At 41.6% G+C, this 72,089-nt stretch overlaps 4 protein-coding genes across 12 annotated transcripts in view; 1 reads left to right on the top strand and 3 right to left on the bottom strand.

Annotated features, from left to right (window-relative positions):
• Nucleotides 1-2,293, bottom strand: part of tmem196b (transmembrane protein 196b) — a 4,118-nt gene extending 1,825 nt beyond the window's left edge. The window contains exons 1-3 of the mRNA XM_064947276.1: nt 1,730-2,293; nt 1,591-1,647; nt 1-227 (exon numbers count right to left, since the gene is read on the bottom strand). The exon at nt 1-227 is cut by the window's left edge and continues 28 nt beyond it. Of these exons, the coding sequence (XP_064803348.1) occupies nt 1-227; nt 1,591-1,647; nt 1,730-1,894 (449 nt within the window). The 5' untranslated portion in view covers nt 1,895-2,293. The remainder of the gene's footprint in view (nt 228-1,590; nt 1,648-1,729) is intronic.
• A 13,307-nt stretch (nt 2,294-15,600) lies between these two features.
• On the bottom strand, nt 15,601-20,846 carry macc1 (MET transcriptional regulator MACC1). 3 transcript variants are annotated; one of them, XM_064946780.1, is made up of 5 exons: nt 20,680-20,846; nt 19,253-19,378; nt 16,785-18,838; nt 16,434-16,622; nt 15,601-16,139 (listed from the first exon to the last, which is right to left on the bottom strand). In XM_064946780.1, the coding sequence occupies exons 1-5, from the start codon at nt 20,684-20,686 to the stop codon at nt 15,936-15,938; spliced, it is 2,580 nt and encodes an 859-aa protein (XP_064802852.1). In that variant the 5' UTR covers nt 20,687-20,846; the 3' UTR covers nt 15,601-15,935. The 3 variants fall into 3 exon arrangements, with proteins under 3 accessions (XP_064802852.1, XP_064802853.1, XP_064802854.1); XM_064946781.1 differs by having other exon boundaries at nt 20,684-20,846; XM_064946782.1 differs by lacking the exon at nt 20,680-20,846 and adding an exon at nt 20,569-20,633.
• A 10,355-nt stretch (nt 20,847-31,201) lies between these two features.
• abcb5 (ATP-binding cassette, sub-family B (MDR/TAP), member 5) lies at nt 31,202-60,551 on the top strand. 6 transcript variants are annotated; one of them, XM_064946776.1, is made up of 29 exons: nt 31,202-31,311; nt 32,382-32,459; nt 33,284-33,386; nt 33,485-33,530; nt 33,728-33,878; nt 43,117-43,210; nt 43,612-43,803; nt 43,970-44,141; nt 44,431-44,555; nt 44,679-44,856; nt 45,020-45,133; nt 45,281-45,391; nt 45,590-45,715; nt 48,845-49,048; nt 49,327-49,497; nt 49,750-49,911; nt 50,179-50,409; nt 50,994-51,152; nt 51,401-51,505; nt 51,639-51,716; nt 51,949-52,032; nt 52,240-52,443; nt 52,732-52,832; nt 52,935-53,075; nt 53,519-53,675; nt 54,186-54,383; nt 54,673-54,879; nt 59,250-59,396; nt 59,589-60,551. In XM_064946776.1, exons 2-29 carry the CDS (start codon nt 32,408-32,410, stop codon nt 59,784-59,786), a joined length of 4,011 nt encoding a protein of 1,336 aa, XP_064802848.1. In that variant the 5' UTR covers nt 31,202-31,311; nt 32,382-32,407; the 3' UTR covers nt 59,787-60,551. The 6 variants fall into 6 exon arrangements, with proteins under 6 accessions (XP_064802848.1, XP_064802846.1, XP_064802847.1 ...); XM_064946774.1 differs by having other exon boundaries at nt 33,269-33,386; nt 33,488-33,530; XM_064946775.1 differs by having other exon boundaries at nt 33,269-33,386; nt 50,997-51,152.
• Nucleotides 60,552-61,889: 1,338 nt separating this feature from the next.
• On the bottom strand, nt 61,890-65,684 carry sp8b (sp8 transcription factor b). Of its 2 annotated transcripts, none has more exons than XM_064946771.1 (2): nt 65,213-65,684; nt 61,890-64,971 (listed from the first exon to the last, which is right to left on the bottom strand). In XM_064946771.1, exons 1-2 carry the CDS (start codon nt 65,297-65,299, stop codon nt 63,634-63,636), a joined length of 1,425 nt encoding a protein of 474 aa, XP_064802843.1. In that variant the 5' UTR covers nt 65,300-65,684; the 3' UTR covers nt 61,890-63,633. The 2 variants fall into 2 exon arrangements, with proteins under 2 accessions (XP_064802843.1, XP_064802844.1); XM_064946772.1 differs by having other exon boundaries at nt 65,506-65,684.
• Nucleotides 65,685-72,089: the final 6,405 nt, after the last annotated feature.

Below are 72,089 nucleotides of genomic sequence, written 5' to 3'. Positions count from 1 at the left end.
AGGGACAGCTCTCTCTCCAGGTACATCCTCTGCTGTTCGCTGCTGGCCAGACGACAGGTGAGCCAGGTAAACAGGATGGACACCCCGATGCCCAGGCAGGCCAGCACCATGATGGCCAGGTAGAGGGACGGCAGGGCATCGGGACGCTTTGCCACCACACGCACAAACTGGAAGTTTAGGATCCCACTGATCAACCCACAGATACAGCAGGCTGAAAATAGGATCATCTGAAGAGAGATTTAAAGCACATTTTTCGCAATTCTACACATTTTGCCATGGGGTGGAGAGACAGTTTTGCAGTTTAAAAGTTAATTTCATACAGTTCTACACATTTTGCCATGACTTGTGCCATGTTAATGATATCTGAGTGAGAGTGACTAACAAAACAATGGGGGCCCCCTGCAGGTCAGGGCCACTGGGCACGTGCCCTGCATGCCTGGTTGGTTACAGGCATTATTACTATATGTTTAGATGGCTGGCTAGACTAATTTACCAATCTAAAAATGTTTCGCTGACACGACTAATTGAGTGACTGTCAGTGACTGACAAAACAAGAGCAGAACTGCTGATGCACAACAACCACATGTTGAACTTGCACCTTGTGTATTCTACTATTGTAAAGTTAGCTGTCAACAGTAAGTTGAGATCCTGACTGAGCTCCCTAGCGGCCTGGGACCTCAAGTGATCGCTTATGTTCCTTATGCAGCTGGCCCTAGGCAGTGGTGGAAAAAGTACCCAATTGTCATACTTGAGTAAAAATACCTTATTAGAAAATGACTCAAGTAAAAGTGCGTCACCCAGTAAAATACTACTTGAGTAAAAGTCTAAAAGTATTTGGTTTTAAATATACTTAAGTATCAACAGTAAATGTCATTTTAAAAATATACTTATGTATCAAAAGTAAAAGTATAAATTGTTTCAAATTCTTTATATTAGGCAAGACAGACCACACAATTTTCTTGTTTTTCATTTTCTTTTTTTATAGAAAGTCAGGGGCACACTTCAACACTGAGACATTACAAACTCAGCAAGTGTGTTTAGTGAGTCTGCCAGATCAGAGGCAGTAGGGATGACCAGGGATGTTCTCTTGATAAGTGCATGAATTTGAAAATGTTTCTATTCTGCTAAGCATTCAAAATGTAACAACTACTTTTGGGTGTCAGGGAAAATGTATAGAAGTAAACATGACATGGTTTTATTTAGGAGTGTAGTGAAATAACGGTAGTCACAAATATAAATAGTAAAGTATACAGATATCCCAAAAAACGACTTTAGTAGTACTTTAAGTATTTTAACTTGAGTATTTTACACCACTGGCCCTAGGTGTGTTTCAAGCACAAGTACAGTGAAATGCCTTTCTGGCCAGCTCTAACCCCAACAATGCACTGCGTGCACTGTACACTCTTTAGAAAAAAAGGTTCCAAAATGGTTATTTGGCTGTCCTCACAGGAGAAACATTTTGGGTTCCAGGTAGAACTCTCAGTGGAAAGGGGTTATACCTGGAACCAAAGAACCCTTTTAGGTTATAGATAGCACTTGTTTTTCTAAGAGTGTACCCACGTTAAATACGTCGTATTAAAATCAACTTACAATCAATCCTGACCTCTTCTTTGCACACACCATCCCACATAGTCCACAGATGAGAAACTGGGGGGAAATAAGAAGTTATACTCTCCTTCCTATTAACTATAGAGGTAATAATATTGCAAATTTGAATTATATGACTTACACAAATTCCGCTCCATATAGGAGAGGCATCCCCCAGCTGCAGCTTGTGAACCGACCGGACTCGGATGATGCCGAACACCCCGAGGGCGATGCTGGACGCACCGAGCCCCATCTCCAATACCGACAGTACCACCAGACTCCAGATGTTACATCCTCTGTCCGGCATCACTCATTCCTTCACAGCGGGTCATTCAAGAGGTGGTGGTGGTCACCCCCTCGAACCACCCAAAAAGCAGCGACTATTGATTTTTGCGCTAAAAGCATTAAACAATTCATCAAAATTACGCAGGTGGAATTTTGCGCGAGGGAATGTTTTCTATCCAGTAACCACCAAGTGATCCACCATGTAAGGGCTACTTACACGTTCCCTCTGAAAAATACTCCACTGTTAGACTTCATAAGGTATTCTAAATCATATCTTGTGATAGACTACATGGATTTATCAGGATTTGCTCTGGACAGCTCTGTGGACTGCTAGTATGCGTGTTTGATCTACTGTAAAACAGACACGCGTCATTCTCGCCAGTTGCCACCCTCTCAAAACTTTTCTTGCCCACAACTGCAGTGCTCGCGACTCACGTAATTTCCTTGACGTCTTATAGCGCTCATGTGTGCAGTTTATATACATGAGGGTGATTTTAAGGTAACTAGCTAGTAAGATTATATAATTAACGAATCCCATGAATTGCCCCGAAGGAGATAAAAATAGTAATCTTAAATTAAACACCCACACAATGCATAATACTTGATATCTTTGATAATTGCATTTAGAAAATTTGTGTCATTTGTTTTAAGAGGAAAGTTATTGTCAATTGCATAGCTTGTATGGTCCAATGTTACAGTATATAGCTGAATTATTCTATTATAAACGGGGTGGTTCAAGCCCCGAATGCTGATTGGCTGAAAGCCGTGGTAAATCAGACCATATACCATGGGTATCTCAAACATGTATTTGTACTGTTCTAATTACCTTGGTAGCAATAGCAATAAGGCACCTTGGGGGTTTGTGGTATATGGCCAATATACCACGGCTAAGGGCTGTATCCAGGCCCTCCGCGTTGCGTCATGTTTAAGAACAGCCCTTAGCTGTGTTATATTGGCCATATACCACACCCCCTCGGGCCTTATTGCTTAATTAAATTTAAACTGTAGTGTTAAAAAATGGCATTATGAAATATATGTAGTAGAATTACTTCCTGTGTAGTATAAGACCCAGTAACATGTTGTAGGGCTGGTTTCCCAGACACGGATTTAGCCTGGACCTGGACTAAAACATTTGAATCCAAGAATAAGCATAATCTGTGTCCAGGAAACCAATCCTTAAATGTTGCATAATAATTGACAAACCCTTCCAACCTGATCCTTTACTCCAAGCCCTGGAGAACAACTCAGTCTGACATAGTAAGAGGCTGGCTATTTTTAGCACCTGCCACGATATAACATGAACACTTCCCTCTACAGAGGCAGACATTGATGTTCACACTGCTAAAACCTACAAACCCACTCTCTGAATGAGATAACACTCCATGATCAGTGTGTGCATTTAACACTACTCTCTGAATGAGATAGCACTACTCTCTGAATGGGATAACACTACTCTCTGAATGAGATAACACTACTCTCTGAATGAGATAACACTACTCTCTGAATGAGATAACACTACTCTCTGAATGAGATACCACTCCATGATCAGTGTGTGTATTTAACACTACTCTCTGAATGAGATAACACTACTCTCTGAATGAGATAACACTATTCTCTGAATGAGATAACACTTCTCTCTGAATGAGATAACACTACTCTCTGAATGAGATAACACTACTCTCTGAATGAGATAACACTACTCTCTGAATGGGATAACACTACTCTCTGAATGAGATAACACTCCATGATCAGTGTGTGCATTTAACACTACTCTCTGAATGAGATAACACTACTCTCTGAATGAGATAACACTATTCTCTGAATGAGATAACACTTCTCTCTGAATGAGATAACACTACTCTCTGAATGAGATAACACTACTCTCTGAATGAGATAACACTACTCTCTGAATGAGATAACACTACTCTCTGAATGGGATAACACTACTCTCTGAATGAGATAACACTACTCTCTGAATGAGATAACACTACTCTCTGAATGAGATAACACTACTCTCTGAATGGGATAACACTACTCTCTGAATGAGATAACACTCCATGATCAGTGTGTGCATTTAACACTACTCTCTGAATGAGATAACACTACTCTCTGAATGAGATTACACTACTCTCTGAATGGGATAACACTACTCTCTGAATGAGATAACACTCCATGATCAGTGAATGAGATAACACTACTCTCTGAATGAGATAACACTACTCTCTGAATGAGATAACACTACTCTCTGAATGAGATAACACTACTCTCTGAATGAGATAACACTACTCTCTTTCTGAGATAACTCTACTCTCTGAATGGGATAACACTACTCTCTGAATGAGATAACACTCCATGATCAGTGTGTGCATTTAACACTACTCTCTGAATGAGATAACACTACTCTCTGAATGGGATAACACTACTCTCTGAATGAGATAACACTACTCTCTGAGTAAGATAACACTACTCTCTGAATGAGATAACACTACTCTCTGAATGAGATAACACTCCATGATCAGTGTGTGCATTTAACACTACTCTCTGAATGAGATAACACTACATGATCAGTGTGTGCATTTAACACTACTCTCTGAATGAGGTAACACTACTCTCTGAATGGGATAACACTACTCTCTGAATGGGATAACACTACTCTCTGAATGAGATAACACTACTCTCTGAGTGAGATAACACTACTCTGAGTGAGATAACACTACTCTCTGGAGTGAGATAACACTACTCTCTGAATGAGATAACACTACTCTCTGAATGAGATAACACTACTCTCTGAATGAGATAACACTACTGTTCAATGGGATAACATTCCAAATGAGATAACAGTCCATGATCATGACCCATTTAACACTATAGATGAGATAACACTACCATTGAATGGGATAACAGAGTGTCTGAATGAGATAACTCTACTCTCTAAGTAAGATATCACTACTCTCTGAGTGAGAAAACTACTTCCTGGGTCATTAATCTCAATGAGATAACACTGCTCACTGAATGAGATAAACTACTCTCTGAGTGAGATAACACTACTCTGAGAGCGATATCACTACTCTCTGAGTGAGATAACACTACTCCCTGGGTGAGATAACACTACTCTCTGAATGAGATAACACTACTCTCTGAGTGAGATAACATTTACATTTACATTTAAGTCATTTAGCAGGCAGGCAATCAGATACATTCCAGACAGTGGAACAGCCACTTACAATAGTGCATCAAATCAGACAGTCCAAGGATTTTTGGTGCCTGACAGTCTTCAGAAGACCTGTTTTGTGTGTTTCGGAAGTGGTGATTGACTCTGTTCTGTCCTGGCGGTGAAGGAAGTTCCACCATTGGGGAGAGCAGCGAACCGTTTTGTCAAGGCTGAGCATTACTGTTTCCTCAGTGGTAGACAAGATACAGTTTATGTTAATGCTTGTTTGGGTGTAGGGTTGTATGAGTGGAGGTATGTTGTATGTTCCCCTATGATGTAGGCAAGCACCATGGTGTTGTATGAGTGATGTATTCAACTGGAAGCCAGTGGAGAGTGCGGAGGAGCGGGGTGATGTTGAGAACTTGGGAAGGATGCATCCAGTCAAATTCTTGTTCCTGGATGAGTTGTAGTTTCAAAAATACAAGGCAGGGTACCATTTAAAAAAAGGTTTTATTTATCCGTTATTTATTTATCTGTACATTAATACAGTGGGTGAGATAATACTACTCCTGAATGAGATAACCCTATTCTGAATGAGATAACACTACTCTCTGGTGAGATAACACTATCTCTGGTGAGATAACACTACTCTGAGTGAGATATCACACTGTGTGTTTGAGAAATGGCCGTCACTTTCCCTGGGTGAGATAATACACTGTCTGATGTGAGATAACACTACTCTCTGAGTGAGATGACACTATTCTGAGTGAGATAACACTACTCTGAGTGAGATAACACTACTCTGAGTGAGATAACTTATTCTCTGAATGAGATAACACTATCTCTGAATGAGATAACACTACTCTCTGAATGGGATAACAATATTCTGAATTAACACTCCATGATCAGTGTGTGCATTTAACACTACTCTCTGAATGAGATAACACTACTCTCTGAGTGGGATAACACTACTCTTGAATGAGATAACACTACTGACTGACATGAGATAACACTACTCTCTGAATGAGATAACACTACTCTTTGAATGAGATAACACTCCATGATCAGTGTGTGCATTTAACACTACTCCTGAATGAGATAACACTACATGATCAGTGATTTAAATGTCTCTGAATGAGGTAACACACTGTAACCTGAATGGGATTATGACACATACTGATTTGAATGAGATAGAACAGGTCTCTGAATGTAACACTGACTCCTGAATGAGATAACATCCATGATCAGTGTGTTTAAATACTCTCTGAATGGGTAACACTACTCTCTGAATGAGATAACTCTGACACTCTGAGTAAGATATCACTACTCTCTGAGTGAGATAACACTACTTCCTGGGTGAGATAACATGACTTTAAATGAGAACAGGTCCACTCAATGAGATAACACTGACTCTCTGGGATTATGAGACATGACACTACTTAAATGAGATATCAGGTCCTCTCACTGAGATAACCTACTCCTGGGATTAGATAATACTGATTTAAATGAGATAACAGGTCCTCACTGACTGAGATAACACTACTCCTGGGATTATGAGACATGACATATTCTAAATGAGATAACACTACTCCCTGGGTGAACCTGACTACTCTCTGAATGAGATAACACTACTTCTGAATGAGAACACTCCTCTCACTGAGATAACACTACTCCTGGTGATTATCTGAGTGAGATAACACTACTTTAAATGAGATAACACTACTCCACTGAATGAGATAACCTGACACCTGAATGAGATATGACATGATTTGAATGTAGAACAGGTCCACACACTGTAACCTGACACCTGTGATAACACTACTCTCTGAATGAGATAACACTCCATGTTCAGTGTGTGCATTCCAAATTGAACACTTCTTTTGACCATGACCCATAGGGCACTATAGATGGAAAAGGGTGCCATTTGGGACAGAGTGTGACAGTGAATGGGAAGGCTACAGTATAAAAGGCTCCCTCAACAAAAGTACTCATATCTCATTAATCTCAAAATGCACTGCCTCACTGAATCTGAAAAGGCAGAGTGCTGGTCCATTCTTTCTGCAGGTTGGTTTTGCCTGGGGGCATTTTGGGGTTTTGCTCCTCTGGTTTCGCTGCTATGGGTGAAGTCTCTCGGGTGAATCCTCCCTTGGCTTGTTAACAATAAGCAGGCAGGCAACAGATACATTCCAGACAGTGTTCGTGTTCAGTTCACACAGACAGTCCATGTTTTTGGTGCTGACAGTCTAAGACAACCTGTTTTGTGTGTTTCTGTGTGTGTTGTTCTGTTCTTGCTCTACTGTCGGTGCAAGGAAGACACCAGGAGAAAGAAGTTGTCAAGCAGCATTACTTTTTACACTTGACAAGATACAGTTTATGTTAATGCTGTTGATGTTAGTGTTGTATGAGTGTTGTATGTTGTATGTTATTGTATGATGTATAAGTGTTGTATGTTGTTGTATGAGTGTTGTATTATGTATGTATGAGTGTTGTATGAGTGGTATGTTGTTGTATGTGGAAGAGGATGCATCCTTTAGTCAAATTCTTGTTCCTGAAAAAGAAACAGTATTCAAAAATACAAGCTACAGTTGTACCATTTAAAAAAAGGTTTTATTTATCCGTTATTTATTTATCTGTACTATTAATACAGTGGGTCCCTTCTAAATCCTAAACGGCACCCTATTCAATACATAGTGCCCTACTATGTGCCCTGGTCAGAAGTAGTGCACTATATAGGGAATAGGGTGCCATTTGGGACGCACCTGTGTGTTTGGAAATGGCCGTCATCTTTAACTGGCCGAGCAGAGGAGACACTGTCTGATGTGATTGATCATGTGACGTCAATGAGTAGAATGACGGTGATTTACAGTAATGCCAACATCAAAACAGGGTCAACCTGATTACCTGGGATTATGAAACATGATCTGTCACAGATTTAAATGTAGAACAATATTTTAATTAACTCTGTAATCGACTATTAACTCTAACCTACTCTCAACATGTGCAGGAAGTTGCGTTACAGATGAGCACGGTTAAAAAACAGAACGTGACAGACATGTTTCACACATTTCTTGAGTTTGAGACATGACATGATTTAAATGTAGAACAGGTCCACACACTGTAACCTGACACCTGGGATTATGAGACATGACATGATTTAAATGTAGAACAGGTCCACACACTGTAACCTGACACCTGGGATTATGAGACATGACATGATTTAAATGTAGAACAGGTTCACACACTGTAACCTGACACCTGGGATTATGACACATGACATGATTTAAATGTAGAACAGGTCCACACACTGTAACCTGACACCTGGGATTATGAGACATGACATGATTTAAATGTAGAACAGGTTCACACACTGTAACCTGACACCTGGGATTATGAGACATGACATGATTTAAATGTAGAACAGGTTCACACACTGTAACCTGACACCTGGGATTATGACACATGTCAGGTGCGTTGTTTCATCTTCACAAAGGGAAGCTGCGTACCTCCGTCAGGTACTTATCTTCCTTCCTGTTTACTTTAACTGAAGAAAACCCTGCCACTGAAACTATATTTGATCATGTAAACTCAGACCTAAATAAATAGACAATATATCACTGTCTCTTCCTATATGATACTAAGAGAGTGGCATGTTGACATCTCCCATGTGACGATCTGTGCTGTCCCAGAGAGGAGGTGAGTGCATGTTACAGCCATTACCTCCATCATCACACTGCTCCCAGTAATGTGGAGTGTCAGAGCCAGCGCCATTCTTAGAGAACAGCTCACCAGGTACAGGCAACACTACCTGCCTGGCTTCAACATGTCTAGTGAAGGGAAACCACAAAGTAACTATTACTGTACAACAATAACCTACATGGTGTTATTTTAAAGGCCCAGACCGTTAGATGCAGGATTGAGTCAATCAATTCTGTTTGAACTTCCTGAATGACAGAAGACTATGGTGTAAGCGTGGCTTTCATTTGTACACGTTCAAATGAGACATGGTGAAAGTGTTTCCTATGAAGCAGATCTCCCTGTCTATGGTGGTGACTGGTGATTGAAGGAAACTGATTGAAAAGGAAACTGATTATTTAAACAGATTAATCTGTTGTTTTTTAAAAATAAATTGAGCAACCTGTTTCTTTATTGAAACAAGGAAGTGAATCAGAGGAATTGTCCCAGGAAGTGTGGACATGTCAATGACTAAATAGGCAGACATCCTGTCCTGTGGTGGAAATCCAGACTGACAGTAGTCTCTCTAGCCTGTCACATCAGAGAACTGTCATGACTTTGGAATCTCAGGACAGTAGATTATGTTCAACCACACACTGTGGTTCTAGCTCTGCCTATGATGAAAATGTTTTAATGTTAATAGTGAGGAATAAACACTAAATGTCTCCTCTATGTTCCTCCTCTCTTCTCCTAGGAAACAGTCGGACACGAGCCAGATAACTGGACTGGATTTGGTGTCCTCCTTGTGTTACTGCCTGCTCACCCGTGCTTTAACCTCACCCGGAAAACAGGACCTCTTTGTCTTGGGTTACGTCACATTGAATGGCCACCTAATTGATCTGAAGGCTGGGATTGTTTTAAACATTTGTACTTTTATTTAAAACTAGGCAAGTCTGTTAAGAACAAATTGTGATTTACAATGCCGGCCTACCAAGAGACAAAAGGCTTCCTACTGGGACTGGCGCTGGAATAAAACATTAAACTGTAGTACAAAACACACATCACAACAAGAGACACCACAACACTTCATAAAGAGAGACCTAAGACACCACAACACTTCATAAAGAGAGACCTAAGACACCACAAGACTACATAAAGAGAGACCTAAGACACCACAACACTACATAAAGAGAGACCTAAGACACCACAACAGTTCATAAAGAGAGACCTAAGACACCACAACACTTCATAAAGAGAGACCTAAGACACCTTAACACTACATAAAGAGAGACCTAAGACACCACAACACTACATAAAGAGAGACCTAAGACACCACAACACTTCATAAAGAGAGACCTAAGACACCACAAGACTACATAAAGAGAGACCTAAGACACCACAACACTACATAAAGAGAGACCTAAGACACCACAACACTTCATAAAGAGAGACCTAAGACACCACAACACTACATAAAGAGAGACCTAAGACACCACAACACTTCATAAAGAGAGACCTAAGACACCACAACACTTCATAAAGAGAGACCTAAGACACCTTAACACTACATAAAGAGAGACCTAAGACACCACAACACTACATAAAGAGAGACCTAAGACACCACAACACTTCATAAAGAGAGACCTAAGACACCACAACACTTCATAAAGAGAGACCTAAGACACCACAACACTACATAAAGAGAGACCTAAGACACCACAACAGTTCATAAAGAGAGACCTAAGACACCACAACACTTCATAAAGAGAGACCTAAGACACCACAACAGTTCATAAAGAGAGACCTAAGACACCACAACACTACATAAAGAGAGACCTAAGACACCACAACACTACATAAAGAGAGACCTAAGACACCACAACACTTCATAAAGACACCACAACACTTCATAAAGAGAGACTTAAGACACCACAACGACATAAAGAGAGACCTAAGACACCACAACACTACATAAAGAGAGACCTAAGACACCACAACACTTCATAAAGAGAGACCTAAGACACAACACTTCATAAAGAGAGACTTAAGACACCACAACACTACATAAAGAGAGACCTAAGACACCACAACACTTCATAAAGAGAGACCTAAGACACCACAACACTTCATAAAGAGAGACCTAAGACACCACTGCACTACATAAAGAGAGACCTAAGACACCACAACACTTCATAAAGAGAGACCTAAGACACCTTAACACGACATAAAGAGAGACCTAAGACACCACAGCACTACATAAAGAGAGACCTAAGACACCACAACACTTCATAAAGAGAGACCTAACACACCACAACACTTCATAAAGAGAGACCTAAGACACCACAACACTTCATAAAGAGAGACCTAAGACACCACAACACTTCATAAAGAGAGACCTAAGACACCACAACACTTCATAAAGAGAGACCTAAGACACCACAACACTTCATAAAGAGAGACCTAAGACACCACAACAGTTCATAAAGAGAGACCTAAGACACCACAACACTTCATAAAGAGAGACCTAAGACACCACAACACTACATAAAGAGAGACCTAAGACACCACAACACTACATAAAGAGAGACCTAAGACACCACAACACTTCATAAAGAGAGACCTAAGACACAACACTTCATAAAGAGAGACTTAAGACACCACAACACTTCATAAAGAGAGACTTAAGACACCACAACACTACATAAAGAGAGACCTAAGACACCACAACACTACATAAAGAGAGACCTAAGACACCACAACACTACATAAAGAGAGACCTAAGACACCACAACACTTCATAAAGAGAGACCTAAGACACAACACTTCATAAAGAGAGACTTAAGACACCACAACACTACATAAAGAGAGACCTAAGACACCACAACACTACATAAAGAGAGACCTAAGACACCACAACACTACATAAAGAGAGACCTAAGTCACCACAACACTTCATAAAGAGAGACCTAAGACACCACAACACTTCATAAAGAGAGACCTAAGACAACAACACAGCATGACAGCAACACATGACAACACACGAACTCTGTTTCTCATGCTGCTGACCAGTCCGACAGAGAAAGAATACTGCCCCTGCAAGCTGGAGGAGTGATATCCATCCCTCTTGTTACGTGTATATGAAAATACAGAGTAACATTTTCTTGTTTCCTCTGTGCAGAATGAGGGGTTGGTGTTGACTGTTACTGTACATTTACCACCACATAGGGCCGTTTTCCCAGACACTGATTAAGCCTATTTAGTCCTGGACAAAAAATAACTTTCAATGGAAATTCTCTGTTGAGATTAATTTTTAGTCCATTACTAGACCTAATCTGTGTCTGGGAAACCGTCCCATAGTGCTTAAATTGTAATATAGGATCTCAGCTATTGCCCCGCCTTTTAAAGTGCACATTCAAGCGTTGGTCACAGTCACAGAATCCATTTATAAATCAAGCTAAAGTTTCAGTCAGTGCGGGCAATTGACTTCAGTGTATTCTCCACTCTGGTGTTTTACAGCACTCTTTGTGCCTCCGCCCTCACATGGCAAAGTTTTGACTTGGTCAGCATAATCTGGGATCGGCCCGGACTTCCATTTCAGTGCGGGAGAAATTAGATCGCCCAATTAATCCCAGAGTTTTATCCATCAATCACTTGATGTTTTGCCCAGTGAGATGTAGTCTTCCCATGTATAAATGAAGCATTGCAGCTCCATAATTAATCTACACTTGATGCTGGTCCAGTAACATGTCACTGGTCCACTATCTGGATGGAATATTACCAGGATATTGAATAAGACCATTGTCTCTCTGGTGTCTACAACAGATGAACTAGAAATCATTTCAATGACAAGATATTTCACTAGTTATAATGTAACAGCCATTGTTTAAAACTATACAGAACATATTGCTTTAGGACTGTAAATGTATCAGGAAGGAGGTACATACAGTATATTATACAGTATATCACAAAAGTGAGTACACACCTCACATTTTTGTAAATATTTGAGTATATCTTTTCATGTGTCAACACTGAAGAAATGACACTTTGCTACAATGTAAAGTAGTGAGTGTACAGCTTGTATAACAGTGTAAATTTGCTCTCCCCTCAAAATAACTCAACACACAGCCATTAATGTCTAAACCGCTGGCAACAAAAGTGAGTACACCCCTAAGTGAAAATGTCCAAATTGGGCCCAATTGGCCATTTTCCCTCCCTGGTGTCATGTGACTCATTAGTGTTACAAGGTCTCAGGTGTGAATGGGGAGCAGGTGTGTTAAATTTGGTGTCATCGCTCTCATACTGACTGGTCACTGGAAGTTCAACATGGCACCTCATGGCAAAGAACTCTGAGGATCTGAAAAAAATAATTGTTGCTCTACATAAAGATGGCCTGGGCTATAAGAAGATTGCCAAGACCCTGAAACTGAGCTGCAGCACGGTGGCCAAGACCATACAGCGGTTTAACTGGACAGGTTCCACTCAAAACAGGCCTCGCCATGGTCGACCAAAGAAGTTGAGTGCACGTGCTCAGCGTCATATCCAGTGGTTGTCTTTGGGAAGTAGACGTATGAGTGCTGCCAGCATTGCTGCAAAGGTTGAAGGGGTGGGGGGTCAGCCCGTCAGTGCTCAGACCATACACCGTACACTGCATCAAATTGGTCTGCATGGCTGTCATCCCAGAAGGAAGCCTATTCTAAAGATGATGCACAAGAAAGCCCGCAAACAGTTTGCTGAAGACAAGCAGACTAAGGACATTGATTACTGGAACCATGTCCTGTGGTCTGATGAGACCAAGATAAACTTATTTGGTTCAGATGGTGTCAAGCGTGTGTAGCGGCAAACAGGTGAGGAGTACAAAGACAGGAGTGTCTTGCCTGGTGGTGGGAGTGTCATGGTCTGGGGCTGCATAAGTGCTGCCGGCACTGGGGAGCTACAGTTCATTGAGGGAACCATGAATGCCAACATGTACTGTGACATACTGAAGCAGAGCATGATCCCCTCCCTTCGGAGACTGGGCCGCAGGGGAGTATTCCAACATGATAACGACCCCAAACACACCTCCAAGACGACCACTGCCTTGCTAAAGAAGCTGAGGGTAAAGGTGATGGACTGGCCAAGCATGTCTCCAGACCTAAACCCTATTGAGCATCTGCGGGACATCCTCAAATGGAAGGTGGAGGAGTGCAAAGTCTCTAACATCCACCAGCTCGGTGATGTCGTCATGGAGGATTGGAAGAGGACTCCAGTGGCAATCTGTGAAGCTCTGGTGAACTCCATTCCCAAGAAGGTTAAGGCAGTGCTGGAAAATGGTGGCCACACAAAATATTGACACTTTGGGCCCAATTTGGACATTTTCACTTAGGGGTGTACTCACTTTTGTTGCCAGTGGTTTAGACATTAATGGCTGTGTGTTGAGTTATTGAGGGGACAGCAAATTTACACGGTTATACAGGCTGTACACTCACTACTTTACATTGTAAAAAGTGTCATTTCTTCAGTGTTGTCACATGAAAAGATATACTCAAATATTTACAAAAATGTGAGGGGTGTACTCACTTTTGTGATATACTGTATATTTATTTGTTCTATTTTAAGCCAGAATGTATGCAGTCATAAGATTCACCTGTAATACAGAACAGAAACAGGATAGACATCCTGAGCTTCCCCGTTGCCAACGCCAACAGATAAAGACTAAAGACCATACAATGCAACTCTCAGTTGAAACCAGCTTAAATAAACAGAGGAGAGAAAGTCAAACTAAAAAGGTCAACAAGAGTAAGTCAACAGAAAACACACAGCCAGGAAATTCTAGGACAAGGTTCAATCATATATAGGGTTCAAGGACAGGATTCAATCATATATAGGGTTCAAGGACAGGATTCATTGCTTATATATTAGGGAGTTTGGATTGGGAATTTCAGATGAATTTCAGCTTCAGGTCTTTTAACTGAAGGGTTTCCTCTGTGGATACAATGTGTCTGTATAGAGAATGTGATCTATGTAATTAAAGTGTTATTGCCATGGTAAATCAGGTTGTTTCAATCCTCCCCCATATGATCAGACTTCAGTATTAGGGTCAAGTCCCCAACGGAACCCAAATATTCTCATTTATCTTTAACTGAACTGATGTGACATGTTAGAGACCAAAGTGAACCGCATGACACTACTCGTAGTATCTTGTCACATTATTACACTACCCACAATGCAAGACACAGACCCTTACTGCTCACCAGCCCTGCTACTCTTACAAGACATGTGATTCACAACCTGGTGATGAACTCGAACATAAATAATTGGTCTTCTTCTCAATTAACTACTTTAGTTGACAAATCATTGAAAATAGTCATATATTACTTATCTGTCAAAATGTAAGTGATATTAATTCATACACACCAGGTCACCATTTCAGTTATATATCATTGTGAAATATTATATTTCAGAAAAATCACAACAAGGTTGTTTTACATTATATTACATATTTAAAATATATTTTAACATAATATGCTATTTTCAAGTAGACAAAACTAAATGCACTGAAAAAGGTTTCAGTGTATGGGCTTAAGACACGGAATTAAAAAATAGCAATCTGAATACTGAGGATTGGATTTGGCAGATAAAACAAATGTAATCCCTTCCAACCATAACCAGAATTAGCGTAAATACAGCTAAAATAAAGGTAAATAAATGTAAAATGTGATGAAAAACATAAATTGTAACATAAAATATAAAGGTATAAAACCGCGTGACAACTGGAAGTGTTAACTCGACTGTATGTTGCCTTACTATTAATGTCAAATCAATAACAAGCGCTATCACATAGTGTCTAACAGAAAAACCCAAAGTAACAGACCTCAATATAGTTTCTGCTGTTTTGTCTTAAGAAATGATGTCAAAGGAAGCAGATATCTGTTAGACAAATTATCAAAACGAAGCCTTTATAAAAACTCATGTAAAGAGATAGATGTAGAAATATAGCTATAATTATGTTTACGACATGAACTGAACTCTAAGAAGAAACTCTGACAAAGTGGGCAAAGACAGGGCACAATACAAGAACAAGAACAAACACTGACTTCATCTTCGCCTCCCCCTCTGCATCGTAACAAGGACCTCCATATTCAAAGATAGTGGGAACTGCAGTAAGCTTGATCAAAGGGCCTCTGTGGCCTCAGTTCTACAGTTGTTACCCATTTGAGCTCTCCAGCGTGCTCATTCTTCTCCTCAGTGGGGTTCTGTGGTTCTATGGTTTGGGGAAGGCTGAGACCCTGAGGATCTCCAGACAGTTGACTGTGATTAGCGCCCCAGTCAGCTGCCTCCACTGTCTGGTGATTGGGCTCTTCATCTTGTCTAGGGCAAGGTGGAGGTCCTGGATCATGTCCTGGTAGCCCTCCCCGTACAGCTGGCTCCATGAGTACAGGAAGTCATAGGCAGGTTTCCACATAGACTACAATAGATAGAGGAGGATCCACAAGTTCAGTTCAGTTGATAGATTCTCGAACTATAAACTAACTATCAAATCAGAGTTTATTCGTCATATGCACAGGATACGCAGGGTGTAAATGGTACAATGAAAGCAGTGGAAATAAATCTACAGCACATCTATAATGGACTATACAAAAAAAGTATTGGTAAAGCCTCCCTAATCGTTGTCTGTTGATCCAATGAGATCATGAAGGGGTGATCTCCTAAGAACAACACATTTTCCTAAATAGAACCAATAAAAGTCAAATGAACTAACCACGGCGCTAACTTCTCCACTCTTCCCCCGGTGTGGTGCCTCGTAAGCAGCGATCTGAGCACTGGAGAGTTTCCCCAGCCTCTCAGCAAGCTCCCTCCACCTGATACCCAGCTCCACCGCTGTGGATAGGATGACCGTGTTCTGGATCAGATGAGCCACTAGAGCCTGAGAGTCCATCTTCAACAGACCCTAGGATGGAAAAAGCAACATACAAAGCACTTACTTGAAATGCAACAAATGAAGCGCAATTGGAAAAGAGAAAAAGTCATTCAAAACAAAGGTCAAGCTGGTTTGAAGATTCTTCTCTAAACCGGAATACTATCAAACATGCCCCGTCCTTTCTACACTTACGATCATGAGCTTGTGCTGGAACTTCTTCTTGCTGTTCTCAGTGTGACAGTCCTCCTTCAGTTTCTCCAGCACGCAGGCCACCTTCTCGGCCTCTGTTTCAGCATGTCTCCGTGTGATTGTGTCCAGCAACAAGCTCGAGTAGCCCAGGGCATCAGCGAAGCCCCTCCAGCTGGGGATGTGTTCAGTCACCAGTGTCTGGATGTCTGAGTAGATGTAGGTGAGCTTCTTGAACGGCAGTGCCATGTTGTCCAAGAGACTCTCGGTGGTGAAGTCAGTGCCGTTGAAGTCGATCACTTGGTCTCGGGTGATGAGCTTGACGTTCTTGCAATGGACCAGGCCGGTCCTGCCTCGGAGGAAGCCGATGTACCACTCCTTGACTTTGGACTGGCCCACCGACCTCACGGTCTCTCTGGAGAGGAGAGCCACGGTGTCACCCTTGAAGTACTCCAGGAGGTACTCCACTCGCGGTTGACGGAGCACTGACTTCAGTGCCACCCCGTAACACTGCACCTTCACAGGTCTGGTCCAGAATTTGGGGAACTCTGGGACGGATTCCTCCGGTATAACTAGCGATTGACACATTTTGTTTCGCATGGGATCTCGCTTCTCAGAGCGAATAGGTGCCGCTGCAGGGGAAGACACCTGGAACTCTGCTACTGTGACACTGTTTGAATCCCTCACTTGGAGGCATAGTTTAAAGGAATCCATCTCCCCATTGCCCATCTTGGCCAGCTCAAGAGGCAGGTGAATGACTTTACCCAGTTTGAGTAGCCCTTGTCTCACCTCTTTCCTTTTATCCTGGGCTTTGACTTCGAACTTTGACGCTATGACGGAAGTCACAATGTGTAGGTCATTCAGTCTCTCTGGGCTAAACTGGTGCTTCTCCCAGAGCTGTAGAACCAGAGGGGGCAAGTTTCTGTTGCCCCTGTGAATATCTGAGAACGGAAGCCTCGGTGGAACATTATCGTGACAAGAGACGACCACGACCACTTTGAAAGATGGATGGATATACTTTGGGCCATAAACGGCGACGGTGACTTGACGATCCAGGTAATCCCAAACGGATGTAGCAGGGGGCTGGATAACCGAGGCCTCTGCAGCTACAATAACATAGAAATTAGACTTTAAATCTTGAAGATTCATCTGCATGATGTTCTTGTAAATGTAACAGTCCTTGATTTTCTGATAAGGTCCCTCTCTCTTGTTGGACACTAGTCCCACAAATGTGGTCATGACCTGACTTATCGGGTCCTTCTTGACCTCCGCGACCATTTTCATTTCCAGCGAGATGGATTCCTTTCCGCTCGTGTTGCTGAGGCTCACCTCCAGGAGCGGACTCACGGTTGTCATGTAGTTGTTGTTCAGCCCGTGAGGGGGCTCCAGGATGGCTTTCAGTGCAACCTCCTGAACCTCCCCAGCAGGAACATGGCCCTCTGGGATATGGACGGTAATATCAGAGTCTGGTAACTGTAGCGACCCTCCGCTGTGACCTATCTTGCAGACTATCTGAGAGTCAGTGGCTTGGGTCTGGGCCCATCCAGGACTCTGACTCATCAGGCCTAGGTCAAGACATGACCTCGTTAGCTGCCTGTGACTCAACCAGGCCATTTTGTAAGCCTCCCGGTCATTTTTCAACCACTCAAAATCTGCATTCAGAAATGGGCCTGCTGACAATTTGAGGCCTTTTCCCCTTTTCGGTTCCTTTCTCTCCTGGTCGCCGAGAATATCCGAGGCACTCCTCCATCTCCCTGATTGTCTTATGCTCTTTTGCTTCGTATCCGCAAAATGGACGAAGTTTGTTTCGTCCGAAGATGTGCTACTGGCATCAAAGTTCTCACTGTCAAACAGATTCAAAGGTTCATCTTTCTGTACTGATAGATCAGCGTTGCTTAATGTTTTGTCATTGTTTGTGTGTAAAATGTCATCCAAAAACGGATTGGATATAGACAGTTTGTTCCAGAATGGATTTGTGGTTTGACTTCCATGTTTGACCTCCGGCTGCAACACAGGCCACTCTGAATGTTTTGTCACTTGATTTATTATGTAACTGCTCCCTGTGAAAATACAAAATATCTGTGTCAAATCAAAGCCTTACTTACTAATATAAAACATACATATGAGAGCATGGTAAAATCACACAGAATGGGCTTCAATACTGCTTGTTGCTCTTTAAAGAGGCATTATTTTAACGAGGGTACCACTCAAAGGAGCTACTGTACAATACACATAATGCAATCCTATATTTGAAACTGTTTCATAACCAGGGTTGCAAACATCTAGTAACTTTCCCAAGACTACCAGGCTTTCCAAAAATCCCGTTTCCGGATTTCCTGCTTATTCTCTCCTGATTCCGTGAATCTTCTAACTGGAATCTCTGGAAAACCTGGGAAAGTTACCAGATTTTTGGAAACCTATTAATGACATCTAGTTCAAAGACAATATATTTCATAAACGTTAGAGTAGGCTACCATTTAAATGGTTGATGTTCAGCGTTCCAGTGTCTTCTAGATCAATCAACGTCCCCTCAGATTTGCTCCTAATGAGACTTCCTTGGCGACGAAATGACTTTGCTCTGACAGCTGCCATCTTTACATCTGTAAACATTAAGATTCATAAGTTACATACACAATTACTACACCTCAGTTGGCATAATAATATAGAGTACACAGTATAACCTATATAATATTTTTCAGAATTCGGAGAGTTGCCGTGGCTCGAATTCGGGTCCAGCGGCTGTGATGCCAAGACATTAACCGTTATGCAAAGAGGTCCGAACCACTTGACAAGGTCGCTAGGTGTCGAGTTAAGGTCGCTAAAATATATTGGCCAATGTTATATGTTTTCTACCCTGGCTGTTTATTCTATAAAACGTGGCTACAAACATGATAGTTTAAGAATACGGATAAAGTAGCGTACAGCGGCGGAATCTAAAAAAAAGCCTATGATAACACAGAGAAACAACATATCTAGCTAGATAGGCATACAGTTTCTTTCGTTTACCAAAAGTTGTTTTGTGGTGCCGTAGTAGGTCTGGCCGATATCTCAAATTCATATTTTTGGGCCCGATTGCCCAGCCCTATGCCATTGTTAGTCATTTTCCTCCGCACTGGTTCACACCTGAGATTCTTTCCTGGGCTACCTGTGGGATTAGTTTGAGGTAACCTATTTTACAGAGCATAAAGCATGAATTCATTCAGGCTGTAATTTGTTTGCGTAAAGGGATACTTCTTATCATTCATGTATACCCTATGTTGCTGTCGCAGTCAGTAATAATTAATGTGGGTTGTACACGAGTGCACACAAACAGGTTGCTCTTGTCTGGGATTCAACAATCAGTTATTCCGCAAAGCCGATTCTTGAATGTGTGGATGGGTGGGTAGCCAACCCTCCTGTCGAATTTCACCTTCGCGTTATCTCGAAATACAGAAGCCTTGTTCGGGCGCACCTGTTGGATAGCCTACCTTATCGCTGAGAAAATATATAGAGACAGAGCTAGCTGTGAATAAACCACCATCATCGACAAACAATCATCAAAATTTGGCTACATACAGTATGACTATTGTAATAGTTGTTTTTCACAAGTAGAGATGCTGCTCCTCTGTCTATGCCAGATTTACAAAAAACTGTTTCCGCAGAATCAACAGGTGTATTACAAACGCTCGCTTGTGCGCTTCAACTACGGTAAACCAGTGGCTATGTAGTTCTGTAAGATGAAATATATATAATAATAAATAAATAAATATATAGCGTCGATGTCAAACTTTCAAACACAAGATAGACCTACCTGTACTATGTTCATACAAATGTTATGATTCCGTTCAGCTACTAGATTTGCACACTTGTCTACAATTTCCAGCGTCGATAGAAAGAGCAGAAATATTGTAACAATACTTACTTACCATGTCTCGCCAAACTGTGTATCAGAGATGTCGGGAAATCTCATTTTTGATCCATGGTAATAATGTTTCCGCCATAGCCTTATTTAGACACTAACCAAATCATATCTTTACACCTTCACGCCACAACTCTCGGCTTCTGTTTGCTTTGAAACTACAAGCCTTCCGGGACTAGTAGTTCAAAACAATGAGGCTACTCTTCAAATGAGCTGGTTTAACTTTAATATAAAACTACAATATCCGTAATGCAATCCTGTATTTACGCAAATAGTGTTGCAACACCTGAAACTGCAGCAGAAACTAGGTCGGTTCAGTGTTCTGTCATTACGGTAGAGATATTTTTTTTCTCTCCCGATGATGCAATTATGTGAAGAGCAGACAGTTCAATTACAAAATAGGCTTATCATGCATAATCATTTAAGCTATTATAAATAATGGGTCATAATAACACATGTATAAGCTATTTACTAATTGCTTTAAACAAAGAGTTTTGATTAGAAGTTATATATTGTGTTACTCAATTAGTGCATTTAGTGTATGTGTTTGGACATACCTACTCACTCAAGGGTTTTTCTTAATTTTTTACTATTTTCTACATTGTAGATTAATAGAGAACACATCAAAACTATGAAATAACACATATGGAATCATGTAGTAACCCAAAAAGAGTTAAACAAATCAAAATATATTTGAGATTTGAGATTCTTCAAATTCTTCTTTACCAAATAGGGCTATCTTCTGTATACCACCCTTACCTTGTCAAAACACAACTGGTTGTCTCAAACACATTAAGAAGGAAATACATTCCACAAATTAACCTTTAACAAGGCACAGCCGTTAATTGAAATGCATTCCAGGTGACTACCTCATGAAGCTGGTTGAGAGAATGCCAAGAGTGTGCAAAGCTGTCATCAAGGCAAAGAGTGGCTACTTTGAAGAATCTCAAATATAAAATATATTTTGATTAGGTTACAACATGATTCCATATTTGTTATTTCATAGTTTTGATGTCTTTACTATTTTTACACATTGTAGAAAATAGTAAAAATAAAGAAAAACCCTTGAATGAGTTGGTGTGTCCAAACTTTTGGCTGGTACTGTATGTGAATAACATTGTGATCCTCTCTCTTAGTATAAATGTGGGTGTTTCTTCCAGCCAATGCCATACAACTCTCCTTCTGTGGCCTCCAATTGTTCTTAAATACAAGTAAAACTAAATGCATGCTCTTCAACCGATCGCTGCCTGCACCTGCCCGCCTGTCCAACATCACTACTCTGGACGGCTCTGACTTAGAATACGTGGACAACTACAAATACCTAGGTGTCTGGTTAGATTGTAAACTCTCTTTCCAGACCCACATCCAACATCTCCAAATCTAGAATTGGCTTCCTATTTTGCAACAAAGCATCCTTCACTCATGCTGCCAAACATACCCTTGTAAAACTGACCATCCTACCAATCCTCGACTTCGGCGATGTCATTTACAAAATAGCCTCCAATACCGTACTCAACAAATTGGATGCAGTCTATCACAGTGCCATCCGTTTTGTCACCAAAGCCCCCATATACTACCCACCATTGCGACCTGTACGCTCTCGTTGGCTGGCCCTCGCTTCATACTCGTCGCCAAACCCATTGGCTCCATGTCATCTACAAGACCCTGTTAGGTAAAGTCCCCCCTTATCTCAGCTCGCTGGTCACCATAGCATCACCCACCTGTAGCATGTGTTCCAGCAGGTATATCTCTCTGGTCACCCCCAAAACCAATTCTTTCTTTGGCAGCCTCTCCTTCCAGTTCTCTGCTGCGAATGACTGGAACGAACTACAAAAATCTCTGAAACTGGAAACACTTATCTCCCTCACTAGCTTTAAGCATATGCTGTCAGAGAAGCTCACAGATTACTGCACCTGTACATAGCCCACCTATAATTTAGCCCAAAAAACTACCTCTTTCCCTATTGAATTGATTTTATTTTATTAATTTATTTATTTATTTTGCTCCTTTGCACCCCATTATTTTTATTTCTACTTTGCACATTCTTCCACCGCAAATCTACCATTCCAGTGTTTTAGTTGCTATATTGTATTTACTTTGCCACCATGGCCTTTTTCTCACCTCATTTGCTCACATCGTATATAGACTTGTTTCTACTGTATTATTGACTGTATATTTGTTTTAGTCCATGTGCAACTCTGTGTCGTTGTATGTGTCGAACTGCTTTGCTTTATCTTGGCCAGGTCGCAATTGTAAATGAGAACTTGTTCTCAACTTGCCTACCTGGTTAAATAAAGATGAAATAAAACTATTTTAAAAAACTATATAAAAAAATGCACACCATATGTTTGTGGTGTTGAGTTTGCACTCATATATCTTGTCTAAAACTCAATATCCAAACCCAATATGCAAACTCAATATCCAAACCCAATATGCAAACTCAATATCCAAACCCAATATGCAAACTCAATATCCAAACCCAATATGCAAACTCAATATCCAAACCCAATATGCAAACTCAATATCCAAACCCAATATGCAAACTCAATATCCAAACCCAATATGCAAACTCAATATCCAAACCCAATATCCAAACTCAATATCCAAACTCAATATCCAAACCCAATATGTAAACTCAATATCCAAACCCAATATGCAAACTCAATATCCAAACCCAATATGCAAACTCAATATCCAAACCCAATATGCAAACTCAATATCCAAACCCAATATGCAAACTCAATATCCAAACCCAATATGCAAACTCAATATCCAAACCCAATATGCAAACTCAATATCCAAACCCAATATGCAAACTCAATATCCAAACCCAATATCCAAACTCAATATCCAAACTCAATATCCAAACCCAATATGCAAACTCAATATCCAAACCCAATATGCAAACTCAATATCCAAACCCAATATGCAAACTCAATATCCAAACCCAATATCCAAACCCAATATGCAAACTCAATATCCAAACCCAATATGCAAACTCAATATCCAAACCCAATATGCAAACTCAATATCCAAACTCAATATCCAAACCCAATATCCAAACCCAATATGCAAACTCAATATCCAAACCCAATATGCAAACTCAATATCCAAACTCAATATCCAAACTCAATATCCAAACCCAATATCCAAACCCAATATGCAAACTCAATATCCAAACTCAATATCCCAATATCCAAACCCAATATCCAAACTCCTTATCCAAACTCAATATAAGGATAAGAGCGTCTGCTAAATGACTTAAATGTAAATGTAAATATCCAAAATCAATGAAAAGTTGATGTGGATGAATTATGGCCAGAACCACTTTTATAGTGGCCTGAGCCGGTGTGGTGTCGTGTTGACCTTGGTCTCTGAAAGTAGCTGGTGTTGGAGGAATGCGACTAAGCGCTCCTGAGTAGATTATGTATGTTAATTTTTTATGGGGAAAAGGAGGTCATACAGCACCTATTTAAAACTCTGGGTAACACATACAATTATTTTGAAAGAAAAAATGCAAATAAAACTTCACTTACAGATGAAGGTTATGGCCTTTTGGTGCTCAAACCTCAAATTAATACTTTTTTTGATAAAACATGATTGATCAAATATTTCAGTATTGTACATATCATACCCCTGAAACTGGTACTGTAGTAGCCGATGCTTAGGACAACTCTACTGACAATGACTTGAAAGAAGTGAGACAGATATGCCTTCTCCTGGTCACCCTTAAACAAACTTGCATCCCAATGCTGGTTAGATACTACGCTGTTGAGAAAGTTGACTAAAGTCTGCTCTCTAGTGGTGCTCTTAAAGTGTTGTTGTGCCAGGATAAAAATGTACTAGACGACTGACTGAATGTACATTGAGTGAAAACGTCTTTCCCCTTATAGCCTTGCTACTCAAAAATGAGACATGGACATCATCATAAGGCCCGTTTATACCTGCCACTAACATGCATCTTTTGTCCTGATCTTGTCCCAATCTTATCCGTTTACACTTATAAAATCTGATCAAAATCAGTTCATAATGCATTTGTTAATCATCTACACCTGTCTAAAAATGTGGCCACAATCAGAATGTGGACAAGATCAAGACAAGGGACGCATGTTAGAACCAGTGGGGCTTGAGTCTCTGTGGAAAGTAGCAATATGTGAATCACTTTGTATTAAAGGGATAGTTCACCCAAATTACAACATTACTTACATCAGTGGTTCCCAACCAGGGCTACTTGGACCGCTACGTGTACTTGACCTACACACAGAGGGTACTTGAGAAGACTCATGAGACTATAGGCCTATTGGTAAATGGCACATGACGGGCTCCTTCAGGGGCACTCCGAGCAGAGCTAAATTAAATTGGTGGAACAGTAACCAAAAAAGGTTGAGAACCACTGAAAATCATCTATTAGCCAGAAGAGACTGTATTCAGCATTTCAAATATTTTTTAACTGTTAACTTTGGGGCAGCAGCATGTTCGAATTGCATGAAGATAGTTTACCCAAATTACAACATTAGGCGATTCATTGCCCTGAAAGCAGTCTATGGGCTAGAAGAGACCGTAATTATTATATATTTATATTTTTACTTCACAACTGCCACTAACTGCGAACTTCAGACCAGCAACATGTATGAATACATGTCTAAACCAGCGAGGATGGAAAGAAGTACTGTACCAGTCAAAGTTTTGGACACACCTACTCCTTCAAGGGCTTTTCTTTATTTTTACTATTTTCTACATTGTAGAATAATAGTGAAGACATCACAACTATGAAATAACACATATAGAATCATGTAGTAACCAAATCAAAATAGATTTTAGATTCTTTAAAGTAGGCACCCTTTGGATTGATGACAGTTTTGCACACTCTTGGCATTCTCTCAAACAAGTTCACCTGGAATGTTTTTCTAACAGTCTTGAAGGAGTTCTGACATATGCTGAGCACTTGTTGGCTGCTTTTCCTTCACTCTGCGGTCCAACTCATCCCAAACCATCTCAATTGGGTTGAAGTCACGTGATTGTGGAGGCCATGTCATCTGATGCATCACTCCATCACTCTCCTTCTTGGTCAAATAGCCCTTACACAGCCTGGAGGTGTGTTGGGTCATTGTCCTGTTGAAAAACAAATGATAGTCCCACTAAGCACAATCCAGATGGGATGGAGTATCGCTGCAGAATGCTGTGGTAGCCATGCTGGTTAAGTGTGCCTTGAATACTAAATAAATCACAGTGTCACCAGCAAAACACCCCCACACCATCACACCTCCTTCTCCATGCTTCACAGCAGGGTAGCCTAGTGGTAAGAGCATTGGACGAGTAACCAGAAAGTTGCAAGTTCAAAACCCTGAGCTGACAAAGGTAAAAATCTGTCGTTCTGCCCTTGAACAGGCAGTTAACCCACTGTTCCTCAGCCATCATTGAAAATAAGAATTTGTTCTTAACTGACTTGCCTAGTTAAATATAGGTAAAAAATAGTCAGAACCACATATGCAATGTCATCCGTTCACATACTCTGCGTCTCACAAAGACACAGCAGTTGGACCCAAAAATCTCAAATTTGGACTCATCAGACCAAAGAACAGATTTCCACCAGACTAATGTCCATTGCTCATGTTTCTTGGCCCAAGCAAGTCTTGTCATGCCCTGATCTGTTTCATCTGTGTTTGTCTCTGCCATCTTTCCCATTATCCCCGTGTATTTATACCTGTGTTCTCTGTTTGTCTCTATGTAAACTGGAAACCACATATCCTGAGGCTGCATTCATTGTAGCTGGGTATTTTAAAAATGCTAATCTGAAAACAAGACTCCCTAAATTCTATCAGCATATCGATTGTGCTACCAGGGCTGGTAAAACCCTGGATCATTGTAACTTCCGCGATGCATATAAGGCCCTCCCCCGCCCTCCTTTGGAAAAGCTGACACGACTCAATTTTGTTCCTTCCAGCCTACAGACAAAAACTAAAACAAGAAGCTTCCGCGCTCAGGTCTGTTCAACGCTGGTCCGACCAATCTGATTCCACGCTTCAAGATTGGTTCGATCACGTGGATTGGGATATGTTCCACATTGTGTCGAACTACAACATTGACGAATACGCTGATTCGGTGAGCAAGTTCATTAGAAAGTGCATCGGCGATGTTATACCCACAGCAACGATTATATAACATTCCCAAACCAGAAACCCTGGATTGATGGCAGCATTTGCACAAAACTGAAAGCGCAAACCACTGCTTTTAACCAGGGCAAGGAGACCGGAAACATGACCGAATACAAACAGTGTAGCTATTCCCTCCGCAAGGCAATCAAACAAGCTAAGTGTCAGTATGGAGACAAAGTAGAGTCGCAATTCAACTGCTCAGACACAAGAGGTATGTGGCAGGGTCTACAGTCAATCACGGATTACAAAAAGAAAACTAGCCCCATCGCGGACCAGGATGTCTTGCTCACAGACAGACTAAATAACTTTTTTGCTCGCTTTGAGGACAATACAGTGCCACTGACACGGCCCGCTACCAAAACCTGCCGGCTCTCCTTCACTGCAGCCGACTTGAGTAAAACATTTAAACATGTTAACCCTCGCAAGGCTGCACTCCCAGACGGTATCCCCAGCCACATCCTCAAAGCATGCGCTGACCAGCTGGCTGGTGTGTTTACGGACATATTCAATCAATTCTTGTCCCATTCCATGGCGGCAGGGTAGCCTAGTGGTTAGACTAGTAACCGGAAGGTTGCAAGTTCAAACCCCCAAGCTGAAAAGGTGCAAATCTGTCATTCTTAACTGACTTGCCTGGTTAAATAAAGATAAAATTATTAAAGTTCCCATGAATGTTAGAGTGCTGGATGGGTGCTCCATAGGCCGGTCACCCACCATACCACCCCCATCAACCTACGAGTGTCAGGGAACCACAGCGAGACTGACTGGTCTCTCTATTGACTTCCCCGGACCTCTTCGCCATTTCCACGGAGTACACCCCCAGGAGCCAAGACCATTCTCCCATGCACCAAGATCATTAGCCCCTCTGCTGTTCGTCTTCTGTTGCCCTGTACCCTCCCGTATACATCCTACTTTTCATATATCTAGAGTTAAACCCATGTATTGCAGCCCTTTGTTGCCTGTTTCTGTGTCTCATCTCTGAGTTCCAACGCCCGAACCCTGGGTCAACCAGGTATGCGCTCAGGTAGGGGGGGGGGGAGTACTGTCACACCCTGATCTGTTTCACCTGTCTTGCTGTTTGTCTCCACCCTCCTCCATGTGTCAACCATCTTTCCTGTTATCCCCTGTGTATTTATACTTGTGTCCTCTGTTTGTCTGTTGCCAGTTTGTTTCATTCGTAGAACCTACCAGCATTTGTTTCCCTGCTCCTGCCTGTTTCTTGCTCCTGTTTTGTCTTTCTCTGTTTTTGACCACTGCCTGCACTGACCCTGAGACAGTCTTACGTTCTGGACCCTGTTGGAGCGAACCATTAAGGAGAGAGCTGAGCATTAAATAGGTCTAGTTGCCAGGCTGAAATAGCAAGGACATGCACATTAAGAGAAGATGACACCCAGGCCTTATGACACCCAGGCTATACTCTATTTTTGAAAGAGTACATTAACCAAGACCATACGAACATTTATGACAGCTGGACATACTATGGTCAGCAGGATACAGAAAGAAAGATGGAAGCAAGATAACTGATGACTAACACGTGAAACATAAGCATGCAATGCATACATTATTTTTAGAACATGGAAAGAGTTCTACCATCATTATAACCTAACCATAAGCAGATATGAGCGTTAGTGGGCGTGAACTAGCTCTGAGATGAGAAGAAAATAATGTATGCATTGCATGCTTATGTTTCACGTGATAGTCATCAACCCTTACACCCTCTCTGTATTATTGATCCTTGCCTGCCTTGCCCTGTCATTTGCCTGCCCTTGTTTAAGGAATAAACTTTTGTTTCTTCAAAACTGTCTGCATCTGGGTTATAGCTTAAATGTGATCTCTTCTATTTGGTGTTCTTTAGTATTGGTTTCTTTGCAGCAATTCGACCATGAAGGCTTTATTCACGCAGTCAATAAACCTGAATGAGTATGTGTCCAAACTTGACGGCTCCTGCACGTGGCTGTAACGTGTACGCTAAGAATCGGGAAGCAAGTACAGGTAGTGAATTTAATAAATAACGTAACAAAACATGAAATACGGAGACATGAAACAAAATCAGAATCAATAACGTCTGGGGAAAGAACCAAAGGAGTGACAAATATAGGGAAGGTAATCAGGAAGGTAATGGAGTCCAGGTGAGTCTCATGAGCGGGAGTAGACGAGACAGTGGCAAGGGGTTAAGCCCTCTCACCTGGTTAAAAGTTATAAGTGTGTACAGATGTAGAATCTTAATTTTACCTATACTGTCACAGCAAAATATGGATTTAAACGTTTAGGCCATACATTCTGAGCAACAAAAGAGTGATCCAATTAAGATCCTACACCTGTAGATTATATCAGTGGGACTGTTTACCTCCAGGGAACCTAGTGGATGCAGGTTCCTGGTGCTTCAAATGCCATAGCAGGTTCATTTAATGTGAAGAAAGTTAATTTACTGTGTGCTGTGTTAGGCCTACACATGTGTAGGCCAGTATTGGCTCTCACAGTACAGTATGTTCATATTTTAAGCTATACTGATTCACAAACAATTGATATGCAAACATTCATTGTGATATAAAAAGGTCTTTACTTCTTATGCTTTTCCAAATGTTGCATTTTAATCCATATGAACACAGCATCTACTGTCCATGGGCTTCAATTAAGCCTTAATAGTTATATTTTGTCTAGAGTGGGACCAACAGTTGTTGAGAACATAGTTAGCCTGAACCCTTTTTCTAGATTAAACAGTAAGGTAGTAGTTTATGTAATTCAATCTGCAATTAATGGTTATATAAGCCAGTATGTTGAGAGTTCATACATGTTGAACAATACAGTTCTCCAAATACTCAGACAAACCTGTTTTTTCTAGATAGCATCTCATGCATTGTAGATAGCATCTTCTGCATTCTTGCCATGACCTGTGCATTATTCAAACACACGCACACGGTTGTGCACACACACGCACACATCAGGTACATGTATATCTTAGTGCCAAAACCAGATCATACTGTAGTTCCTCAACAACATGGTGTTAGGAGAGTTCATTTATCTTAAGTAGCACGATCACTAACACGTCATGAAAGTAATGACATTTTCATGAGATTCGCAATGAAGTAGAGGAAAAATATCAGTAAGGAAAATCCGATCAATGTCAGGTTGATTAATCTGACTTGATCACTGGGCAAGATTGTTAATATTAATACAATTAAACATTTCAATGCTCATTCAAATTAAAGTCTTGGCCCAGATATTATTCTGGACATAAAATAACAAGAAACAAAATTCTTAGATTGGCATCTAATTTAATCATACGTTTTATTCTGAAAATGAAAAACATCATTGTCTGATGGGAGACTATCTGCTGGTAAGAGTGGTCTTATTCCACTTATAAGGATTATATTTATTCCACTTTTACTGATATGTGATGGGATGAATGTATGAAGTACGACATTACCATTGGTTTTGAGGGGCCAGTGTTTTGGGCAACCATAGTCCTGAAGAAGACCCATAGTGGGGCCAGACATGGTATTGATCATCCTAATATTCAAACATTGTATTGATCCTCATAATATTCAGACATTGGTATGATTAGCCTAATATTAAGACATGTTATTGATCATCCTAATATTTTAACATGGTGGGGTGGCAGTTAGCCTAGTGGTTAGAGTGTTGAACTTGTAACCATAAAGGTTGCTAGATCAAATCCCGAGCTGACAAGCTAAAAATCTGTTGTTCTGTCCCTGAACAAGGCAGATAAACTCACTATTCCTAGGCAATCATTGAAAATAAGAATTTGTTCTTAACTGACTTGCCTAATTAAATAAAGGTTAAAAAATAAGTGGAATATTCAAACAGGTTGTTGATTACCCTAATATTCACTTAGCAGGCATGGCAAATATCATTTGAATGAATTCATCATGCCATTTGAACAATGGTACAAATGTGTATGCTGAATATTCATTAATGAAATAAATAACAACATTTATAATAATAAGCTTACAATGACGATGTGTCTCTCTTTTCCTTTGAGATTTCAGGATCCTAGTTGAGGACAATTTCAGATTAGCACTTGGATGCATTTCAAAGGTTATGACACATTATACAAGTTGCTTGTCACACCCACAGAAGCAGAACTATGATGACAACCACATGACTTTGAGGTGTGACAGTGCACCTGTCAGAAGAACTTCACGTAAATCGAAGGCGGAATAAATCATTATCAAATTACCTGTCTATGAAATATGCCATCAGTGACATGAAGTGTCATTATTGATGAATTGTATAATGTGTCATGAAGCACCTCCCCCAGCCGTGTGGAATGTCAATAGGATCCTGAACTTGAGGTAACCTGACACCTGACACCTGATGATGATGCTGTCCTGCATAGAGATATAAAATCTCCCAGCTCCCAAAAGAATGATTACATTCATCTGACAATTAGTAAGGGTGGTTTTATGTTGAGAGAATAGCTTGTGGATTGCCTAAGAGGCTCATACTGGATTCTCTGAAGGTAAGTAAGCCCACATCTGTAAACATTACTACAATATTTGGTACAACATGCTTTAAAAAAATAAATATTACATAGCTTTAATTTTGTTGTTGTTGTTGACAAAACCCCTCTTATTGTGATTCATTCATTTTAAATGTTGAACTTAGTTCCACAAGATATAAAAGCCAATATGCACTTTTTGATATGTAGCTTAACACGGTATTAGAAATGTAAAGATATTATTACTTGTCACGACTTCCGCCGAGGTTGGCTCTCCTGCCTGTGCAGGCGGTGCTCGGCGGTCATCGTCACCGTCCTACTAGCCACTACCGATCCCTTTTCTTGTGTCTGTTGGTTTTGTCTGATTGGTTTCACCTGTGTGTTGTTTAGTTAATTAGTGTCTGTATATGTAGTAGATTGTCCCGCCCTTGTTTTGTGCGGGATTGTTATTTGTATTCATGTCAGTTGGTGTAGTACTTGTGTTTTTATTCTCCGGTCTGTCTTTGATCCTGTGTTGGATTGTTCACCCTGTGTGTTGGGTTGACCGTGTTTTTTGTTCGCCGGAGAATAAACTGTCATATCACTATCTGCTCTCTGCACCTGATTCCACCCACCTTGATAAGACGTGACATTACTATAATTCTACATTTGCCACTATTTGCAATTTAATGTTCCCATAATGAATATTGAAAGTCTAAAATAATTTGAGATGCAGTAAGAAAAGCAAGAGTTGATGAGCATTACCCCTGTACAGCCTCCCTGGCCTCCCGGTTCTGGAATGAACCCTCCATTAAAATACATTACTGTAATTATTTGCTAAATGACATCACAGTTTATAGACGTTACACAAGTTCACTTGTATGTAAATCAAGTTTGTCTAGTTCAAAGCAGCTTAAAAACATGTACTACAACATGCATACATACATGAAGGCAAACTTCAACTCGCCCTAGCATAGCATTCAGATTGTTTAGTACAGAAATCATTATTCACTTTTCAAAATGTACATTAACTCGTGTATTTAGGATCCGCAAATATTCTCATATTTACTATATTGAAATGACAGTTTAAAATCCCTTTCTCTGAATTCCAGGAACGCAGCGTCTGAGTTCATTCACCATGGGGAGAGAGGATGTGGACATGCCAGACTCTCTACCAACCATCCCTGAGGGTATTGTCTGTCTCACATCATTGAAGGTCTTATTTATTAGCATAGAATTCCAAGTTAAGAGTAGATTAGAAGGAGTTGTGGTTGACTGATATCATCAGTAAGTGAAATTAAATAATTCTGTACAGTCAGTACATCAAAGTGAGAGGTGTCGTTCAACCTCGTTTCAGAGCATTTCATATTATTCTCTTTGTAAATCGTAAAATCAATTTAGTATGATATGTTAAGTTTTGTATGGTATGTATTACTTTGTGGATGTCCATCACCCATTTTGTATGACATGTTAGTAATTACAATTTGTATTATATGTTGCGAATTAGAAAAATATCAATATGTTCCGAATTTGCTAAAAGTATGATATGTTACGAATTCTAGCTAGGTGTCTAACTTTAGCTAGCTTGCTTGCTAGCGTTAGCTAGGCTAGGGGTAAGGTTTAGGGGTTAGGGTTAAGTTTGAAATTTGGTTAAAGGGTTAAGGTTTTAGTTATGGTTATAGGAAGGGTAACTAAAGGGGTTATGGTTTGGGGAAGGATTAGCTAACATACTAATTTGAGTGTCCCGAATGTACATTTACTATATTATGTCTAATCAATGAGACCAGGCAGTATCATTGGATGGCAGGTAGCCTAGTGGTTAAGAGCAATGGACTAGTAAATGAAAGGTCGTTGGTTTGAATCCCCAAGCTGACTAGGTGATACATCTGTTCATGTGTCCTTTAGCATGGCACTTAACCTCCCTTTAAATCACGCTGGACAAAGAGTGTCTTCTTCTAAATGATGTCTATGTTTAATTGATCATTGGTAATTGATTCAGAGGTATTTGCAAAAGGCTACCCCAACCTGGCCTTCCATGAGGATAAGAAACCTCAGGAGCGGATGACAGAGGGGCAGCCAACCGTTGACACGGAGCGCAAGCCAAAGAAGGGCCTCGGGTAGGCAACATTGCCATTCCTACTTTACTCCTATTACTGTGTGCTATTACTATTAAATATATTTTGGTTTGCTCATGAATCTATGTTTCATTTTCAAGAAGGAAGAAAAAAGAACCAGCCAAAGCAGTGGGATTTTTCCAGTTGGTATGTCCTGATTTTGGTTCCAGAAATACTAGGAAATACACAAGAATCTATTGGCAATCTGCACATACACTGTAGTACATGTAGTATATGTCAAAATGGGATCATTTGTTACAAGTGATCATGACAAGATTCATATTCTCCAGTCATTCCAATGTCTGCTGCATTTGACTGTGGTTTTATGTGTGTTGTGGTTGCAGTTCCGCTACGCTACTGGTTGTGAGGTGCTCCTGATGATAATTGGCCTGCTATGTGCTGCCCTCCACGGGATAGCCCTGCCCCTTATGTGTGTTGTGTTTGGACAGATGACCGACAGCTTTGTACAAAGTGGACAGCAGCTCAACCTTACAGGTACATATTCTGTTTGACAAGGTACAGATGTAGAATCTTCATTTGATCACTCTGTCGCAGGACAAGGGCTCTATTTTAACAAACCTAAAGCAATGGGAAATCTAAATGCTGGTGGTAGGGCTTTAGGTTGGGGGTTTGTCAGAAAATATTTGTCTATTTTCACAACCAAAAATGATTGGCGCAGTACTGACGGTGGCGAGAAAGGGCTTAGTTTTGACAATTAAACTAATTGTGGGTGTGTCAGGCTTGGCCCCTCACTGGCCATTCAGAAAGTGCTCAATAACTAAATATATGGTTTATTCAAGTTGTGCATTTATGGTCTTTTATGTATCACCTTGGAATCAATTCCAATTCCAAAGTTAGTCCATTATAGTTTGTTAAACAGCTTACAGAAATTACATAACACAATGTAGACCTATCCTCTCTTTGCTAAATAGGTCACCTTGAACCTGTTTCCAGTCTTCATTGTTCTAAGTAATTGCATGGTTTCAATGTGGACATAAATACATAGCATTCACACTAATATAGGGGCTAAGCCTACTGTAAATTGCATTATGGCTGAGCATGTCAATAAGCTAAGGTCTAAAAAGAGAGCTGATCACATTGGAAACAAAACAACCACTTGTATTAAACAGGCTATGTCTAAATACAGTTACAGGCACCATAATTACTCCTCTCAAACTTGATCTTTTAATAAAGCTTTGGTGATTAAGATTTGTTTCCAACCCTTTTACAATCTTGACTAGCCTACTTGATTGCATTGGGCAGGACAAAAAGAAAACAGCCTTCATTGACAGAATCGGAGGCTATGCTTGGTTTTTAATCAAATAAAACGAAATGGGGGGAAAATATAGTGTTTTATGTTTTTAAATACTATGAAGGCCTATACAGGCACCAAAAGCCCATTACTCTTGTTCCAATTAGCACTTTGATCATGTTTTTAAGGACGCACCTCAAATATTTCCACCCCTCCCATCTGAGCGCAAGCAAGCTGGAACAAGACAGGGAAATGACCAATCCTTGTGCAATAGTTTAACAATAGCAGAGCGCTGGTTTTAAGAGGTCGAAATTGCAAATGAAAGTGAGTTTGACACTAGCCCTGCCATAACGCCAGCCAAAAATAGAGCGGGTCCTTCCCAACAACGCAGAGAATGTTTACTGTTTATACTTCACCCTGTCCCCACTGCCAGAGTATCCCACCTTGTGAATGTTTACTGTTTATACTTCACCCTGTCCCCACTGCCAGTGTATCCCACCTTGTGAATGTTTACTGTTTATACTTCACCCTGTCCCCACTGCCAGTGTATCCCACCTCGTGAATGTTTAGTGTATATACTTCACCCTGTCCCCCCTGCTAGTGTATCCCACCTTGTGAATGTTTAGTGTATATACTTCACCCTGTCCCCACTGCCAGAGTATCCCACCTCGTGAATGTTTACTGTTTATACTTCACCCTGTCCCCACTGCCAGAGTATCCCACTTCGTGAATGTTTAGTGTATATACTTCACCCTGTCCCCCCTGCTAGTGTATCCCACCTTGTGAATGTTTACTGTATATACTTCACCCCTCCCCACTGAGAATGTTGACTGACTCCAGCACTTCCTGGTTCTGTCAGCAGTCATTGTCCTGTTGGAATGTAAATCCTTGCCCCAGCCCCCCGAGTGACACAGCGGTCTAAGGCACTGCATTGCCGTGAGAGATGCGTCACTACAGACCCGGGTTCGATACCTGGAGACCCATGAGGTGGCGCACAATTGGCCCAGCGTTGTCCGGGTTAGGAGAGGGTTTGACCGGCCAGGATGTCCTGTCCCATTGTGCTCTAGTGACTCCTTGTGGCGGGCCGGAACATTGTATGTAACGTTGTACGTTGTATGTATGAACGTTGTATGTATCTCTCTTTGTGGAGTAAAGGTGATTTAGAGTTTTTTTCACCTCTAGTTGCACAGGTGACATGCTGGTAGGATTTCAGTTTCCAGCATAAAAATCACCATCCACTAGAAGCGCTGCCTCTGGGTGAGCATTTTCTTGTTTGCTTATGGTCCTATACAGCTTGTTGAATGCGGTCTTAGTGCCAGCGTCGTTTTGGTATTTGACATTTATTAGGATCTCCATTAGCCGCTGCAGAAGCATCAGCTACTCTTCCTGGGGTCCACATGAAACATACTAACATCATACATAGTACAGCACATTATTAGTCAAGGACTGAAATGCATACATTTGAAACATCACAAATAGCCTATGTATAAGTACATACACACAATATCTAGATCTAAACAGTGCAATTAACATTAAAATACAAAATCTATAAAATGGCTGTGCAGCAAGGTGTTCTGTTACCTGTTTTTTAAACTGATTTTATTGCTAGCTTGAGTTACCTGGAGTGGCAGAGAGTTCCATGTAGTCACAGTTCTATTTAATACTGTAGGTTTCCCAGTCTCTGTTCTGGACCTGGGGACTTTGAAGAAACCTCTGGTTCATGTCTTGTGTTGTACTGATGAGTGTCCAAACTGTGTTCCAACTGCTTGAACAAACAGTTCGGTATCTTCAACACATCAATACCTTGCACAAAGACCAATAGTGGTTCAGTCAATCTCTCCTCAACTTTGAGCCAGGAGAGACTGATATGCATGTTACTGACACTTACCCTCCAAGTACTGTACATCTAAGTGCGATATGTGCTGCTTTGTTCTGGACCAACTGCAATTTACCTATGTCCTTCTTTGCTGCACATGAACACAGTAGTCCGGAAGCGAAAACTAGGGCCTGTAGGACATGTCTGGTCGACTGAGATATCAAGAAGGCAGAGCAATGCCCTATCATGGACAGATCTCTTCCCATTTTAGCAACCATTGAGTCTATATGTTTTGACCATGACAGCTTAGGGTTACATCCAGCAGTTTAGTCTCTTCAACTTGCTCAATAGCCACATTATTCAATAATAGATCTAAACAAGGTTTAACGTTGACTGATTGATTTGTTAAATAAATAATGCTTTTTGTTTTGAGATATTTAGCACCACACTATTACTAGTTACCCATTCTAAAACTGACTGGATATTAAGTGTCTCAGTTATTTATGTTACTGTTGCAGAAGATGTGTATGCTGTTGATTTTGTCAGCGTACATAGACAAACAGGTTTTATTCAAGTTCAGTGGAAGATCATTTGTAAAAACAGAAAACAATAGTGGCCCTAGCCGGCTGCCCTGCGGTACTCCACACTCAACGGAATTTGCATGAGAGAGGCTTCCATTAACCTCTAAACTCCCCATCCCAGGATTAGCATATCGCAACGGACATAAATATTCCTAGAAAATGTTCCTATTCATGAAAATCACAAGTGAAATATATTGAGACACAGTTTAGCCTTTTGTTATTCACCCTGTTATCTCAGATTTTCAAAATATGCTTTACAGCCAAAGCTAGACAAGCATTTGTGTAAGTTTATCGATAGCCTTGCATAGCATTTTGTCCAGCTAGCAGCAGGTAACTTGGTCACGGAAATCAGAAAAGCACTCAATTTAAATAGTTTACCTTTGATGAGCTTCGAATGTTTTCACTCTCGAGACTCCCAGTTAGATAGCCAATGTTCCTTTTTTCCAAAAATATTATTTTTGTAGGCGAAATAGCTCCGTTTGTTCTTCACATTTGGCTGAGAAATCGCCCGGAAATTGCAGTCACAAAAAAATATTCCAAATTAGCTCCATAATATCGACAGAAACATGGAAAACGTTGTTTATAATCAATCCTCAAGGTGTTTTTCAAATATCTGTTCGATAATATATCCACTGGGACAATTGTTTTTTCAGTAGGACCGATTGGAATAATGGCTACCTCTGTATTTCACGAGAGAATCACTCTGAGAGCCATCAGGTGACCACTTGCGCAATATAGCCGCTTATGGGTATTCTTCAACATAAATGTGTAAAACTACGTCACAATGCTGTAGACACCTTGGGGAATACGGAGAAAAAGTAATCTGGTTGATAGCCCATTCACTGCTCAATAGGGACGCATTGGAACGCAGAGCTTTCAAAAGATGAGTCACTTCCGGATTGGATTTTTCTCAGGCTTTCGCCTGTGATATCATTTCTGTTATACTCACAGACAATATTTGTACAGTTTTGGAAACTTTAGAGTGTTTTCTATCCTAAGCTGTCAATTATATGCATATTCTCGCATCTTGTCCTGACAAAATATCCCGTTTGCTACGGGAACGTTATTTTTCCAAAAATGAAAATACTGCCCCCTAGTCACAAAAGGTTAACCTCTCTGGGATATGTGGGACGCGTCCCACCTGGCCAAAAGCCAGGGAAAATGCAGAGTGCCAAATTCAAATCAATTACTATAAAAATCTAAATTTCATTAAATCACACATGCAAGATAGCAAATTAAAGCTACACTTGTTGTGAATCCAGCCAACATGTCAGATATCAAAAAGGCTTTTTGGCAAAAGCACCTCAGTAAACAAAGAGAGAAACCATATTTCAACCCTGCAGGCGTGACACAAAATGCAGAAATAAAAACATAATTCATGCCTTACCTTTGACAAGCTTCTTTCGTTGGCACTCCAATATGTCCCATAAACATCACAAATGGTCCTTTTGTTCAATTAATTCCGTCGATATATATCCAAAATGTAAATTTATTTGGCGCAGTTGATCCAGAAAAACGTGACTACAAAATATCTCAAAAGTTACCTGTAAATTTTGCCAAAACATTTCAAACTACTTTTGTAATACAACTTCAGGTATTTTTTTTAACACAAATAATTAATACAATTGAAGACGGGATGATCTGTGTTCAATACAGGAAGAAAACAAAATGAAGCCTGCTTTCTGGTCACGCTTCTCTAACAGTACACTTCAAGTGACCCTCGTTCAAGATTGTCATACTTCTTCATTACACAAAGGAATAACCTCAACCAATTTCTAAAGACTGTTGACGTCCAGTGTAAGCGATAGGAACTGCAAGAAGGTCCCTTAGAAATCTGGATTCCCAATGAAATCCCATTGAAAAGAGTGACCTCAAAACAAAACAAAAAAATCTGAATGGTTTGTCCTCAGGGTTTCGCCTGCTAAATAAGTTCTGTTTTACTCACAGACATGATTCAAACAGTTCTCTCCAAAAATTCAAACAGTGTTTTCTCTCCAAATCTACTAATAATACGCATATCTTATCGTCTGGGGATGAGTAGCAGGCAGTTGAATTTGGGCATCCATTTTATCCGGACGTGAAAATACTGCCCCCTGTCACCAAGAAGTTAACGAAAACCCTCTGTGTTCTATTAGATAGGTAACTCTCAATCCATAATAAGGCAGCGGATGAAAATCCTCGGCAATAGGTTAGGATCACTACATCAAAAGCTGCTTTGAAGTCTAACAAAACACCTCCCACCATCTTCTTACTATTCATTTCTTTCAGCCAATCATCAGCTATTTGTCAGTGCTGAGCATGTTGAGTGCCCATCCCTATAAGCATGTTGAGTGCCCATCCCTATAAGCATGTTGAGTGCCCATCCCTATAAGCATGTTGAGTGTCCATCCCTATAAGCATGTTGAGTGTCCATCCCTATAAGCATGCTGAAAGTCTGTTGTTAATTCATTTTCTGTAAAATAACTTTGTATTTGATCAAGCTATTTGTTCTCTCCAAAAGTTTGCTAAGCACTTGTTACAGGCTGACTTGTCAGGTGTTTTAACCATTAAAGGGTGCTCTGCTATTCTTGGGTAGCGGAATTAACTTTGCCTCCCTCCATGTCTGAGGGCACACACCGTCTTCTAGGCTTGTGGTGTTAAATCCACAGCTTTCTTGGTAAATAGTATAGTCTACAGCTTATCACAAGGTATTCTTACTCAGGTGAGCAGAACCTTGAGACTTCCTTAATATCACTCACCAGCTGTTGTTAACAGAGACACTCACCTCCCCCCTTGATCTTACCTGAGCTAGATGTATATTATCCGTGTCCTTGTTTAGCCACGACTCTAAGAAACATAGAATATTACAGTTCTGCAGGTTCCATTGATAGGATAGTCTCGAAAAGAGCTTGTCCAGTTTGTTCTCTTGCACGTTCGCAAGAGGGTAGAGGTAGTTTATTTATTAATCTATGTACAATCGTGGCCAAAAGATTTGAGAATGACACAAAGGTTAACTTTCACAAAGTTTGCTGCTTCAGTGTCTTTAGATATTTTTGTCAGATGTTACTATGGAATACTGAAGTATAATTACAAGCATTTCATAAGTGTCAAAGGCTTTTATTGACAATTACATGAAGTTGATGCAAAGAGTCAATATTTGCAGTGTTGACCCTTCTTTTTCAAGACCTCTGCAATCCGCCCTGGCATGCTGTCAATTAACTTCATGGCCACATCCTGACTGATGGCAGCCCATTCTTGCATAATCAATGCTTGGAGTTTGTCAGAATTTGTAGGTTTTTGTTTGTCCACCCACCTCTTGAGGATTGACCACAAGTTCTCAATGGGATTAAGGTCTGGGGAGTTTCCTGGCCATGGACCCAAAATATCGATGTTTTGTTCCCCCAGCCAATTAGTCATCAGTTTTGCCTTATGGCAAGGTGCTCCATCATGCTGGAAAAGGTATTGTTCGTCACCAAACTGTTCCTGGATGGTTGGGAGAAGTTGCTCTCGGGGGATGTGTTGGTACCATTATTTATTCATGGCTATGTTCTTAGGTAAATTTGTGAGTGAGCCCACTCCCTTGGCTGAGAAGCAACCCCACACATTAATGGTCTCAGGATGCTTTACTGTTGGCATGACACAGGACTGATGGTAGCGCTCACCTTGTCTTCTCCGGACAAGCTTTTTTCCGGGTACCCCAAACAATCAGAAAGGGGATTCTTCAGAGAAAGTGACTTTACCCCAGTCCTCAGCAGTCCAATCCCAAATCAAATCAAATCAAATTTTATTTGATTCTCTGTACCTTTTACAGAATATCGGTCTGTCCCTGATGTTTTTCCTGGAGAGAAGTGGCTTCTTTGCTGCCCTTCTTGACACCAGGCCATCCTCCAAAAGTCTTCACCTCACTGTGCGTGCAGATGCACTCACACCTGCCTGCTGCTATTCCTGAGTAAGCTCTGTACTGGTGGTGCCCCTATCCCGCAGCTGAATCAACTTTAGGAGACTGTCCTGGCGCTTGCTGGACTTTCTTGGACGTCCTGAAGCCTTCTTCACAACAATTGAACCGCTCTCCTTGAAGTTCTTGATGATCCGATAAATGGTTGATTTAGGTGCAATCTTACTGGCAGCAATATCCTTGCCTGTGAAGCCTTTTTTTGTGCAAAGCAATGATGATGGCAATGTTTCCTTGCAGGTAACCATGGTTGACCGAGGAAGAACAATGATTCCAAGCACCACCCTCCTTTTGAAACTTCCAGTCTGTTATTTGAACTCAATCAGCATGACAGAGGGATCTCCAGCCTTGTTCTCGTCAACACTCACACCTGTGTTAACGAATCACTGAATCCCTGATATGATGTCAGCTGGTCCTTTTGTGTCAGGGCTGAAAAGCAGTATAAATGTTTTTTGGGGATTCCGTTCATTTGCATGGCAAAGAAGGACTTTGGAATGAATTACAATTCATCTGATCACTCCTCATAACATTCTGGAGTATATGCAAATTGCCATCATACAAACTGAGGCAACAGACTTTGTGAAAATTAATATTTGTGTCATTCTCAAAACTTTTGGCCACGACTGTAGTTTTGTCAGGGTGCCCGCACGTTGGCCTCTCTTGCACTTTCTCCTCCGAGTGCAGAGGATTAGGGTCTGGTCCGGGGTGAAAAGTATGTCCTGCACCGCCAAGTAGAAATCTTCATCCAATACGAGATTAGTTATTGCTGTTCTGATGTCCAGAAGCTCTTTTCGGTCATAGCAAACCATGGGGGAACCATTATGTACAAAAAGGTTTAGATCAGCACAATGGAGTTTGTTTCTGGTCTCAGGTTCAGGAATGGCTGAAAAATTATTACATTTACCTAAAATGACACGGCTATTTACACTGTTGGGAGATTTGGAAAGTCAATCATTCAACAATATTATAATAATTTTAGTGAAAATTTCATCTTTAGCTTACAATCTTTGGATACTATGTCATTAGAAAGGTTCAAAATTCATATCAGACATCACAGCACAGTGGAAAGATATATGGCACGTGGACATCAAAACAGGATGGTCTTACGGAGATACATTTAGGTGGGCTGGACTGAGAGGAGCAGAGGGGGGAGATTAAAACGCTTATGATCAGTGATAGTTATTACTGAAAACACTATGTAGATGTCTGAGTACATATCCAGTATCTATCCAAAATGTAATGTGTATAATCCAGAAACGGATATATTTGTTGTGTAATTACTGTGTATAAAAGTACCATGTTTGACTGCAGCTGGTTCAGAAAATGACCGTTTATGCAGGGTTAACAGCAACAAAACAAGTTATCCTTAGTGCTTCGATTACCCCTGCAATCCTCTCACCACAAACATGGTTATCATATTTTCAAGATAATGTTTGTATAGAGCGATCAGTGGCTATGATAAACAATGCTCGGGCAAATACAGTTGATGCATGGGATGTAAAACTGTATCAGATATCAACAACTCTTGACCAAGCAACAGACCTACAATGTGAGTGGTGGGACAACATTTTATTTTCTGAGAATAATATAGAACATATTGTATTATAAACTCTACTTCCTTCCTATGAAATGTCATTGTGTACTCAAATAATTGACTCCTGACGGTATGTAAATAGTTTTTTGATCATAAAAAAAGTGCCATGTATGTAAAACGTGTGTAAAATGTATATGTAGCCTAACAAGAAAGAGCATCAAACACAGGGGGATATGCAAAAAAGAAGAACACACAAAAAACACACTAAACAGCAGAATTGGTCAGGAACTAGTAAAACAGCCGCTATCTAATCCAGCACCATTCAATGCCCATTCATTATAATCCACCTGTCCTGTTGCTGCAGGATTCTTTTCCTGCTGTAGCAAACTGGCTCAAATTAAGATTTTACATCTGTGTATTGGCTATAAAGTGCAGGGATTTGTGGCCGTGCATTACAGTGAGCTACATATGTGATTATTTATATTATGGGTTGCATTGTTTAGGCATATCTTCACCATGTATAATGGTGATTTGTGGATTATGTTTTATACTACACATATCATATGTTAGGCACGCCACATTGTGAACATTGACTACTGGTATTGTCATTTCTCCATAGCCAATTTCACTGTGGAGGAGATCAGCGCTTTATTGAACTCAACTGACGGATGTATTCAAATTCCTGGAGTTGATATAGAAGCTCTAATGACTCGGCAAGTGATAATGAGTACAGTAGATGACAGACACACATTATCAATATATTATAAATATATCCTCCTGTAAATACAATGTGGCTTTTATTTCTGATTATAAACTGGGTGGTTCGAGCCCTGAATGCTGATTGGCCCGACAGCCGTGGTATATTAGACCGTATACCACGGGTATGACAAAAAATATATATTTTTACTTATCCAATTACATTGGTAACCAGTTTATAATAGCAATAAGGCACTGGGGTTTGTGGTATATGGCCAATATACCACGGCTCAGGGCTGTATCCAGGCACTCTGCATTGCATCGTGCGTAAGAACAGGCCATATACCCCCCCCCCCCCCCGTTGCTTTTGCTTATTGCTTAAAAACATACTGTGTGGTACATACATTTGAATTTCCAGACATGCCTATTACTTCATTGGGATCGGTTGTGCTGTGTTCCTGCTGGGGACCTTTCAGGTGATGTTGTTCTTGTTGACAGCCACCAAACAGACCAAACGGATCCGGGAGAAATACTTCCATGCCATCCTCCACCAACAGATGTCCTGGTTTGATACACACCAGATAGGAGTTCTCAACGTCAGGTTAACAGAGTAAGTTTGATACATTGGATGAATGATTGGGATTTATTTTTTTATCAAAGACAATGTCATATTTTAGCATATATGATCACATTGAGCAACTACAGATATAAAAAATGTGATTTAGATTGTTTCAATACTGTCAATTATTATAATGTAATACTTTTACTTTCTACAGTGACATCAACACAATCAACGAAGGCCTTGGAGACAAGATCTGTGTGTTCGTGCAGTTCTTCTGCACCTTCTTGTCAGGGTTCATCATTGGTTTCATCTTCGGCTGGAAGCTAACCCTCGTCATCCTGGCCGTCAGTCCTCTCCTGGCAGGATCAGCTGCCGTCTGGTCCAAAGTAAGACTACCAATGATCTGCAAAGACAAAAGCTTCATCCCAAATGATACCCTATTTCCTAGTAGTGCACTACTTGAAAGTAATATACTATATAGGGAATAAGGTGCCATATTGTTTTCATATGTGTCACTAAACAGTGGTCGCATCACTACTCTTGTGCCCAAATCCACCCCTAGTTTATACTTATCCAATCCTCTCAGTTTCCCACAATCATATTTCTTTTATAAAGACATTTTTACATCAGCATTATAAGATACCGTATTAATTAACAGTTTATATTTGATTTCAGATCCTTGCCACCCTGACCAGTAAGGAGCTGTCTGCCTATGCCAAAGCAGGGGCGGTAGCTGAAGAGATACTGGTGGCTATCAGGACAGTTGTGGCTTTCAATGGACAGAAGAAAGCTGTGGAAAGGTTAGTCAGTTATTAACTAATTAATGTGTTGCATAAAACAGTGGATCTTTCCATAATTATATATATGATCTCCCAAAATCAAGACACATTCCCCTCTTTAGGCATGTCTTCTATATATTTTAGGTATGAAAGAAACTTGGAGGATGCTAAAAACTTTGGAATAAAGAAAGCCATCACCACTAACGTGTCCATGGGCTTCACCCAGTTTGTCATATTTGGGACGTACGCCTTGGCTTTCTGGTACGGGACCAAGCTCTCTGTAGACGAGCCTGAAAACTACACCATTGGAAAAACCATTACAGTAAGCTTTTATGGCAGATTTTAAGTAAGAATGTACTATTTTCCAATAGATGCATTTACATTTTATTGTGAAGAGGCCTCTGCAATGTCTTCACACCTGTTACTCTGTCTGATATTAATATAATTCCTTTCTTCGTTACATTCTTTGTTGCTGCTATTTTTAGGTCTTCTTCTCGGTGATGATTGGGGCATTCTCTTTGGGCCAGGGTGCGCCTAACTTGGAAGCCATCGCCAAAGCCCGGGGTGCTGCCTATGAAGTCTACAATACCATTGACCAGGTACCGGAAGTAATCAGTTTAACAACTGAATCACCATAGCACTGACTCCATGTGAACTCACTCAGAACAACATGATCTCAAGAACTCAGGTCGAATTTAGACATTTGTCCTACTGCCGCGGTTGATGAGTTGATTTGTTTGTCATAGCCGCGGCCCATAGACAGCAGTTCAAAGGAAGGTCACAAACCAGACTGTGTGAAAGGAGACATTGAATTCAAGAACATCCACTTCAGCTACCCCTCCAGGAAAGATGTCAAAGTAAGTAGTGGATTTGAATCGAACCAGATCCAGACACTAACCTGTCTCCAAATGATTTGAAAAATGCACAATAAGGAAGAAGCTAAGTTGAATTTCCAGTTGGATTAGCAAAAACAAAATGACAAGCCGTACAATTGTAAAATGACAGGTAAAAATACATGTTAAATACGTTGTGGGATGTGTTCCCTGTCGCTGTAGATTCTTCAAGGAGTGAATCTGACAGTGCCTCGTGGGAAGACCATAGCTCTGGTTGGAGCCAGTGGATGTGGGAAGAGCACCACCATTCAGCTACTGCAGCGCTTTTATGATCCAGACTCAGGAGAGGTATGAACAAATCTGATCAAGGCTTATTCAAAGTGTGTTTAAAGTGCATTTGATGAGCCCGTCCTCCAATAGCTCCACCCACCAGCCTCCAGTGAAGGACTCACATGCTTTATGATCCAACCTCAGGAGAAGAAGGCAGTACACGAGCGCATTAAAGTTCAAACACCTGACCCATAGTGCATACAAATCAAATCAAATTTATTTATATAGCCCTTCGTACATCAGCTGATATCTCAAAGTGCTGTACAGAAACCCAGCCTAAAACCCCAAACAGTGAGCAATGCAGGTGTAGAAGCACGGTGGCTAGGAAAAACTCCCTAGAATGGCCAAACCCTAGGAAGAAACCTAGAGAGGAACCAGGCTATGTGGGGTGGCCAGTCCTCTTCTGGCTGTGTCGGGTGGAGATTATAACAGAACATGGCCAAAATGTTCAAATGTCATAAATGACCAGCATGGTCCATAATAATAAGGCAGAACAGTTGAAACTGGAGCAGCAGCACGGCCAGGTGGACTGGAGACAGCAAGGAGTCATCATGTCAGGTAGCCCTGGGGCATGGTCCTAGGGCTCAGGTCCTCCGAGAGAGAGAAAGAAAGAGAGAATTAGAGAGAGCACGTGGGGTGGCCAGTCCTCTTCTGGCTGTGCCGGGTGGAGATTATAACATAACATGGCCAAGATGTTCAAATGTTCATAAATGACCAGCATGGTCGAATAACAATAAGGCAGAACAGTTGAAGAGAATTAAAGAACGCACACTTAGATTCACACAGGACACCGAATAGGACAGGAGAAGTACTCCAGATATACTCCAGATATAACAAACTGACCATAGCCCCCCGACACATAAACTACTGCAGCATAAATACTGGAGGCTGAGACAGGAGGGGTCAGGAGACACTGTGGACCCATCCAAGGACACCCCCGGACAGGGACAAACAGGAAGGATATAACCCCCACCCACTTTGCCAAAGCACAGCCCCCACACCACTAGAGGGATATCTTCAACCACCAACTTACCATCCTGAGACAAGGCTGAGTATAGCCCACAAAGATCTCTGCCATGGCACAACCCAAAGGGGGCGCCAACCCAGGCAGGATGACCACATCAGTGAATCAACCCACTCAGGTGACGCACCCCTTCCAGGGACGGCCTGAGAGAGCCCCAGTAAGCCAGTGACTCAGCCCCTGTAATAGGGTTAGAGGCAGAGAATCCCAGTGGAAAGAGGGGAACCGGCCAGGCAGAGACAGCAAGGGCGGTTCGTTGCTCCAGAGCCTTTCCGTTCACCTTCCCACTCCTGGGCCAGACTACCCTCAATCATATGATCCACTGAAGAGATGAGTCTTCAGTAAAGACTTAAATGTTGAGACCAAGTTTGCGTCTCTGACATAAAAATGGAGCTCTATAGGAGAAAGCCCTGCCTCCAGCTGTTTGCTTAGAAATTCTAGTGACAATTAGGAGGCCTGCATCTTGTGACCGTAGCGTACGTGTAGGTATGTACGGCAGGACCAAATCAGAGAGATAGGTAGGAGCAAGCCCATGTAATGCTTTGTAGGTTAGCAGTAACACCTTGAAATCAGCCCTTGCTTTGACAGGAAGCCAGTGTAGGGAGGCTAGCACTGGAGCAATATGATCCATTTTTTTGGGTTCTAGTCAGGATTCTAGCAGCCATATTTAGCACTAACTGAAGTTTATTTAGTGCTTTATCTGAGTAGCCGGAAAGTAGAGCATTGCAGTAGTCTAACCTAGAAGTGACAAAAGCATGGATTAATTTTTCTGCATCATTTTTGGACAGAAAGTTTCTGATTTTTGCAATGTTACGTAGATGGAAAAAAGCTGTACTTGAAATGGTCTTGATATGTTCTTCAAAAGAGAGATCAGGGTCCAGAGTAACGCCGAGGTCCTTCAAAGTTTTATTTGAGACGACTGTTCAACCATTAAGATTAATTGTCAGATTCAACAGAAGATCTCTTTGTTTCTTGGGACCTAGAACAAGCATCTCTGTTTTGTCCGAATTTAAAAGTAGAAAGTTTGCAGCCATCCACTTCCTTATGTCTGAAACACATGCTTCTAGCAAGGACAATTTTGGGGCTTCACCATGTTTCATTGAAATGTACAGCTGTGTGTCATCCGCATAGCAGTGAAAGTTAACATTATGTTTTCAAATAACATCCCCAAGAGGTAAAATATATAGTGAAAACAATAGTGGTCCTGAAACGGAACCTTGAGGAACACAAATTTACAGTTGATTTGTCAGAGGACAAACCATTCACAGAGACAAACTGATATCTTTCCGACAGATAAGATCTAAACCAGGTCAGAACTTGTCCGTGTAGACCAATTTGGGCTTCCAATCTCTCCAAAAGAATGTGGTGATCGATGGTATCAAAAGCAGCACTAAGGTCTAGGAGTACGAGGACAGATGCAGAGCCTTGGTCCGATGCCATTAAAATGTCATTTACCACCTTCACAAGTGCAGTCTCAGTGCTATGATGGGGTCTAAAACCAGACTGAAGCATTTCGTATACATTGTTTGTCTTCTGGAAGGCAGTGAGTTGCTGGGCAACAGCCTTTTCTAAAAATTTAGAGAGGAATGGAAGATTCATTATAGGCTGATAGTTTTTTATATTTTCTGGGTCAAGGTTTGGCTTTTTCAAGAGAGGCTTTATTACTGCCACTTTTAGTGAGTTTGGTACACATCCGGTGGATAGAGAGCCATTTATTATGTTCAACATAGGAGGGACTCATACAGAGACTCACATGCACACACACGTGTAATGGACACACAAACATTCACTCACGTACACTTATTCCCACGTTCTGGTTTATCCGGTTTAGTGTTGAATTCAGTTCAGTAAAAAGTAAAGTAGTATTGTAGTGCCCTCTTGTGGAATGTTGATATCTAATTTGTCAGAAACTCTTTTGGTTTTGTTTGCATAGCTGAGGGTGGTAGGGGTGGTAGGGGTGCTGAGGCTGCTGCAGCACCCCCTGATAAATCTAAATAAGAAATAAATAACAACAATAATAATAAACAACATTCCCACCTTTATTACTCCTGTATGAGCATAGAAAATACTTGTCAGCAAAGCAGACATTTGCATGCCTAATGAATATGACCCTGGTTTGTTGACAGATTACCCTGGATGGTCGGGACATCCGGACCCTGAATGTGAAGTGGCTGAGGGAGAATATGGGTATCGTCAGTCAGGAACCTGTGCTATTCGGAACAACCATTGCAGAAAACATCCGCTATGGCAGAGAGGATGCCACTGATGAGGACATCGAACAGGCCGTGAGGGAGGCCAACGCGTACGACTTCATCTCCAAACTCCCCGATGTACGTGGGGATACTGACAAATGAGTACAGACAATGGCTTCAGTGTTTCACATGTATTATACATTAAATGATCTATGGTGTACAAATTATTTGAAGTGAGTAGGACAGCAGATATTCTGTTGTTTCTATGGCAACTGTGTTGAATTTAAATGTTTTTTATTTTTGTTTTGAAATTGTATACAGTGTAAGGAAATGGCCAAATAGTGATGATGTTATCCAAATGGACAAATTTAAACATGATTATTTCATCTCCATCCCATTTCATGTGGTGTTAACAGAAGCTGAACACCATGGTGGGGGAGCGGGGAGCCCAGCTCAGTGGAGGACAGAAGCAGAGGATAGCTATTGCCCGGGCCCTGGTCAAAAACCCGAAGATCCTCCTGCTGGACGAGGCCACCTCCGCCCTGGACACCCAGAGTGAGTCGGTCGTTCAGGCCGCTCTGGATAAGGTCAGTACCCTCCCTGAGGACCAGACCCATGGTTAAGGTTGTTCTCAAACCTGCTTTTTCGCAACCTAATAGCCTGATTCGATTTGTTTGACTGCAGCCTTGCAAGTTCACGTTTGCAGCAGTTGACAAACGTCAAGAATCAGAGTGAATCCATGGGATCCTGTTGGAATCCATCTCAGCGAAAATAAAGACGTAATGAAAAAAATGATTTGGAACAAATGATGGCAATATTGTCTCCTCCCATTCCCATAGGCCAGAGCGGGCCGCACCACAATAGTGATCGCCCACCGCCTGTCCACCATCAGAACAGCTGACGTGATCGCTGGCTTCAGCAACGGAGAGGTGGTGGAGCAGGGAACACACAGGGAACTCATGGCCAAGAAGGGGGTTTACTACTCTCTGGTCATGCAGCAGGTACTGTATCACGCTCCCTGCATCCCAAATGGCACCCTATTCCCTTTATAGTGCACTGCTTTTGACCACCAGGGCCCCAACTCTGCCTCAACAGTAGAATCAGCCAATGTCTAAATCATGTTGATCAGAGTCATATTCAGAGACGTATATCATCAGTATCAGAGCAATATACCTTATCAACTCTGTCTATATGAATAATGATCAGTAATAAACAGGCTCTGTGTGGAACATGTTCAAATCCACTATCACACCTTGTCTGTTGTTCAGAGTCAAGGGAAGCCAGAGGAAGATGAAGAGGCCCCTTTGGAAGAGGATAACCCTCCTAAATATGAGGATCTGGATTCTGTCCTATATGACTCATCTGACATGGATGAGCTGGAAGTGGGAAACGAGGAAGGAATAGAAAATGGCGGCTTTGAAAATAACTCAATCAGCAGTGGCCGTGTGGAAATGAAACCGACCAGGAGGAAATCTAAGAAGTCCAAGAAGGACAAGAAGGTACTATTACATAGATAATCCTTTATGACGTCCTTTATGTGTTATATAGAAACATGGCTTTGTTTTAGTGCTATTGCTAAACTATCATCATACATTTTATATAATGAATGGTATATAATGAATGGTATATAATGAATGGTATATATAATGAATGGTTTATAATGAATGGTTTATAATGTATGGTTTATAATGTATGGTGAATATAATGAATGGTATATAATGTATGGTTCATAATGTATGGTGAATATAATGAATGATATATAATGAATGGTATATATAATGAATGGTATATAATGTATGGTTTATAATGAATGGTATATAATGTAAGGTTAATAATGTATGGTTGCATTCATTTATATTTTAGTAATTTAGCAGAAGCTCTTATCTTATCTTACAGAAGCAATTAGGTTTAAGTGCCTTGCTCAAGGGCATATCGACAGATTTTTCACCTAGTCGGCTCGGGGATTCGAACCTGCCCCCTACTGTATATAGTGATAGTTCATTGTCATCAGAAATAAGATCTTTTACATCATGTTGGTCCTTGGTCATTTAGTTTTGTCATTGATGACAATGTTTGATGACAGAAGGAAAAGAAACCAGATGAAGCTCCAGACATCCCCTTCACCAGAATCCTGGCCTTGAACAAGCCCGAGTGGCCGTACATGTTGGTAGGAACCCTGTCTAGCTTGGTGGGGGGAGCCGTTTATCCCTGTGTCGCCATCATCTTCGCCAAGATCATTGGAGTAAGTGTTTCACAAGACCACCTCCTTGTGTTCATAATATGAAGCATTGTTAAATACTGCAGAGACTATTCACATTTCCTAGGTGTCTTCATTGAGTTTGTTGAAACGAGGTGGTCTTATTTTTCCACATCATTTATTTGATGGTCGTTGGTTGGTGGGTTTTGGGTCTTATTTTCCAAAGCAGCCTTTTCATTTTCTGTTGTTATCTATTTTGGGGGGGTTTCTCTCCACCCCGTGACCTTCTCTAGGTGTTTTCCGAGGTTGACCCGGAAGTCAAACGACAGAAAACCATGATGTTTTCCCTGCTCTTCCTTCTCATCGGAGGAGTGGCTTTTGTCACCTACTTCCTAAAGGTTTTCAAATTTATAGATCTAAACTGTGTCCAAAATGGCAACCTATGCCCTATACAGTGCACTATCTCAAACCTTTAATATGTTGTGGGTATGCCTGGTTGGGGAAATTTCTGCTGTATGTTCTATGTTTCAGGGTTACATGTTTGGAAAATCAGGAGAGCTTCTTACCATGAGGCTGAGGAGGCAGGTATTCCATGCCATGATGAGACAGGTAGGACAAACTGTCATGCGGGAACATATATACTTCAGCAATTGTACATAAATTCAAAAAGACTGACTTGTCATTGCTAATTTACTTTACTGTATTGATAATACCAGCAAAAGGACGATGCTGAAATGCCACTTTGTGGTGTTTTGCCTCAGAACCTTGCTAAAATTACGATTCTGAACTGCCACTTTGCAGTGTTCTGCCTCAGAACCTTGCTAAAATGCATTCCTTACAGGAGATTGGATGGTTTGATGACAACAACAATGCAGTGGGAGTTCTAACCACCAGATTGGCCACAGATGCATCTCTGGTTAAAGGGGTAAGCACAATGCTCTGATTTACACATTGAGATACCGATCAAAATCTATCATATCAAGTCGATGTCAATTCAGAATCATTCTACTGTACAAATCTTTAAAAATGTCTAATTGTACATATGCTTCTATGTATTTACAGTTGTGTTCTTTAGAGTTGCAATGTCTGATAATGGATGGAACCTACTTGTTTCCTCTCTCCTCACCACCAGGCGACTGGGTCTAGGTTGGGTCTGGCCACCAACACAGTCTGTGCTCTCACCATCGCCATTGTGGTGGCCTTCATCCACAGCTGGCAGCTCACCCTCCTCATCCTCGCCTGTGTGCCCTTCCTCATTGGAGCCAACTTCATTCAGATGAGGGCCATGGCAGGCCACGCCTCCAAAGACCAGGGTGCCCTGGAGCAGTCTGGGAAGGTTAACATCAACTTTCTATTGCAATTGGGGTTGCAAAATTCCGGTAATGTTTCCAAAATTCCCGGATGTTCTAGTAATCCCAGTTATAGGTTTTCCGGAATCAGGGGGGAATAAGCAGAAAATCAGGGAAACCTTAAAACAGGATATCTGGATAAGCAGGGAATTTCAGGAAGGTTACTGCTATTATTCAACCCTAATTGCAATGCACTTTGAGACCGTGGCCTATATCAGTGTGTGATGCCATGTGTTCAAATAAAACGTGAATATATCTTCATTAATCTTTTGTAGATATCTACTGAGACCGTTGAAAACTTCAAGACAGTTGTTGGATTGACACGGGAGGACGTCTTCTTTCACCAGTTCATGGACAGTCTAGAAAGACCATACCAGTAAGAGTACACTTATTCACTTTGTTATAGACTCAGCTTTTGGATTGTTTGACCTTATAACCTACAGTCAAGTACTGATTAGATTTCAACTGAATACATCAGGAACGGTTTGGTGAAGGCTCCCATCTACGGACTAACATTTGCCATTGCCCAAGCAATCCCTTACATGGTCAATGCTGCAATCTTCCGCTTTGGGTCCTGGCTTATTGCTCACTGTCACACAGAATATGAAAATGTTTTCCTGTGAGTATATATTCTGGTACTGTTATATCTAAAATGAATACATTCACACCAGGGTTGGGGTACATTCCATTTACATTCCAGTTAATTCAGGAAGTACACTGAAATTCCAATTCCATCTCTCTTCAATGCTTTTCAATTAGGAAAATGTGGTGTTGGAATTGGGTTTTGAATTGACTGCAATTGAAATGGAATGTACCCTGACTAGAACCCTTGGCTGTCACATTGTCACTACACGGTAATATACAAATAATAGCAATAATATAATTATAACATTCATTTGGTGGGTGCTTACATTTGTCCTATTTCACACATGTGTATTAATGCACATGTGTGTTTTTTGCATATCCCAAATCTCCCTGAGACAGCCTCGTTGAGTTGGGTCATGACCAGGGTCTGCCGATATAGTGGCAGTGATAGTACAACATTGTCCTTTTTTTTCGCAGTGTGTTTTCTGTGATCATATTTGCTGCCATGAACATAGGAGAATCAGCATCTTTTGCTCCTGACTTTGCCAAAGCGAAAGCAGCTGCGGGGAGAATTCTTGGCTTGTTGGAGAAGAAACCAGAGATTGACATTTACAGTGAGGAGGGAGAGAAGCCAGTGAGTGAGATATAATGTGTCTTACTCCAATATAAACATAAAAACAATGATATAACATTGTTTTTTCTGGGACAATGATATAACATTGTGTTTTTTCTGGGACAATGATATAACATTGTGTTTTGTCTGGGACAATGATATAACATTGTGTTTTTCTGGGACAATGATATAACGGACAATGATATAACATTGTGTTTTGTCTGGGACAATGATATAACATTGTGTTTTGTCTGGGACAATGATATAACATTGTGTTTTGTCTGGGACAATGATATAACATTGTGTTTTGTCTGGGACAATGATATAACATTGTGTTTTGTCTGGGACAATGATATAACATTGTGTTTTGTCTGGGACAATGATATAACATTGTGTTTTGTCTGGGACAATGATATAACATTGTGTTTTGTCTGGGACAATGATATAACATTGTGTTTTGTCTGGGACAATGATATAACATTGTGTTTTGTCTGGGACAATGATCTGGAAGAAAAATGTTGTCTTTTCCAGACGGACTTTGTCGGGGACATTGAGTTCCGAGGGATCCACTTTGCGTACCCGACCCGTCAGAACGTGAGGGTTCTCCAGGGGTTGAACGTGTCAGTGGGGCCTGGTCAGACCCTGGCCCTGGTTGGGGAGAGTGGCTGTGGTAAAAGCACCTCCATACAACTACTGGAGCGCTTCTATAGCCCTGCTGAAGGACAAGTGGTGAGACCAACACCAAAAAGAATCAAATCATAAATGTAATATAAAGCACGCTTTCAAAACTATTTCAAAGTGCTAAACCAGTATACTGTGAATTGGAATACAACAAATATAGCAAAACTGTTAGGCCACTTTTTAGCATTTTAATATTTAATATTTGTGAAGGTTGGCCTAAATCTGTGGTATTATTGTGGTGTCTCAGTTAATGAAGGGGTTGACCTAAATCTGTGGTATTATTGTTGTCTCAGTTAATAAAGGGGTTGACGTAACTGGTATTATTGTGGTGTCTCAGTTAGTGGATGGGTTGGATACTAAGACCCTGAACCTGTCGTGGCTGAGGTCTCAGCTGGGCCTGGTGTCCCAGGAGCCCATCCTGTTCGACTGCAGCATCTCAGAGAACATCCAGTACGGGGACAACAGCAGAGAGGTCTCCCAGGATGAGATAGAGGAGGCAGCCAAGAACGCCAACATCCATGACTTCATCATGGGCCTGCCAGAGGTATTTACATTACATTTACATTTAAGTCATTTAGCAGACGCTCTTATCCAGAGCGACTTACAAATTGGTGAATTCACCTTCTGACATCCAGTGGAACAGCCACTTTACAATAGTGCATTTAAATCATTTAAGGGGGGGGGTGAGAAGGATTACTTTATCCTATCCTAGGTATTCCTTGAAGAGGTGGGGTTTCAGGTGTCTCCGGAAGGTGGTGATTGACTCCGCTGTCCTGGCGTCGTGAGGGAGTTTGTTCCACCATTGGGGGCCAGAGCAGCGAACAGTTTTGACTGGGCTGAGCGGGAACTGTACTTCCTCAGTGGTAGGGAGGCGAGCAGGCCAGAGGTGGATGAACGCAGTGCCCTTGTTTGGGTGTAGGGCCTGATCAGAGCCTGGAGGTACTGCGGTGCCGTTGCCCTCACAGCTCCGTAGGCAAGCACCATGGTCTTGTAGCGGATGCGAGCTTCAACTGGAAGCCAGTGGAGAGAGCGGAGGAGCGGGGTGACGTGAGAGAACTTGGGAAGGTTGAACACCAGACGGGCTGCGGCGTTCTGGATGAGTTGTAGGGGTTTAATGGCACAGGCAGGGAGCCCAGCCAACAGCGAGTTGCAGTAATCCAGACGGGAGATGACAAGTGCCTGGATTAGGACCTGCGCCGCTTCCTGTGTGAGGCAGAGTCGTACTCTGCGGATGTTGTAGAGCATGAACCTACAGGAACGGGCCACCGCCTTGATGTTAGTTGAGAACGACAGGGTGTTGTCCAGGATCACGCCAAGGTTCTTAGCGCTCTGGGAGGAGGACACAATGGAGTTGTCAACCGTGATGGCGAGATCATGGAACGGGCAGTCCTTCCCCGGGAGGAAGAGCAGCTCCGTCTTGCCGAGGTTCAGCTTGAGGTGGTGATCCGTCATCCACACTGATATGTCTGCCAGACATGCAGAGATGCGATTCGCCACCTGGTCATCAGAAGGGGGAAAGGAGAAGATTAATTGTGTGTCGTCTGCATAGCAATGATAGGAGAGACCATGTGAGGTTATGACAGAGCCAAGTGACTTGGTGTATAGCGAGAATAGGAGAGGGCCTAGAACAGAGCCCTGGGGGACACCAGTGGTGAGAGCGCGAGGCGAGGAGACAGATTCTCGCCACGCCACCTGGTAGGAGCGACCTGTCAGGTAGGACGCAATCCAAGCGTGGGCCGCGCCGGAAATGCCCAACTCGGAGAGGGTGGAGAATCTGATGGTTCACAGTATCGAAGGCAGCCGATAGGTCTAGAAGGATGAGAGCAGAGGAGAGAGAGTTAGCTTTAGCAGTGCGGAGCGCCTCCGTGATACAGAGAAGAGCAGTCTCAGTTGAATGACTAGTCTTGAAACCTGACTGATTTGGATCAAGAAAGTCATTCTGAGAGAGATAGCGGGAGAGCTGGCCAAGGACGGCACGTTCAAGAGTTTTGGAGAGAAAAGAAAGAAGGGATACTGGTCTGTAGTTGTTGACATCGGAGGGATCGAGTGTAGGTTTTTCAGAAGGGGTGCAACTCTCGCTCTCTTGAAGACGGAAGGGACGTAGCCAGCGGTCAGGGATGAGTTGATGAGCGAGGTGAGGTAAGGGAGAAGGTCTCCGGAAATGGTCTGGAGAAGAGAGGAGGGGATAGGGTCAAGCGGGCAGGTTGTTGGGCGGCCGGCCGTCACAAGAAGCGAGATTTCATCTGGAGAGAGAGGGGAGAAAGAGGTCAGAGCACAGGGTAGGGCAGTGTGAGCAGAACCAGCGGTGTCGTTTGACTTAGCAAACGAGGATCGGATGTCGTCGACCTTCTTTTCAAAATGGTTGACGAAGTCATCTGCAGAGAGGGAGGAGGGGAGGGGGAGGAGGATTCAGGAGGGAGGAGGATTCAGGAGGGAGGAGAAGGTGGCAAAGAGCTTCCTAGGGTTAGAGGCAGATGCTTGGAATTTAGAGTGGAAGAAAGTGGCTTTAGCAGCAGAGACAGAGGAGGAAAATGTAGAGAGGAGGGAGTGAAAGGATGCCAGGTCCGCAGGGAGGCGAGTTTTCCTCCATTTCCGCTCGGCTGCCCGGAGCACTGTTCTGTGAGCTCGCAATGAGTCGTCGAGCCACGGAGCGGGAGGGGAGGACCGAGCCGGCCTGGAGGATAGGGGACATAGAGAGTCAAAGGATGCAGAAAGGGAAGAGAGGAGGGTTGAGGAGGCAGAATCAGGAGATAGGTTGGAGAAGGTATGAGCAGAGGGAAGAGATGATAGGATGGAAGAGGAGAGAGTAGCGGGGGAGAGAGAGCGAAGGTTGGGACGGCGCGATACCATCCGAGTAGGGGCAGTGTGGGAAGTGTTGGATGAGAGCGAGAGGGAAAAGGATACAAGGTAGTGGTCGGAGACTTGGAGGGGAGTTGCAATGAGGTTAGTGGAAGAACAGTATCTAGTAAAGATGAGGTCGAGCGTATTGCCTGCCTTGTGAGTAGGGGGAAGGTGAGAGGGTGAGGTCAAAAGAGGAGAGGAGTGGAAAGAAGGAGGCAGAGAGGAATGAGTCAAAGGTAGACGTGGGGAGGTTAAAGTCGCCCAGGACTGTGAGAGGTGAGCCGTCCTCAGGAAAGGAGCTTATCAAGGCATCAAGCTCATTGATGAACTCTCCGAGGGAACCTGGAGGGCGATAAATGATAAGGATGTTAAGCTTGAAAGGGCTGGTAACTGTGACAGCATGGAATTCAAAGGAGGCGATAGACAGATGGGTAAGGGGAGAAAGAGAGAATGACCACTTGGGAGAGATGAGGATCCCGGTGCCACCACCCCGCTGACCAGAAGCTCTCGGGGTGTGCGAGAACACGTGGGCGGACGAAGAGAGAGCAGTAGGAGTAGCAGTGTTGTCTGTGGTGATCCATGTTTCCGTCAGTGCCAAGAAGTCGAGGGACTGGAGGGAGGCATAGGCTGAGATGAACTCTGCCTTGTTGGCCGCAGATCGGCAGTTCCAGAGGCTACCGGAGACCTGGAACTCCACGTGGGTCGTGCGCGCTGGGACCACCAGATTAGGGTGGCCGCGGCCACGCGGTGTGGAGCGTTTGTATGGTCTGTGCAGAGAGGAGAGAACAGGGATAGATAGACACATAGTTGACAGGCTACAGAAGAGGCTACGCTAATGCAAAGGAGATTGGAATGACAAGTGGACTACACGTCTCGAATGTTCAGAAAGTTAAGCTTACGTAGCAAGAATCTTATTGTCTAAAATGATTGAAATGAAACAGTACTGCTGGAGTAGGCTAGCTGGCAGTGGCTGCGTTGTTGACTTTGTAGGCTAGCTGGCAGTGGCTGCGTTGTTGACACTACACTAATCAAGTCGTTCCGTCGAGTGTAATAGTTTCTACAGTGCTGCTATTCGGGGGCTAGCTGGCTAGCTAGCAGTGTTGATTACGTTACGTTACGTTAAAAGAACGACAATAGCTGGCTAGCTAACCTAGAAAATCGCTCTAGACTACACAATTGTCTTAGATACAAAGACGGCTATGTAGCTAGCTAGCTACGATCAAACAAATCAAACCGTTGTACTGTAATGAAGTGAAATGAAAATGTGATACTACCTGTGGAGCGAAGCGGAATGTTGACCGGGTAGTTGAAGTTCAATTCGGTAGACGTTGGCTAGCTGTTGGCTAGCTAGCTAGCAGTATCTCCTACGTTAAGGACGACAAATAGCTGGCTAGCTAACCTCGGTAAATTAAGATAATCACTCTAAGTCTACACACTCTAAACTACACAATTATCTTGGATACAAAGACAGCAAAGACAACTATGTAGCTAGCTAACACTACACTAATCGAGTCGTTCAGTTGAGTGTAATAGTTTCTACAGTGCTAGTAGACGGTGGACGTTAGCTAGCTGCTGGGCAGATAGCAGTGTAGACTACGTTAGGACGACGAAATACGATAATTACGCAATTATCTTTGATACAAAGACGGCTATGTAGCTAGCTAAGAAGAAATTGCTAAGATTAGACAAATCAAACCGTTGTACTATAATGAAATGTAATGAAAATGTAATGAAAATGTAATGAAAAGTTATACTACCTGCGGACCGAAGTGTAGATGCGACCGCTCGCTCCAACCCGGAACCGGAAGCTGATGGTATAGTAACAGTATAGTGAGGGAGATGGGAGGAGACATGATAGGCTGTAGCTGTAGGATGATATTTGGAGTCTTCTCAAAGGGGATCCAAAAAATGTCACTGGTGAGGTCACAGTAGAACTTAAACTAATGTCTACAGATATTCATATAGAATAGCTATTGACTAGCCCAAGACGGGCTGTTATGACTTTATATTTTAATTTATATTTTAAAAGTGTTCAATATAGACAAACACTATAAACTGTGTTGTTTTTGTCAGAAATACAATACCAGGGTTGGGGACAAGGGGACCCAGATGTCTGGAGGTCAGAAACAGAGGATAGCCATCGCCAGAGCACTGGTCAGGCAGCCTAAAGTACTGCTGCTGGATGAAGCCACTTCCGCCCTGGACACAGAGAGTGAGAAGGTAAGACACATGGACATTGAGTGCCGGCCATCTCATTTTCTACCTATTCATTAATTCATTAATTACTTAATGGCCTGCTCACACACAAAAGCTTATCTTCACACAGTATGTCCTCTCCCTCCTTCCCAAATAACCTCTCTGTCTTTCTGTTTCCTCCCTCCTTCTCTCTCTCCCTATCCCTCCCTCCCCCAGATTGTCCAACAGGCCTTAGATGCCGCCCGGCAGGGCCGCACCTGCATCGTGATCGCCCACCGCTTGTCTACCATCCAGAACGCAGACCAGATAGCGGTAATTCAGTATGGTCAGGTGACAGAGCAGGGTACACATACTGACCTCATGGCTAAAGGGGGGGCTTACTATGCCCTGGTCAACGCACAGGTCAACCACTAACTCATATTCAGATTGATGTTTTGCAGCGTATGTACTGTTCTGTTGAATGTTGTTTTGTGAGCTCTTTATTGAGCTGCACTTCTTAGCCGGGTCCCCCTTGAGAAAGGGGTCTCCTGTCCATAATGGGACTTCCTGGTTAAATGAAGGTTATTTATAAAAATGTATAAAGAATAATGAATCTATATGGATAATGATATGGCAGCCATAACTCACTTTGAACGGACTGCTAAAATGATGTTCAATTGCATGATACAAACTGTCTCAGTGTCAATTGGTTTGATCACATGTAGGTGGTGCACTGAAATGTAGCCTATTGAGTTACTGTGCTATTGGTTACTCACTGTATTACTCACTTTAGCAGTAATGCTGGAGCACGGACATCAGCGCAAATATGTTTTGATAAGCTGCCTCGAATGAATGAACTGTTCTTGACCATGGTACCTTTCATTGTCTGAAAACAACAGGTACAGTATGTATTTCTATAAGAAAAACAGAAAGACACATTATCACAGTTAAATGACTGGATAAAAACATTGATTGGGAAAGGTTGTATACCTGTAAATATGAGAGGTTGATGTTCAGAAGACTGTTGTATGTTTTTATATACTGTGATATTTTGATTATTTTAAACTCTATGCTCTAAAAGGCAAAGTATGCATTTGAAGAATATCTATATATTTAAATGAGTACACTATGTAAGGCTGTTACTTGTTTGTAAATATGCATTCAAATAAAACATTACATCCCATAACATGTCATTTTTAACCTGATTCTAAAGTGACATAATGATTAATCTACAATCTAAATTAGATTGTGGTGAATATGTCAATACATTTTCAAATAAACTTGGAACTCGTTCATTTTAAATGAGACTAAATAGGCTACTGAAGTCTACAGAGGGCTGATGGACACAAGATGGCGCCCGTTGACAATGAAACACGTTAGTGGGGTAGTAGAACTTTGAAAAGACTTCAATTCGATTGAGGCCTATTTCAAATGCCGCTAAATGTAAATGTCTCCAACCACGGCTGACTTCGGTAAAAATGCCACTTGTTTTCCAACTGTAAAAGAAGGTTTAAATAACACTAGGTGGCATAATTGTAGAAATGTATGACCACGTCGTTTTAGTCTAGTGTTATGGAAATGATCTTATTTGGTTTACATTCCCAAAAAAATGGGAATCTTATCTTGCACGCCGGCAACATGAATAGTATTTCAACCTCCCGAATTCAATCAGAAATAATAGTCTACAGCTGGCCATAAGAAAATGATTTAAAAAACACGTTAAAATATTTTTGTTGTCATCAAAATGATAAAATCGCGCTAGTCCCAGGCTTGGTGTTAAACGATGTCGGCCTATTTCAAAAGGTCCAACATGAAGCGATGAACCAATTATCCCTATCGTACATGCTCTTCTCAGTCAAGTCAACCTAAAACATTTTGGGAGACGTATTATTCTTCGCCAATGTATTCACTTCGTTACATATTTGTTTTATCAAGAGTTCTAAAAGTTTTATATATTAACGTAGCCTACATTTTTCCCACAGCAGGTGAAACATGCACCGCTGCACTGTTTCCCAAATCCAGTAGCTGATTTGGTTCTGGGTGCCACTGCCGAGATTACTCAAATATATACTATAGACAGGCTATAGTTTTTTTTAAGCAATAAATATAATATATTATTTTGAGGGAATAATTTTGTGGCTCTAGAGAAGTTTTGCACTACAATAAATATAATAAGTATTATGATGGACATTATTTGACGGATCTATAAAAGTTTTGCGCTTCAACTTTTTCATCCGACTTTTGCCCATTTTATATTTGGTTTTGTTTGAATAATGCTGATATTAATAACATCCTATACATATTACCTTATGGCAAATTAACAAGTGCTGTAAACTTATACATATTAGAAAGAAAAACTACTTCTGTCTATTTCTAAAAGTGACACGTTACATTCGCAACCAAATATGGAACAGGTTTTAAGCAGCATGTTCTTTATCTGGACGCGAGCTTTTATGTTCAGAAAATGAGATAGGACCACAAGAAAATTATAAAACTTAAAATAGTAGTTACAGTATTTATTTTTCAAACATGGTCATGCAATCCAGCTAAAATGTTCGTTTTTAATGTGGATGTTCGTTTACTCAAACTACCCAAACTGTCAGACACGTATCTTGGCGTGGAAACGTCATATATACTATATACTTTTATTATAATTGCAATTTATAATAACAATTTCATTACATACATTCAAATATAGAATTTTATTTGTTTTTATATAAAATGTTTTGCACATCTGGATGTAAAACGTCACAGAAAGAAAGCTCAGCGCTAATACTAATTTATTAAGAAAAACTAAACTTATGGTTTAGGCTATGAAATTCTGATGAAAGAATATGTTCTATTAAATAGTTTGTTTGAACTTTCTTATTTGTTTAAGAAGCAGCATATCGGAGAATCAAAGACATTTGATTGAATGAACTTGTAATTGTACATACAAATTAATGTGCCGCATCGGCCTATGTCAACTATTTATGAAATTGCCACAGCATAGCAACATTTTGGGTGGGCTCTACCAGTAACAATTTTAGCCTACTTCTAAATTGCAGAGAATAGCTTTTGTCGACCGTGCCAATGACGTGTTCAATTTCAATTAGGAAGCAAACAAACTCAGTCTAAACGAATTGATTCTGAATCCATACCGACTTTATTGAGTGGCTTAAATTAGAAAGCCAGTCTCTGAGAAATTATGCTTGTGAATTTAACGTCACTTTACAACATGCTTACTTAAATTAAAAGATGAGAATAATAAACAGTGAATGATTTCGAAATCTTCTTACAAATAAATTCAAAGTGCGTCTATTAAAAGACTCAGAAATACAAGTAAAACTCGTGGTTAAATATAACTCCCCACAATAACATTTTTTTATCCTGACAAACAAACAAAATAAAACAATGTCAAAATACACTTCCGTACATGTTCAGATATTTACTAGAGCCAAATGTACAACTAGAAATGACTATACAAAATCGTCTCATGGACAAATACATAACTCACCTTTACATTGGTGCGGAATAATTTTCTAGGCTATTACATTTCTCATTATATACAGCCTTGCAGTGACGTGAAATGTAAGTATTCATTACAAACTTGGACAGGCTCTTTCTGATAGGATCCGTGGAACGTTTAACCAACGGTTGACATAACTTTTCCTCCATTATTAATAATAAACAGGTGATGTGTTCGATAGGGTAGATCAGGACATAAAGAAAACGTGGATCACCGCACATAAACAGCTAGAGTGATTTGTCCTTACAAAGGAGCCGTCGAAAAGGACGCGTACTGATCATTTCAGTGTTCAACAGGCTAATAAAGTGCCACAGTTTGGTTTTGAATAAAAGTACGTCAGCACAGCAGTAACACGATATTGCAGGACACATATTATCACCAAGTGATAGAACAACGTTGTCTATTTCTTGCTTATTGTAATACCCATGTAATAACCATGTTGCGTAAAAACACTCAAAAGGGTACATACACCAAAGTATAGGCCTCCCCGGTTGGATCAGTCTGTGCGTTAGAAGAACACTGATGTGTTTACATTGTGCCCCAGTGTTCCAGTGTGCCTTCAGGATTACTTTACCAGTACTGTATTTGACCTGTACACCCCACGTCATCAATAGGCTACTAGGAGATATCATTTGATCAGTAGTCTAAATCACTTGATTAACTCAACTTGCACACATTAGCATAATTACGCATACTCGACGTATGTCCACTGTAGTTTACCCATTTCCCTCAGATCATATGTTTTTCTCAGATATTATACTTAGTCGAGAGAGTTTAGAAAGGCCGTTCGTTTCCCGTTCCCGGGGTAGATTCAGGGGCTTGCAACAGGTCGGGGGAATGGCATCGAGGGCTCCCCGGTGCACTGTGCTCACTGTCGGTATCGCTTCCCCTCTTTCCCCCGCTGCCAGAGCCAGACCCGGCGGAGCCCCCGGCGCTGTGAGTCTTTACGTGTTTACTCAGATGGTCGCTCCGCATAAACCTCTTGTTGCAGACCGGACAGGCGAATCTTTTCTCCCCGGTGTGCGTGCGCAAGTGTCGCTGGAGCTCATCAGAGCGCGTAAACCTCTTCCCGCAAAACAGCCAGTTACACACAAACGGTCTCTCTCCGGTGTGCCACCTCAAGTGCGCCTTGAGGTGCGACGTTTTGCCGTAAACCTTTCCACAGCCCGGAATGTGACAGCTATGGAGCCCTTTCCTCCGCAGACTTGCTCCTGCCGGCCCCAGCCTTTCCGACTCCTGACAGTTGGGACAGTCGCAGGTGGCTCTGCCAGAGTAGCGCCGTGCGGAGGACCGGGGAGACCCCGCGAGAGAGGCCGTTGGCCCCCCAGATAACATATTCCCCCCTGCTCCGCCTAATGGAGACGGACTGGAGTCCGGATAAGAGGATAACACCGGCTTGTAACCGTCCATCAGGTGTTGTCCGGTTGTCAAAAGGTGTGGAGAGGGACTGGTACTGAAGGCTGAGTGACTTAGGCTGGAGTAATCGGAATTGTAGCCCCCTAAAGGAGAGTGTAACGATGTCTGGAGTCCACCGGAGTGCAACGAGGACTGTAGAGCTGCTCCACTCGGGTTCTGAACATCAATCCAACCCGCTCCCACATCCCACCATGCAGACGCGCCGGTGGTGCCAACCTCTCCTGTGGGGATACCATGATGGGACGACTTGAACCAGGACTCGTACGGATGTGCAACGCTCATTCTCGGGTAGATGCCTTGCAGACTGTCCACTGAGGAGTGCACCTTGGAAATGAAGACGGGCTGGTGGCTGGGTTCTTGAGAACTGTTTGTAACGGAGGCCTGAAATACAGAATAGTCGTTTCCAAAGTGGGGCGTGGATGAGTTGCCGGACGTTAGGGAGAAGGCACTGGATCCGGGAGAGCTGTTGGTGCCAAACGAGTCCGATAGACCAGCTCCGTTACGGGACACTCCAAAACCGGACAGGCCGGACCCAAGGCTGCAGCTGCTGGCGGTGGCTCGCTTCCACGGGTGGAAGCCTTTCCCAAAAGATGAAGAATTATCCGAAATGGAGGATGGTGATGGGCTCGGACTCCCTATCTTGTTGCATGTCGCAGCCAACATGGCTAAAGGAGTCGATCCTAGCCTCGGCTCCTCCTGAAATGACAAGAAACAACATGTTGATATCGATAACAAACCTTTCAGTTTGCTTGGTCAGTTGGTGCCTAATAGCCTTTCCTATAGTAGACTACAATAACAATGATTATTTGGTCGGTGAAAAGTTCATTCCGTGCTAATGCAAAAGCTACTTTGTAAACTATTTCTATTTGCAATAGGCCAACTAGCGGGACAGTTTAAACAGGCATCTTTTCCAAGTCATAACAGAGGCATAACATACCTGTAGACTGAGATGAAATAGAACGCACCAAAATGTACCTATAACAAAACTATTAAATGACGTTACATATGACATGTACAACAACATGCGCGTCTTGTGCACACGAGTAGAAAGTTATATCCCGCGCGCGTCTCTCTGTCGTTGCGAAATGAATCTCAGCTTTTTACTCGTGACCCACTTGCTTAAAACATAATCAACGAACTGTCTTTCCTAGTGTGACGGAAGCAATGTTAATCCCCTCCGCTGGACAATAAAATAACTAATTAAACCAGCAAGAAACCCCTTAGACTCACCCCTAGAAGTGAAGTTGCCATCACAAAAAGTGCCCTCCTCAGAGGATCTTTTTATATTTATGAATCACAGCAGTGTTTTTTTAGAGGTGTGCAATACAATGATGTGTTCCGCCCATTCCACCACAATTGTAGGTCCTCTCCGGCTTTGAAGTACCGCTGTGACACGGGCGACCAATCAGCGCCTCTGTTCCACCACACTGCCACATTCTAACGTGAGGTCATCAGTAGACTACTTCAGACAGCTCTCCACCCCTTCACCATCCTCTTCATAATAAAAGAACGGAAGAAGGTCAAGTTAAATGAGAGTGAAAATAATTACTTATTCAAATTTGAAAGAGGAAATTTGGGAATTGTATTTATTTACGATTAAAATGAGACTACTTGTGCTATTATTTATTGTTATCGTAATTATTGTTATTAGGTTATTATTCGTTATTGCTGTTATTGTTATTTATATTTTGGTGTTATTACAATGGTATCAAACATTTGTATATGACTATTTAGGAGATTTTCAATCCATTTTTTCAAAGCTTTTGCTTCACTTTCTACCAGTGTTACATTGAGGACACAGATGTCTTAGCTAACCTTCTGTGGCGTATTTCCCTTCGAAGTTTTACATTAATGTTGTTGTCATTACTTTTAAGTAATTCATGCGAACAACGATTATGAAGCCTACAAAAGACTCCACTGTTTTCACATGCAGGACCAATATTACCTTTTTTGAAAATGTCACTTTACTGTAATTGCATTCAATTATTTTGACAATTTTGATTAAAACTACAATGCACTGCATTCCAGAAAATAGATGACTGACTTTATCATTAACTTCATAGTATGACAAAATAATTATACACTTCATTTAGCTAGTTCGTTTACATTGGTACATCAGTCCACGGAGTTACAGTGTGTGTGTGTGTGTGTGTGTGTGGGGGGGGGGGGGGTAGAAAGAGAGATGGAGGAGGCATAAAGGAGAACAGACCACATCTCAAATAAAAGGAAATTAGCTTCATTTAATTTAATCATTCTTACCTTTCCCTGTTTTGTGTGTCCAGGTGAGATCTGTGTAGCCTCATTATATCGTTGATAATTAATCAATGGGTTCTTATATTAAACAGTGTAGCCTACAGGCGCATTACAACGATACAATGCACATTTCTGTCTGTTTTCGTACAGCCTTTGCGGATCTTACACATTCGATCAAATATAACATTAAAAGCTATTTTGATAATATCGAATATGTTCCATCACATCTCAACTGTTATGAGCCCATGTAGCTGAGTACATGTACATAATAATAATAATAGCTTCCGTTCGTTACATAACAGGGACTTGGAGGCCATAACAACCCGAGACTCTCTCTCATTTTCCCCTGTCGCTCTCCCCCTCTCTCTCTCTCTATCATCCTCTCTCTCTCTTCCCCTCGCTATATTAGCATGCAATGTGCATTGGCAGCATAAATTTCATTTGAATTTCAAATTTAATAACGCAGGAGGTTTTTTAATCATGCGTAGTTTTATATGTTTGATATTAACATGCTTATTGACCGGGTCTGTTGACCAGCTTGGTCATTACAAGACAGCGAAAAGTTAATTAAAACGACCAGGGATTATTCATCACATCATCTGCCTAACCCATGTCGCTTCCTTTATTACACTGTGTGATAGATGGACTATCTGATTCATTCCTCTGTTTCTTCGATTGGTCAACAGCTTTTTGGATTTAATTTACGCTGCTAGAGCGAACAAGGTGCAGTCAAAATGTGTCCATAGTGCTGGAAAAACAAAATATGAAATAAATACATATCTAGGCTAAGTAACAGAGAGCATTGGACTAAAAATGATTACTATACATGTAGTTGATATCACCTAAGTAACAGTTGTGCTGTTTCATGTCTATGCACCAGTCTCATATTGACATAATCGTTTTTCGTGTTCATTCAATAACCGTAGAAATAGTTTAACAATTGTAGTAGGCCTATGTTAAAAACACGTCTTTTGAGTTCTTCACAGATCTGTTTGACATTTTATCATTGGTTATTATTGACTGTGATTTCTGCAAATATTAAAATAGAAACCTTCTTTGAAAATAAATCAAACTTTAAATTTGTAAAACTTGCCTGTAGCTTAATTAATGCAACCCATTCATTTAGCTTATAATTTCGGGAAAACTGGGTCTCCAATATTAAACTTAAAACTCACTAATATGCTATTTAACATTTATGATGACCATAAAAAAAACAATACAGAGTTTCCATAAGAACAGAAGTACACGCTATAATAGAACTCAATCAGTTGATTAGTTGAAGTCATTTCTCCCTAAACAATTTAGGTCAAATGACGACAACAACAACAAAAAGTCCAAAAACGTTAAAGAGATACACCAAATTATTTGAAAAATACAATGTGTATCCTAGATAGAGGCTTACATACCGTGCTCCACTCGGCGCCATATTGATATCGATTGACCCTCGATGTTTCTGTCTGTAGTGCACGAGGCTGAGCGCAGCGCTGCATCCCCTCCACCCGCAGGCGGTACAACAGTAGACCCTGTCTCCTGCAAGATAAATGGTACTTTGGGAATTGCGTTTAATTAGGAATAACTGAGGAGAGAGAGGCTTGCTCGTCCACCGGTGGTCTAATCACAACATGTGTTCAAGCCAACTGACAAGGTTGCGCAGTCACGTGCTTACCTAAATATCCCAGGTAGGTATGAGAGCTAACATAAGGGATGCAAACATGTGATGCTGCGTTTTTCTATGATGGAGAAATATGGAGAGGTTATCTTTATAAACAAGTCCCCATGTGTGGAAACCATGGTATGTCACATTGACAAATTGCTGGGTTGTTTTATCAAGCAGGCTGATTTGATAGGTCAGCAAGATCACAGTTCCCCATGCAACATGTTTCAACATGTCACTGATGGACAACTACATCATTGATGGTAGAGAGAGATTGGACACTTCCAAATGGTCAGTTGACTTTCACATGTTTACTAGGGTGGTTTTACCCATCCGGATTTTACAATTAAAACAATTCCCTTTGTCGGCAATTTGTGCGCACAGACTCTCTCCCATAAACCTTCCAGTCACAGTGAGGGTGGGTTGGCCTGAGTTCATATGGTGAGGCCGGGCACAGGTTGTTCTTTCTGATCGCCTATCTCCCCACTAACTGTACGTCACATTGAACAGATGTCCCCATTTAGGGCTTTCTTTCTCCTACACGCATGGACTATATTACCATCATGAAATCAAACTCCAAACCTGTCGCTTTCACCACCATAATGACCGCGTTATTCAGGGCCGCTGAGCACGAACAAAATGTGCTCAATATTGTCTTCTTTAGAATTATTCTGCATAGAAAATGAAGGGAAGGAGAGTCTGAGGGGGAAGTAGCCAGATGAAAGGGTTGGAGAACTTTACTCTAAATGTGGTGATTTACAAAGCAACTTGATCATCTCAGGGTCTTGCTGCTGAAGATCCATGCTCGGAAGTAAACTGCAGGTTGAGGCTTGCCACAGCAATTAGTCGACTTATCATGGTGAAATTAGATCTTTGCATAAAACCATGCAAATAATTGTATTGGAAGAATGACAAAAACGAAACCATTGTTTGTGGGTTTAGGGGCACCACCTCATGTTAAATGAAGAGAAATAAAGAGTTGAGTGTCCTAGGGTAGCTTACAGATGCCTATCAAACCCATGTTTCAACCCTGCCATTCGTAGCCTATGATATGTTGTTTTATGCAATATATCTCAAGTGACATAATAGGATTTCAGGACAGTGTGTTTGAGTGGATCCACTATTCCACTATTGTTACTCACTCTGCCCATAGATGTGATCATATCTATAGCATGGTGTTAACTTAAGTAACAGAACAGGATATTGGGACACAAGTGTTTTTGACTGACTGACTGCAGGTGTGGGCTAGTGGTGGTTCCCTCCTCTCCTCTCCTCTCCTCTCCTCTCCTCTCCTCTCCTCTCCTCTCCTCTTCTCCTCTCCTCTCCTCCTCTCCTCTCCTCTCCTCTCCTCTCCTCTCCTCTCCTCTCCTCTCTGTTCACCATGCAGGAGGTTAGGAAGAGCAGATGTCTGTCTGCCCTGTGAGCTGCCAAGTAGGTCTGAAGCAGGGGAGCCACAGACACAAGGGCCCAAATGGTGTGACAAAGGATGTGCAGGAAGCCTGTCTCCGCCTGGGTGAGCCACACTCACTGAGGGCCTCCCCTCTCCCAACAAGCCAGCAGGGACACAGAGGTTGTGTGTTCCAAATAGCACCCTATTCCCTATATAGTGCACTACTTTTGACCAGAGCCCTATAGGGAAAAGGATGCCATTTGGAATGCATACAGATGGACAGAGCCAGGGACACAGAGAGCCAGGGACACAGAGAGCCAGGGGCCCAGAGAGCCAGGGACACAGAGAGCCAGGGACACAGAGAGACAGAGACAGAGTCGGGGCAGCAAACAAACCCATGTGTTACACAGCATACTGTTGTGGTTCAGAGATGCAAGCACACATAAACACATAGAAACACATACACATGCACAGAGATACTCACATGCATGTATAGACAGTTGCACTCGAGCACTCAAGTATCACATACACACACACACACACACACACACACACACACACACACACACACACACACACACACACACACACACACACACACACACACACACACACACACACACACACACACACACACACACACACACCAATGGGTGACGAAGATGACCATATTTTGATTGAGAGTAAATATACTTTATAATCACAGTGTCATGTAACAATGCAACATACAGTGTAATTGAGTTTATTTCAGTGGTTTTCACATTCCATCCAACTCTGTGTCAGTAAATTAGTATCAGTGGGTGGTGCTCCGCTCAGAAGAGATTTAAAAGCTCCTAAATATCTTATCACAGTGAGTTGGCTAGATTTACCTACGTATAGCCATTACAGACATCAGACAACTTGAAGACATTCTTAAGAAATAACATTGAAACTGTAGCAAGCGTTCTCAAAAACCAAGCAAAGCTATCATAATGATTCTATTTTTAAAAGCTCTCAAAGACATGCAAAATGTTTGTTTTCATGTAAACAAACTCTAAACAAGACACTGTGTGCTGAAACTCTGGTGTTTATCCATTACAGTATTGGGAGATTTTAGAGAGCATGCAACTCTCTTTATTTATTTTTTACACGTTTTGAAGTAATCTACTTTATCTGGGATGTCACTTCAGTCAGAGAGAGAGTGGTGTGGCAGGCAGGCTTTCTGGGCCAGGCCAGGAGGTCATCAACAGTGGGAAAATAGTGTTCCCTCATAGTGTTCCAGGCACAGGTGTGCAGCATGGTCGGTACTGAAGAGAAGCACTGGACCATAAACAATGATATAAATGTCTGGCAGATAAAATGGCTAGTTAACAATCTTTTGACTGCCTTAACCTCCGATCTTTAGTGACATATCGATCAGCCAGCTGCTGGCGGGTTGTCTAGCGGGACCTCTTTGGTTCAGGGATGAATGGATTGGGGCTGGGGCCTCCAAAGGCTTGTTATCCTCCTTTTATCTCAGATTTTTTTACAGGGAAATAGTGGAATAAAATGGTTTAGGTTTCATTTAAAAAAAGAGCTTTTCTTTGGCAATGTAATAGTTAGGTAATGGAATATAGTTGATAGTTAATAAATGCTTTACTTCCTTGTGGACCATGTCCTAGTTAGCTCCATGGTTCTATTTTTAGAGTTTTAACAAGCCACAACAGAACCTTATTCTCTGTTCCCTGCACAGGTGCTGCTGACGCAACGCAGTACGTTTCTAAGTTTACAGGGAAAAGATTCAACACCAAGAGAGCTGCTGGGTAATTTACATGGACATAATTGGTCCTATGTATAATATCAAGCTAATTGTACGCTAAACAACACATGTCCCCAGAGGCTGAAGTGAAGGCTGGGGGAGGCTGTAAGACCATGATGGCAGTGATGGTGTGCTAATGATCACTCTTAACACCTGTCTGTCACTGGGACTATGTACATCAGCCTAGATGCACGTCTCCAGCTGCTTGGGCTGTTAGGCATGTAGGCCCAGATCCAACTGTAGGAACCAAGGGAAAAGGAACAGAAGGAACAAAAGACACATTATGGATGTTTAGTTCTACTTTTAGGTCGTATTTAGGCTTTAATGTTGGCTGTATGGTCCATACATACAATATATGATATAATAATAATTGTTATCTATGAAGCCACGCGCTGTTGATCCCCAAGCTGCCTGTGTGTTTCACTCTCACTTTGGGATCAATACTTATCATTGTTGGGAGACACTCAGACAGCTTCTCCAGTAGTGTGTTCAGCGTGAAGTTACTGTTTTCTTCTGATTCGACATACGCTTCACAGTTCACGCAAATGACTGGCCATCTACGATAGATACAAAGTGGTTGCGTTATCCCCATAGCGAGTCCTGATTAACTGTTGGCCCAGCTGATAACGCCTCGTTCACTCTTTTCTATGTCTAGTAGCTGTGTGTTTGGTACATGACTGGAGCGATAGATTGCTGTGTCTGACGCGCGTCCAGGAATGAGGCAGTTTACACTATATTGT

This window comes from Oncorhynchus masou, chromosome 29 (genome assembly GCF_036934945.1).
Source record: "Oncorhynchus masou masou isolate Uvic2021 chromosome 29, UVic_Omas_1.1, whole genome shotgun sequence".
Classification (NCBI taxonomy): domain Eukaryota; kingdom Metazoa; phylum Chordata; class Actinopteri; order Salmoniformes; family Salmonidae; genus Oncorhynchus; species Oncorhynchus masou.
Note: the sequence above shows the minus strand (reverse complement) of the source record. Positions and strands in the feature narration are given on the sequence as shown.

Excerpts from the sequence above, each read along its gene's own strand:
- abcb5 (XM_064946773.1), top strand. The coding sequence starts at position 32,408 with ATGGGGAGAGAGGATGTGGACATGCCAGACTCTCTACCAACCATCCCT. Across the intron at positions 44,142-44,430 it reads CAGCTGCCGTCTGGTCCAAA|ATCCTTGCCACCCTGACCAG; the intron begins GTAAGACTACCA and ends ATTTGATTTCAG. Across the intron at positions 44,556-44,678 it reads CAGAAGAAAGCTGTGGAAAG|GTATGAAAGAAACTTGGAGG; the intron begins GTTAGTCAGTTA and ends TATATATTTTAG.
- macc1 (XM_064946780.1), bottom strand. Across the intron at positions 18,839-19,252 it reads GAACATCAACCATTTAAATG|GGAGCAGTTACATAATAAAT; the intron begins GTAGCCTACTCT and ends GTATTTTCACAG. Across the intron at positions 16,623-16,784 it reads TCCAGCACAAGCTCATGATC|GGTCTGTTGAAGATGGACTC; the intron begins GTAAGTGTAGAA and ends TTTCCATCCTAG.
- sp8b (XM_064946771.1), bottom strand. The coding sequence starts at position 65,299 with ATGTTGTTGTACATGTCATATGTAACGTCATTTAATAGTTTTGTTATA. Across the intron at positions 64,972-65,212 it reads TATTTCATCTCAGTCTACAG|GAGGAGCCGAGGCTAGGATC; the intron begins GTATGTTATGCC and ends TTGTCATTTCAG.